The sequence below is a fragment of the Lathyrus oleraceus genome, chromosome 2 (genome assembly GCF_024323335.1).
Source record: "Lathyrus oleraceus cultivar Zhongwan6 chromosome 2, CAAS_Psat_ZW6_1.0, whole genome shotgun sequence".
In the NCBI taxonomy this organism is placed as follows: Eukaryota; Viridiplantae; Streptophyta; class Magnoliopsida; order Fabales; family Fabaceae; genus Lathyrus; species Lathyrus oleraceus.
Genome location: NC_066580.1, coordinates 490,396,228 through 490,468,316, shown reverse-complemented (window position 1 = coordinate 490,468,316; position 72,089 = coordinate 490,396,228). Strand labels below are relative to the sequence as shown.

Here is a 72,089-nt window from a genome sequence, read left to right as displayed (position 1 = left end):
CTCACTACTTTCTAATGGCTAGGATGAGTCAATTAGGGTTCTAAAGGTCTGGTTAATGCTTTGATGACACCACGCGGGAGCCAAATTTTTCCTCAAGTAAACATGAGGAACATCAGGACATCCAAAGTGTCACATTAACCGTAGCCATCATTTTGACCATTCCAGTATACGCCGGATAGTCGCGATGATCTATTGCTACTTACCTAAGGTACACTAGATCCGGGTGTAGGACCTTTCACTCAAGCATAAAATACCCAAGCAATCCCTTAAAAGTACATCAGACAATTTGAATAAGTGATCTTGTTTTTTAAGGTAACCTCTCTTTTTAAGTCCCCAGCAGAGTCGCCAGTTCTGTCATACGGTGAACTGACTTTGGTGTGTTTTTGCTTTGGAAAGCAAATGTCGCGGATAGCAAGAGTCGCCACCGACTTTTCTTTTATCCAATAAGGAAAGGTGGAAAAGAACAGGAAAGACCTTAATTAGATTTTGGGTTCGGGAGGTACATTATACAAAGGGAAGGTGTTAGCACCCTTTGTATCCATGGTTATCCATGGGCTCTTAATTGCTTGATCACTTATGTTATTTTTTCTTGTCTGAAAAAGTGTTTGTGAATTGTTTAGAAAATGTTTTGAAAAGAGAATTTAACTTTGTAATGATTCTTGTATGAATGTATACAAAGTGGTTATCTCGTTTAGTTTTGAAAGTAGTTTAGAAAATATAACTCGGTAATGATTCTAGTATGAATGTATACCAAGTGGTGATTTTCTAAAAGATGTTTTGAAAGGTGTGGGGTGTGAAAAATGTTTTAGGTTGTGAGTCAGCAATTAAGGGTTATACCTACCCAAGGCCTTTATGGGCATTTCCTATCCTTATGAGGGTAAAACTGTCCTTACTATTGAGAAGTAAGTAGTTTTATCCTTTGGATGTAAAAGGGACATCGTAGGGTCATCGATTGGTCATTGAAGGCAACATTTGTAAGGATACCTTAGCATTCGAAGGGACAATCATCATTTAACCGTATGCTACAACGAAGGGTCATCGAGGGACAAAATCATATATTCGAAGGCAACATCCGAGGGACTATGATTTATTTTATAGGGACATGATGATTTAATCGAAGGGTCTTTGCTAAGTGTATCCCCACATTCGCGGGACATGACCGTAATACCGTAATATCGTAAGGCAACAAAGAGAGGTCCAAGATCACATATTCAAAGGCAATATTTTGTAATCAATTAGGTAGTTGTAATCAATTATATTATAATCAATTAAGTAATTAGGATGAATCTCCACATTAAAACTAATTAGGTAATTAGGTAGTTGCAAATGGGTTTCCTTCAGGGTTTCCTTTAGGGTTGCTCTGAATTCTCTGGGTTAGCCTCCAGGGTTTGTTGTGCCTTCTCTCTATCTCCGGTTTTGTTCCCTTTTTCGTCCTCCTTTTCCTGACTGAAGTTGTGGTATTTATAATGCTCTTTTTATGACCTAATGGGCTTAGAATGAAGCCCAGAATTTTCTGGTATTCGCAAGCTTCGCTAGGCGAGTGGCGTAGCGAAGGGTTCGCTAGGCGAAGGAATTGCTCGCCTAGCGAGCAAACCAGTTTAGGCCATTTTCTGGATTTTGTCATTTGTGTGCTGGGTCCTTGTTCTTTTAAGATCAATGCCTTGAAACATAAGTTGGAGTGCCTTAGAAATGTCTTGTAATATTAACGGGCAAATTTTGGGGTATGACATTAGGGTATTATTTTCTGCCATTTATTTTCTGCCATTTTATTTTTCTGCCATTTAAATTCCTGCCATTGATCCTATATTAACTGCGTGGTTTAGTAATGTAGGGCGTGAAAACCTACTAAATTAATTATTTAATATTTTTCTATAACCTTTATATTTTTTTGTAAATAAATAATAAATACTAACTATTTTAATAACTTTTTTTATTACTTACTTATAATAATAAATCCTTATATATTTTGTAAATAAAATCTAATTGACCATTTTTCTAATTGAATAATAATAATAAACCTATTACTCTAATAATTTGATATTTTCTATAATCTTTATTTATTTTGTAAATAACTAACTTAATATTTTTCATATAACTCTTTTATTTTATAATTTGTACATTAATGTATTTTAAATTCTTTTATTATTACTAATTTATTTTAAACTCATATTTTTCTAATAACTTCTAAAAAAATCTAACTTGTTTAACCTAAAATAATTTCTTTTAAAATTCTAACCTTTTTATTATCACTTTATTATTATTGTTATTTTATTATTGCTTTATTACCATTGTTTATTTATTATTTTATTATTATTTGCTTTTATCTATTCTATTTTTGCTTCATTATTTTCCTTATTTTAATTTTGTTTTATTTATAATATTAGGAACAAATGTATAGGTTGTAAATTTATTCTTTCTCGCCTGATTATTATGTATCTGTCCCATAGCCATGTAATAGTTTAGGAATTTATTTTTCTTGCTTTTATTTTTGTAAATATTTATTGCGTGGTTAGTAATTTAGGGAGTGCAAAAAACTAACTGTAAATAATTGAACTTAGAAAATTAAATTCAAGACAAATATCTGAAAAATAACACTCACACACGTAGGTCGACCTTTGATCGCCATCTGTACTTCCTAGGGTATTCCTCTTGGTTGCCTTCTTTAAATGGTCAAGTCCCTCGAAAATAGGGGTGTCTTAAGCAAAGTCCCTTCAAACAGAAAAATCATCAAGTCCCTATAAACTTAAAAGATCAAGCCCCTACGAGGTTGCCTACGATATAATGATCTTGTCCTTTCGGTAAATATGATGATAGTCCCTACGAGTTGCTAAAGACACCCCTTATGTTGCCTTCATTGACCATACGATGACCCTACGCCCGTCCCTTAAACACATCCAAGGTAATGACTACCTATTCCTTAATAATAGGGACAGTCTTACCATTGAAAGAATATACGAGAACACGAAAGACTTAATCTAGGGTAGGTATCTCATAGTTACTTGCTCACACTTTTCAAAATTACTTTTACACCTCACAATTTCTAAACTAGGCTTTGTATACACCCATACGAGGGTCATTACAAAGTACTTAAAGAAATTTTTCTAATCACACACTACACTCTTGCAAACAAACAAAGTGAGCTAAGTAACTAAGAGCCCATGGATAACCATGGATATAAAGGGTGCTAATACCTTCCCTTTGTATAACCTACCCCCCGAACTCAAAATCTTTTTAAGGTCTTTCCTGTTCTTTTATGTCCTTTCCTTTTGGATAAAATAAAAGTCGGTGGCGACTCTTGCTATCCGCAACATTTAACTAAAGTCAGTTCTCCCACCGTGTTACAGAACTGGCGACTCTGCTGGGGATTTAATAAAAGAGGGGTACCCTTAGGAATTAGATCACTTTAAAATTGTTTGCCTTGTTTGCTTTATACTTATCTGTTGGGTGCTCTTATGTGTGAAAGACCCTAACCCGGATCTAGTGTACCTTAGGTAAATGGCAATAGACCAAGGAAACTGTACGGCGTATATCGATATGGTTGATCTGGTGGCCATAGTTAGTGTGACTTCTTGGTTGGTGCTTATGTTCCTTAAGCAAGTTGAGGATAATATGAGGCTGCCATATGTTGTCAATACACTAACTGACTTTTAGAACCCTAGTCATCCCATCTTGGCCTTTAGAAAGTAGTGAGATAACCGGCTTTGGTGAAGACTGAAGTTAGTTGATACTCGATACTACACTCATTGAGATCCTAAACTTGGAGGGTTTTGGTTGGCAAGTAAGTTGCCTACTGAACAACCACCCTTGTGAAGGATCAATGATTTTGAGATCCCTTAGAACCTGGTTACTTTTGTAGGACAGGATGAATCAACTAAACTTCAGGGGATGGTACTTACCTTTAAACCTCATGCAAGCCTTCAAACCTAGTGCTATTGTGTGACTTGTTTGTGTGTGCCACATGTTTGTGATTGAGCATAACATCATAGCATCATCATGCATCATAAGCATAACATTTTCACTAACCATTTCAAGGACCAAAGGATTTAGCTTTGTTCTTTGTTGCGGGTCATGGCTTCTGCTCGTAGGAATACTATCTGGATCAACTTTGTAGGAATACCTCCTAAGCTTAAGGAATTGGTCTCTCAAGTTTCTGAAAACTCCCAGTTCATCAAGAGGCATGGTCACCTACTGGATCTAGTCACTTCAAGGTTCAATGAAGACATGATGAGTGTCCTGTTTCAGTTATTTGACCCTAAACATCATTGCTTCACATTTCCCGACTATCAGTTGGTTCCTACAATGGAAGAGTTCTCCAAGCTTCTGGGTATACCTATTCTTGATCAGAAACCCTTCACAGGCTTGGAAAAAGAGCCTAAACCTGAAGTCATTGCTGCAGCCTTACATTTAAAGAAATCAGACATTGTCCTAGAAACAAGGAGTGGAGTTAAGGGTATTCTTGCTAAGGTATTGGTGGAGAAAGCTCAAGTATTCCTGAAGGCTATGAGTTATGATGCTTTTGAGGAGATCTTAGCCCTATTGATTTATGGCTTAGTACTGTTCCCCAATCCAGACCAGTTCATAGACGTACACGCCATCAACATATTTCTGACTCGCAATCCAGTACCTACATTACTTGGAGACATCTTACACTCTCTTCATACCCGTACTACGAAGGCACGAGGAACTCTGATGTGTTGCATACCTCTATTATCTAGGTGGTTTATTTCTCACCTTCCTCGATCAGTGATGAAGAATGAACAAGGGTTCAGGTGGTCCAAGAGGATTATGTCACTTTCTCATTCAGATATTCGTTGGTGCTCTAGATCTATGGAGAATGTTACCATCATTGACCGTTGTGGGGAGTTCCCTAATGTGCCACTCCTTGGCATAAGAGGGGGCATTACCTACAACCCTTCTTTAGCTCTACGTCAGTTTGGTTACGCTCGGACTGATGGTCCTCATGACATGCTTATTCAGGGTATTGTGTTCGACTACGACAACGATCTTCAAGGTTACCGTCAAAGGTTCATGCGAGCATGGGGTAAAGTGAACAAGGTTGACAACAAGACTCTGGAACCCAAGTACACTATTCCTATGGAACCATATCTCATATGGGTACGATCTCGTGCTCAGACTCTTATGATGCCATATCCTGCTATCCTGCCAGTTACCATGGAGCCTGTTGCTGAAGGAGATACTTCTTACATCATTCTTCATCCAGACATGCCCACTGACATGGAAGAGTTACAGAGGTCCTGGATCCAGTTGAAGGAGCAAAGAGATACTTTTGAGACTCATTACAAGGCAAGTCAGGAAAGAATCCTGGAGCTAACAAAACAACTTCACGAGGAGCGGAATATCAACACATACCTCAACACAAAGAGGAAACGTCCATGGGAGACTTAAAACCCCATTTTTTGTATTCATTTCATTTTTATTGTAAGCCCAATGGGCAAACAAGTTTATTACTAATAAAAGTTTACTTTTTGGTGGTTTAAACAAATTTAAATCCTACGGTCCTTCAAAACATTGCATAAGCATCTACATACCATATTATTGCATCACATGTTTCTTATGAACAAGTATTTTATCTTCTCGCTGTTTATTTCAGCAGAAATGGCTCTTGAACAGACTGTCAAAGATCTCCAGGCTCAGAATGCACAATTCCAAGAGTTGATTCTGAACTTGTCCAAGGGGCAAGATGAGTTGAAGACATTGTTGGCTAAGAAGAAGAAGAAGACTAGAAGATCAGGAGGCCTTATCAATCTGGGAAGAAGATTCAGAGGCCCTATCAAGACAAAGGAACAGGTTGATGATTATGAGTCTGAAAATTCTGAGAAAGAGGGAGGTAGTCTCCATGATACTGTGGGAGATTCTGATTCTAAAGCAAATTATTATCATGATCCTAATGAAGATAAGTACAAGATGCTGGTGGATAGAATGAATGCTATGGAGTTACAAAAATCTTCTGGGCTGGATTTTGAAGATCTGAGTTTAATATCTGGAGTGGTTATACCTATTGGTTTCAAGGTTCCTGCTTTTGTGGTGTATGATGGTGTCTCATGTCCCAAGCTGCATTTAAGATCCTATGTCCGGAGGATTCAACCACATACTACTGATAAGAAGTTATGGATTCATTTCTTCCAAGAGAGCTTGTCTGGAGCTCAATTGGAATGGTACTATCAATTGGAGAGTGTCAATATCCGTGATTGGAATGATCTTGCTGAGGCCTTCTACAGGCAATACCAATACAATGCTGATTTAGCACCTACTCGCATGCAGCTACAAAGCATGTCAATGGGTGCTAAGGAGAATTTCAAGGAGTATGCCCAGAAATGGAGAGACCTGGCTGGCAGAGTTCAACCTCCTCTGACTGACAGGGAGCTAGTGGATATGTTTATGAGTATGCTGAATAGTCCTTTCTATAGTCACCTCATTGGAAGCTCATCATCTGGTTTCACTGAGCTGATAATGACTGGAGAGCGTGTGGAAAGTGGCATAAGAAGTGGTAAGATACAGGTGGGTGCCTCTTCATCAAGCACTGCAAAGAAGCCCCCTAGTGGAAAGAAGGAGTCTAATGCTGTGTATGGTCAACCTGGCCGTAACAGAAGTCACCAATCCGTAGGAGCAGTTCACATTTCTAATCCTACTCCTGCAACACCAGAGCTACCACAGAGTAATCAACAGAAGCCTAGAAGACAATTCACCAAGATCAACATGTCACTGGCCCAAGCCTTGCGACACATGTTGAAAGGGGAACTCATTACTTTGAAGGACCCTCCTCAGAATCCTAATACTTCCTCTCCTCGGTACAATCCTAATGCACGATGTGCCTATCATTCTAATTGTCCGGGACATGACACCAACAATTGCTGGGTGCTGAAAAATAAGATTCAAGATATGATTGAAGCTGGGGAGATTGAATTTGACCCTCCATGGACTCCAAATGTGATTACTGCTCCCATGCCCAATCATGAGAAGATTGTTAATGCTGTTGATGAAGTTTCATATGTTTCCTCAGTAGCAGATGTGACTACTCCCTTATCTATTATCAAGAAGAAGCTGGTGCAGGCTAGATTCTTTCCAGGTTGCAACGAAGACTGTTTTTATTGTGCCTACAAACCTGATAGATGCTGGAAGTTGAAAGATGGTATTCAACGCCTCATGGACAATTACACTATATTGTTTGAGAGAACTCCTTCTGTGGAAAGTATGTGTGAACACCTAACTCGAGGTAAGAAGTTTGAAGATGTGGATATGGTTGATAAAGTGCCAGTGAAGATTACCTCCAAAGGCCTTGTCAAGATCACTTCCAAGGGTCCTATCAAAATTACTGCTGAAGGCCTGGTGAAGACTGTTGCTGAAGTTAGAGTGCCTCCCATGATTATTACCACTCCTGGCCTTATTCCTTATACTTCTGATAAAGCTATACCCTGGAATTACGGTTCTGATGTTTATATCCATGGTGTTAAGCAGGAACCTTTGACTGATACACCTGTTACTGATGATAACCTTGATGTTGATAATATTGATGGATCTAGTAAGATCACCAGAAGTGGAAGAATTTTCTCTCCTCCAGCTACCTCAAAAAATACAGTTCTTCCAACTACTACCTTCACTTCTGAGCCAAGTACTGATGCTCGAGGCAAAGGTCCTGTGGTTGAACCTGTGCAAGCTGAAGCACCGACTGCTGAAAATCTCTCTAAATAGATGGAAGAAGTGCTGAAGATCATTCGTAAGAGTGATTATGATATTGTTGACCAGTTGGGGCATACTCCCTCCAAAATTTCCATGTTGTCTTTGTTGTTGTGTTCTGAGGCTCATGCTAAAGCCTTGATCAAATTCTTAAGGACTGCTCATGTACCAAATGAAATTTCTGTGGATCAATTTGAAAATTGTGTTGCACATCTGACTTATGATAATGGGTTAGGTTTTTCTGATGCTGACTTGACTCCTGCCAAAAGAAACCATAACAGAGCTTTACATATCTCCATTGAATGTAGGGGCACTACCTTGTCTCATGTGTTGATAGACAATGGCTCTTCATTGAATGTACTTCCCAAAGAGGTTATGAACAAGCTCAGTCCTGAAGATGCTGTGTTAAGATCAAGTAATATAGTGGTGAGGGCCTTTGATGGTTCAAGAAGAGTGGTGCATGGAGAAATAGATCTCCCGATCAAAGTAGGCTCTCAAGTCTTCGATTCTACCTTCTATGTAATGGATATTCGTCCTGCGTACTCTTGTCTGCTTGGGCGCCCCTGGATCCACGGGGCAGGTGCTGTGACCTCCACTCTACATCAGAAGTTGAGATATCCAGTGAAGGGAAAGATCGTAACTGTTTATGGAGAGGAAGAATATATGGTCAGTCATGTGAATACATTTAAGTATGTTGAAGTGGAAGGTGAATATGTTGAGACTCCTTGCCAGACATTTGAAGTAGTTCCTTGGGTCGTTCCCGCTACTGAAGCTCCTCCTGTGGTTAAAAGAGTTCCTGTGGTTACTAGAGTACCTCCTACAATGGCTTCCCTCAAAGATGCTAGAGCTGTGGTTGAAGAAGGTGGTTGCACTAGTTGGGGTCAGCTTCCCGACATTCCTTACAAGTCTGACAAGTTTGGTTTGGGTTTCACTGCAGAGTCCCAGAAGGCTGTTCGTCGTGCTCGTGTTGTTCGTATCACCAATCCAGGGAACATGAAAGATCAAATCAATGTTGTGGGTGACTATAATGAAGACTACAATCTGGATAACTGGATTTTTCCTACTGTGGGTGATGGGCTCAACAATTGGAAGACTGAAGACGTTATTCCTATCTCCTTTAGTCAGGAGTAAATACTATTACTGTGTTGTTATTTTTAAGTTTGAACAATTAAACTTTTAAGCCTTGTGCCTTACCCAGGGCACAACGGTATGCTTGTTTCGGGACGTCATTTCATTTGCATACTTCATTCAATAAAAATCAATGGACGTTTCGTTTTCGTAAATATTGGGCTCTTTGTTTTTCTTTTATTTTATTTTCATCAGCTATGTGTTCTTACACACACCCACATCACTAAAATGCAGATCCTCATCCACTCTGGATCCTGTTGATAACAGTTCTACTATTGCCAATTATAATTTCGAGAATCCGATCTATCAAGCTGAAGATGGAAAGGATGAAGATTGTGAAGTACCTGTAGAGCTTGCTAGGTTATTACAACAAGAAGAGAAAGCTATATAGCCACATGAAGAGCCAATCGAAGTTGTGAATCTGGGTACTGAAGTAGACAAGAAAGAAGTCAAAATAGGAGCAGGCTTGGAAAACAGTGTCAAAGAAAGATTGAGTCGGATGTTACGTGACTATGTAGAGGTTTTCACTGGAAAAATCAAGAGATGATATGGAATGATAAATGTCAAGAAGCTGTTGACAAAATCAAGAAGTATCTCCAAGAACCTATAAATCTGATGCCACTAGTTGAAGGAAGACCTCTAATCATGTATTTGACCGTGTTAGAAAATTCAATAGGGTGTGTGTTGGGGCAACATGACGAGTCTGGTCAAAAAGAGCATGCAATATACTACCTTAGCAAAAGGTACCGACTGTGAAACAAGATACTCACAGCTCGAGAAAGCTTGCTATGCTTTGGCTTAGGCTGCTCGCCGACTAAGACAGTATATGTTGAATCATACCACTTTATTGATTTCTAAGATGGATGTTATCAAGTATACATCTGAGAAACCTGCTCTCTCCGGAAGAACAACAAGATGATTGCTGAACTCTGCACGCAGTTCAAAATAAAACACCATAACTCTTCTCCGTACCGGCCAAAGATGAATGGCATCGTGAAGGCTGCTAATAAGAATATTAAGAAGATCATACAAAAGATGACAGTAACATACAAAGACTGGCACGAGATGTTACCATTTGCTCTTCATGGTTATCGTACTACAATACGTACTTCAACAAGGGCAACCCCATTCTCCTTAGTCTATGGTATGGAAGCAGTTCTGCTCATTGAAGTTCAGATCCCTTCCTTAAGAATCATGAAGGATGCAGGCTTGGATGAAGATGAGTGGATTCAGACTCGACTCGACCAGATAAATTTGATTGATGAGAAGAGGTTGGCAGCTGTTTGTCATGGTCAGATGTACCAGAAACGGATGATCAAAGCTTTCAATAAGAAGGTTAAGCCAAAGGTATATCAGGCTGGTGACTTGGTAATCAAGCGTATCATACTACCACAGGGTGATCCCAGGGGCAAGTGGACTCCTACATATGAACGACCATTTGTGGTCAAAAGAGTATTCTCAGGAGGTGCCATGATGCTTACTACTATGGATGGTGAAGACTTTCCACAGCCTGTAAACGCAGACATAGTTAAAAAATACTACGCATAAAAAGAGACCCGCTAGGTTGACTGGCCTAGGCAAAAATAAGGGCATCCCGGCAAACCAAAAGGGTTCGGGCAAAAATTAGGGATATATATAAAAAAAATGTACACCCGGCAAGTCGAAAACCTGAAAAGGCGGCTTGGGCAAAAAAGGGTATCCCGGTGGATTGAAAACCTGAAAGGGCAATCCAGGCAAAAGTTAGGGATTAAAGCGTATGACTATGTCTCGTTTGGATCACTCATGTAACTTCAACTGATGGTGCTACTTAAATCAAGTTCAAACAGATAAAGATCAATCCAATCGTTTCTGTCTCAACAGCAGAAGATGAGATATTTGAAGATAATGGCAATAGTAGAATTGAAACTCAATAGGATCATTTTTCACATAGTTGTTCTCTTTGTTTTATAAAAAATTTACGACGAATTCCTCTTACTAGGATTTCTGTCTCCTTGTACAAACTTGCCTATGTATAGGTCACTTTGTGATATAAATAAAATTTCATCTTTGAATCCAGATTTACTTTTACTCTATTTACATAAGCGAAAACGTCCATTGGTTGTTGTCATACGGTGAACTGACTTTGTGTGTTTTGCTTTGGAAAGCAAATGTCGCGGTTAGCAAGAGTCGCCATCGACTTTTCTTTTATCCAATAAGGAAAGGTGGAAAAGAACAGGAAAGACCTTAATTAGATTTTGGGTTCGGGAGGTACATTATACAAAGGGAAGGTGTTAGCACCCTTTGTATCCATGGTTATCCATGGGCTCTTAATTGCTTGATCACTTATATTATTTTTCTTGTCTGAAAAAGTGTTCGTGAATTGTTTAGAAAATGTTTTGAAAAAGAGAATTTAACTTTGTAATGATTCTCGTATGAATGTATACAAAGTGGTTATCTCGTTTAGTTTTGAAAATGGTTTAGAAAAATATAACTCAGTAATGATTCTAGTATGAATGTGTACCAAGTGGTGATTTTCTAGTATTTGTGAAGTGCGAAAAGTATTTTTAAATTGTGAGTAAGCAATTAAGAGTTATACCTACCCAAGGTCTTGATGGGCATTTCCTATCCTTGTGAGGGTAAAACCGTCCTTATTATTGAGAAATAAGTAGTTTTATCCTTTGGATGTAAAAGGGTCATCGTAGGGTCATCGATTGGTCATTGAAGGCAACGGTTGTAAGGATACCTTAGCATTCGGAGGGACTATCATCATTTAACCGTAGGCTACACCGAAGGGTCATCGAGGGACAAAATCATATATTCGAAGGCAACATCCGAGGGACTATGATTTATTTTAGAGGGACATGATGATTTAATCGAAGGGTCTTGGCTAAGGGTATCCCCACATTCGCGGGACATGACCGTAATACCGTAGTCGTAGGGTAACAAAGAGAGGTCCAAGATCACTTATTTAAAGGCGAAGTTTTACAATTAATTAGGTAGTTAGGATGAATCTCCACAATGAAATCAATACATTAAAATCAGCTAGGTAATTTAGGATGGGTCTCCACATTAAAATTAATACATTGAAGTCAGTTAAGTTATTTAGGGTGAATCTCCACAAGGGTATCCCACAAATAAAGTGGAATACCTACCAAGCTATCTTTTCCGGGGATATGTGAACCTTTACAAAACTCAGCAAACATGTCAGAATACCAAATCAGGGTGCAATCGAGAATTGCACCACAAAAGAAATCCCAACAGTAATAGGATCAGATCAACAATGCATGGCTATGATAAAACATGTCAGACGGGCAAAAAAAATCAGAACAGAAAATCAGCCACTGTCACGTTCGCTCCTGCTTCGCCTAGCGAAGGCTTAGCGAATACTCGCTGCATGCTCGCTTAGCGATGTGCTAGCGAGCGGCTGCGGATTCCGGTTTTGATAACAGTACAATTTCAGCCAATTTTATGCCTTATGGATTTCATTACAGCAATTACATGGTTAGTCATTTAATGTATTCAGATACATACTAAAATTCGCATGCCAAACTTAAGATATTTTCATAAATTTAATCATAATGCCACATGCAAATTAAGAATATAAGGCGGTGATAGCGATGCAAACCTGTTTGCAAATTGAATTGCGACCTTGGATTTGGCAAATCAGATTGAATTGGGCGGAGGTAACTTCGGTGCGGATGAGCGGCCTTCAGGGTTTCTTTACTCGGAATTCTCTGAGTTAGTCTCCAGGGTTTCTATGCCAGGGTTTCTGTCCGTCTTCGTCTGTCCATTTTCGTGACTGAAGTGTCGGTATTTATAGTGATTGTGGTGACCTAATGGGCTCAGAATGAAGCCCAAAAATTCTGATATTCGCAAGCTTCGCTAGGCGAGCGTGTAGCGAAGGATTCGCTAGGCGAAGGAGTTGCTCGCCTAGCGAGCAGGCCAGTTTGGGCCATTTTCTGGATTGGGCCACTCGTGAGCTGGGCCTTTGTTCTTTTAAGGTCAATCCCTTGAAAAATGAGTTGGAGTGCTTCGAAAGATGTTTTGTAAGATTAACGGGCAAATTTTGGGGTATGACAGCTGCCCCTGTTCAATATTCTTGAACCGAGAGAGTTAGGATGGCATGTATGCCATTCGTGGTCTGGAGGTGGAAGATTATTGAACACTAGAATGCCCCAAAAATTTGCACTTGTTAATCGGAAGTTATTCCTGATGGAGATGGGCTTAAAGATGCCATCCAGGAAGTTTGATGATGAAAGACCAGAACGGGTCATACACTGTTGGGGATAAAGGATCAGAATGGACCATATGCTAAATCGTATATGAATAGCAAAGTGAGTTACCCCTTAGGCGGATGACTTCGCTGGGGATGAAAGATCAGAATGGATCGTACGCTAGATCGTATATGAGGATTTGAAGGTCCAAATGGGTCGTACGCTAGACCGTATTGGAGTGGCAGAATGAGCCGTACGTTAGGCTGTATTTGAAGAAGAAAGTAGTCGTACGCTAGACTACACCCCGGAATGTACCATACGCTAGGCAGTATCTGAGGATTTGAAGATCCAAATGGGTCGTACGTTAGACCGTATTGGAGTTGCAGAATGAGCCGTACGTTAGGCTGTATCTGAAAAGGGGTCAGAATGGATCGTATGTTAGATCGTATCTGAGTTGAAGATCCAAATGGGTCGTACGCTAGACTGTATTGGAGTGGCAGAATGAGCCGTACGTTAGGCTGTATCTGAAGAAGAAAGTAGTCGTACGCTAGACTACACCCCGGAATGTACCGTATGCTAGGCAGTATCTGAGGATTTGAGGAGCAGAATAGATCGTACGTTAGATCGCATCTGAGTTGCGGGAGTCATATGTTGTATTTGCAATGAATATCTGGGGTGTATTTGAATCTTGAATGTAATTGATAAAGATGTCCGTCTGAATGGACCTTTGTTTTGACTGTATCAGGAGGATAATTAACCTGAAAAATAAAGTTAGCTTCATGCCATGTCATGATGCATGAGATGTTTTATGCTTATGAAAGTGAATGCGAACAATGTATGCATGCGTATGTTGTGAAATGATGTAATGAATGAATTATGTATCTGAAAAGTTTTTCCTGGCGACTCTCTGGGGAAAATAAATCCCCATCTTCTGGTTGGAGATACTTGTATTGATGACCCTTTCTCAGCTAGGGATACTTGATTTCCGTCTGATGGTAGAAATATTTAACAGAAGCCTGGCTGGGGATGGAAGAGATGACCATTCTGTCTGGTGATGCCAACCTCTTCTGGGGAATAGCTGGTTTATGCTGGGGAATGGAATTAACCGGATTCACTGGAACGCATGGTTAGACCTTCTCCTCGATCCGGAAGTCTCTTGTAATTGCTATTTCCGTTTTATGCATGTATTTTGATAAACATCGATCATATTCAAATGCATATATCAGTTCAAATTAAATCAATGGACGTTTACGCAAACAAAACAGAAAAAGTAAAACAAAAGCATCTTTTTGGAAATAAAATTGTATTGAGTTTGAAAGAGGGCCTATAAACAGGCACTTTGTGTACAAAGAGACAGAAATCCTAGTAAGAGGAAATTGTCGAGAACATAAAGAAAAAGCTATGAAGGAAAAGTCCTATCGATTTTAATTTTGCTACTGTCATTATGTCTTCAAGCATCTCATCTCCTGCTGTCGGATGGAAGTGATTGGCTTGTTCCGTCCCTTGAAATTGGGTGAAGCTGACTGAGAACGGGACATAGTCATACGCTTTTATCCCTAATTTTTGCCTGGACCGCCTTTTCAGGTTTTCAGTCCACCAGGATACCCTTTTTTCCCAAGCCTCCTTTTCAGGTTTTCGACTTGCCGGGTGTACATTTTTACATGTTTATCCCTAATTTTGCCCGAACCCTTTTGGTTCGCCGGGATGCCCTTACTTTTGCCTAGGTACGTCGACCTAGCGGGTCTCTTTTATGCGTAGTATTTTTTGACTATGTCTGCGTTCACGGGATGCGGGAAGTCTTCGCCATCCATCGTAGCAAGTATCATGGCTCCACCTGAGAATGCCTTCTTAACTACAAATGGCCCTTCGTATGTGGGGGTCCATTTGCCTCTGGGATCACCTTGTGGTAGAATTATACGCTTGATCACCAAGTCGCCGACTTGATACACCTGTCTTTTGACCTTTTTGTTAAATGCCTGGGTCATGCGCTTCTGATATACCTGCCCATGGCAAATAGCCGCAAGTCTCTTTTCATCAATCAAATTTATCTGATCGAGCCGATTCTGAATCCATTCATCCTCGTCTAAACCTGCCTCTTTCCTGATTCTTAGAGAGGGAATCTGAACTTCCACCGGTAAGACGGCTTCCATTCCGTAGACTAAAGAGAAAGGAGTTGCCCCTGTCGAAGTGCGTACTGAAGTGCGATAACCATGAAGAGCAAATGGTAACATCTCATGCCAGTCTTTGTACGTTACTGTCATCTTTTGTATGATCTTCTTGATATTCTTATTAGCAGCCTCCACGGCGCCGTTCATCTTTGGCCGGTACGGAGAGGAGTTATGGTGTTTTATCTTGAATTGCGTGTAGAGTTCAGTAATCATTTTGTTGTTCAAGTTGGTGCCATTGTCAGTGATAACTCTTTCAGGGACGCCATATCGACAAATAAGACTATTCTTGATGAACCGTGCCACCACATTCTTGGTGACAGAAGCAAATGAGGCTGCCTCTACCCACTTTGTAAAGTAGTCAATAGCCACGAGGATGAAACGATGTCCATTAGAAGCAGTAGGTTTAATCTCCCCGATCATATCAATGCCCCACATTGCAAAGGGCCAAGGGGCTGTCAACACGTTTAAAGGAGCAGGAGGCACATGTACTTTATCCGCATAGATCTGGCACTTGTGACAAATTCTGGAGTGATGGTGGCAATCAGCTTCCATGGTAGACCAATAATACCCTGATCTCAGAATCTTCTTGGCCATTGTATGTCCACTAGAGTGAGTCCCAAAAATACCGTCATGCATGTCTTCCATAATCTTTTCTGCTTCCTTTTTATCCACACAACGAAGCAAAGCCGAATCATGATTACGCTTGTATAATATCCCATTACTCAAAAAGAATTTAGCGGAGAACTTCCTCAGGAATTTTCTGTCATTGATGGACGCCCCTTCAGGGTATTCCCGAGCTTCTAAATATCTTTTTACTTCGTGGAACCAAGGTTTCTCTTCTACTTCATCAGCGTTAAGTTCATAACAATATGTTGGTTCCTCTAGTCGTTCAATGGTGATCCTGGGAGCTTCATTGTCCCATCTGACTCTGAACATAGATGACATGGTGGCCAAGGCGTCCGCCAACTGATTCTCCTCTCGTGGAATATGTTCGAATGTAATCTCTTTAAAGTATGGGATTAATGTCAACACCTGCTCTCGATAAGGGATGAGATTCGGATGTTTAGTGTCCCATTCTCCTTTGATCTGACTGATTACTAATGCTGAGTCTCCGTACACACTCAAAAACTTGATTCTCAGGTCTATAGCAGCTCTGAGTCCCAAAATACATGCTTCATACTCGCCCATATTGTTGGTACAATCGAAACATAGTCTAGCAGTGAAAGGCGTATGACAACCCTTGGGGGAAATGATTACAACACCAACACCATTGCCCAATGCATTAGAAGATCCATCAAAAACCATAGTCCATCGGGATCCCGGTTCGGGTCCTTCATCCGGTCCAGGTTCTTCATAATCAGTAACAAGCATGACATCCTCATCTGGGAACTCAAAATTCATAGATTGGTAATCATCCACTGCTTGATGAGCCAAATGATCGGCCAGCACGCTCCCTTTGATTGCTTTCTGGGTAGTATACTGGATATCATACTCTGTTAAAATCATCTGCCATCTCGCTATTCTTCCGGAGAGGGCAGGTTTCTCAAATATGTATTTGATGGGATCCATCTTAGAAATCAACAAAGTGGTATGATTCAACATATACTGTCTTAGTCGGCGAGCAGCCCAGGCCAAAGCACAGCAAGTTCTCTCGAGCAGTGAGTATCTTGTTTCACAGTCGGTAAACTTTTTGCTAAGGTAGTATATGGCATGCTCTTTTCGACCAGACTCGTCATGTTGCCCCAACACGCACCCCATTGAATTTTCTAACACGGTCAAATACATGATTAAAGGTCTTCCTTCAACTGGTGGCATCAGGATCGAAAGTTCCTGGAGATACTTCTCGATTTTGTCAAAAGCTTCTTGACATTCATCATTCCATATCATCTCTTGATTCTTCCTCAGTAGTTTGAAGATGGGTTTGCAGGTAGCAGTTAAATGGGAGATAAACCGGGCGATGTAATTCAAACGTCCCAAGAAACCTCTGACTTCCTTATCTGTACGGGGCACTGGCATTTCTTGGATAGCTCTCACCTTAGCCGGGTCAACCTCAATTCCTTTACCACTGATAATAAATCCCAAGAGTTTACCGGATCTTACTCCAAAGGTGCATTTGTTCGGGTTCAATCTCAGTTTGTATTTCTTTAACCTCTCAAACAATTTGTACAAATGATCGAGATGTTCTTCTTCAGTATGAGATCTGGCTATCATGTCATCCACAAACAGACTGGTCAAATTAACTTTTTAACTGTGCCTAAAATTAGTCAACGAAAAAATGTCAAATTTAAGTTTGCAAATGTCGGTAACATTAATCTGCGGTTCACGTGGTTTAATTTGACATGCTAAAAATATTTTTACGACTATTTTTGGTCATATGTTGATCAGTCTGAGCAGTTTAAACGGTCATAATTTTTATTTCAAAATCCGACCAAACGCTGTATTTTTCCGAGTCATTTATTTCGCGCTGATTATTTTGACGTGTTCATTTTATTTTTTCGAGCATTTTGGTGCCCGACTTTTTTTTTTTTGAGTCTATTTATTTTTATATTGAGTCTAGAATAAATAAATAGGTTAATTATTTTTTATTTTAATTTTAACTATTTTAATTATTTAACTTTATTCAGTTTTTAATTTAATATTGGGTTTCAAAATAAACTTAGGCTCATTATCATTAATCTAATTTGTTCCTATATATATTTACTAGCATGACTGATAGAGGGAGGCCAAAAGACAGAACAAAAAAGAGAAACTGAGAGTGGCTGATCTATACTATCGTACACACAGTTTGATACATGCGGTTTGGTTAAATATATCAGGATATCGCCGTTTTGCTTTTTTTATGCACATAAGTATAACAGGTATAATAATTTGGTTCATTGTATTATGTATTTGATGTGTTTGTTTTTATATAAGTTTTACATGTCTCATAATATATAATATAATATAATATAATAATAATTTTGTTGTTAATAAAAACGCATATGGATCATATAATATATAATTTATAGTATGTAACTAGTGTGTTAAATATATATATATATATATATATATATATATATATATATTTCTATTTTATGTTATAATTTGATTATGTTTTCGGATCGGATCGTGTCAATACGCCGTTTTCACATATACGTGTATGAGGCGTGACACTTGTGTTATCCGATCCTGTTGCGATGATCGCAATTTTGCGCTAGCAATGCCGTAGTTTTTTTTTTAATTCATATTTTTTTTATATACATATATTTAGATCTGCATTTTTTTTTTCATAACTAACTACTCTGATTTTTCCTAAACCCTGACAATTTCGCCACAAACTCTAAATTTCAAACCTAAAACTTTAACCGTGTTGTTTCCTCTAAACTATAAACCTTTTCTTAAACCTTAACAAACCTTATTATTATTTCCTATTTTCGCTCATATTTATGTTATTCATGTAACTGCTTCGCCCTTGTAATATTTTAAGTTTTAACTTGTAATATTTTCAGTTTTACTTTTCGCCATCTTTATTATGTAACTGCACCAAAGCGTTGTAATAATTAGGGTTTTATTTTCTGCCATTTATTTTCTGCCATTTTATTTTTCTGCCATTTAAATTCCTGCCATTGATCCTATATTAACTGCGTGGTTTAGTAATGTAGGGCGTGAAAACCTACTAAATTAATTATTTAATATTTTTCTATAACCTTTATATTTTTTTGTAAATAAATAATAAATACTAACTATTTTAATAACTTTTTTTTATTACTTACTTATAATAATAAATCCTTATATATTTTGTAAATAAAATCTAATTGACCATTTTTCTAATTGAATAATAATAATAAACCTATTAATCTAATAATTTGATATTTTCTATAATCTTTATTTATTTTGTAAATAACTAACTTAATATTTTTCATATAACTCTTTTATTTTATAATTTGTACATTAATGTATTTTAAATTCTTTTATTATTACTAATTTATTTTAAACTCATATTTTTCTAATAACTTCTAAAAAAATCTAACTTGTTTAACCTAAAATAATTTCTTTTAAAATTCTAACCTTTTTATTATCACTTTATTATTATTGTTATTTTATTATTGCTTTATTACCATTGTTTATTTATTATTTTATTATTATTTGCTTTTATCTATTCTATTTTTGCTTCATTATTTTCCTTATTTTAATTTTGTTTTATTTATAATATTAGGAACAAATGTATAGGTTGTAAATTTATTCTTTCTCGCCTGATTATTATGTATCTGTCCTATAGCCATGTAATAGTTTAGGAATTTATTTTTCTTGCTTTTATTTTTGTAAATATTTATTGCGTGGTTAGTAATTTAGGGAGTGCAAAAAACTAACCGTAAATAATTGAACTTAGAAAATTAAATTCAAGACAAATAACTGAAAAATAACACTCACACACGTAGGTCGATCTTTGATCGCCATCTGTACTTCCTAGGGTATTCCTCTTGGTTGCCTTCTTTAAATGGTCAAGTCCCTCGAAAATAGGGGTGTCTTAAGCAAAGTCCCTTCAAACAGAAAAATCATCAAGTCCCTATAAACTTAAAAGATCAAGTCCCTACGAGGTTGCCTACGATATAATGATCTTGTCCCTTCGGTAAATATGATGATAGTCCCTACGAGTTGCTAAAGACACCCCTTATGTTGCCTTCATTGACCATACGATGACCCTACGCCCGTCCCTTAAACACATCCAAGGTAATGACTACCTATTCCTTAATAATAGGGACAGTCTTACCATTGAAAGAATATACGAGAACACGAAAGACTTAATCTAGGGTAGGTATCTCATAGTTACTTGCTCACACTTTTCAAAATTACTTTTACACCTCACAATTTCTAAACTAGGCTTTATATACACCCATACGAGGGTCATTACAAAGTACTTAAAGAAATTTTTCTAATCACACATTAAACTCTTGCAAACAAACAAAGTGAGCTAAGTAACTAAGAGCCCATGGATAACCATGGATATAAAGGGTGCTAATACCTTCCCTTTGTATAACCTACCCCCCGAACTCAAAATCTTTTTAAGGTCTTTCCTGTTCTTTTATGTCCTTTCCTTTTGGATAAAATAAAAGTCGGTGGCGACTCTTGCTATCCGCAACATTTAACTAAAGCCGGTGCCAATGCAAATGATTCCTAATAAAGTCATCCCAATCCAAAGCATTATCTCATTCAATATGGAAACAAGCCATGATTGACACCACGGGAGTCTAAAATCTAACCATACTTAGGAGCATGTTCCATATTCTCTTGAAAAATATATCTTTCATTCTCATCGAGTGTTTAATGTCAAAGTAGGACCTAGAAAACACTTTGATCGATTAAAGGCTTGAATAGTTGCAGATTGTTAAACCAAGGTCTATGGTCAGGAATGTAATGATACCTTTTCACCTGTTGCAAAAATTATTATTTTTTGCCTCTTTATAGGTATGACTACTGCGAAACACTGACCTTTATTTTAGTTGGACATCAAGAATGATTTTTTGCTTGATGACTTTGAAGAAGAAAATTTATATGGAGCAACCTTTTTGGTTTGTTTCTCAGGAAGACATAGGTTGGTATGCGAATTGAAAAAACTAATTATAGGGCATAAAACAATCACATCAGACATGGTTTCGTCGATTCAAAAGAGGTCTACATCTGCACGGGATGATATTTAATGAAAAGACCACTCAATATTTATTAAGTGTTCATCCTAAAAATATATATATTATGTAGCTTAAATGGATGACATTATGATTAAAGACAGTGACCATTGAGGTAATAAGGCATTGAAACAACATCTTTCTCAAAACTTTGTGATGATGGACTTTGGGCCTCTATGTTGCCTTCTTTGGAATTGAAATTGCTCGATCAAAGTCTGATATTGGTGATGTTAAAGTGTGATGAAACACTAAGCATGACATCTAGGGTTTGTTGGAGCCACAAAAGTTAAAGCTAAAATGTTTGGCCCTCTCGTTGTGCAGATTTTTGACCATATATTTAGAAAATGTAAGAATATATTTTCTTTCGTATATTTAGGACTTTATCATTTTCAAATAAATGTTCTATGATTGATTTAGTAAAATATATATATGTTTACAATCCAAAATAAATGAAAAAGTATAAAGTTAAGATGATTTATATCAGAGCCTGGTTTCGATCCAGGGACCTGTGGGTTATGGGCCCACCACGCTTCCGCTGCGCCACTCTGATTTGTTGAGTTATTTTTTCAAATATCTATGTATATGACGTTTTTCTTTGTTTTGGTGTATGAAAAGGTTTTCTTCCGGTTTGATGTTGTTGAGAATACTGAAGTAGCACATATTAGGACATAAATTTTGTTTAGATTGATGGAATACAGTGGTATGAGATGAAATAAAACAAAACTTCATTGTTTGGATTAGTTAAAATCATTTTGAGCAAAAGTAAAATTGAGTGATATCTACTCTATTTCATTTCATTAGTTACCCAAATTTTCATTCCCTTTAATTTTAGAGATTTTTCCACAACTATCACGCATTTACCTCCTTATTCCTAATGTACACCATTTTCCATTTTAATTCCTAGTATATCATCATTTCAAACATTTTTTATGCAGGAGTTAGCTTAACCCATTGCCCCCCGCTTTGTTTCCTAACAGAACAACCAATCTTTTTGACAGTCATGCGTTATTCTTATTCTGCATAGACAATGTAAGGATGTGCCAATGCAAATGATTCCTAATAAAGTCATCCCAATCCAAAGCATTATCTTATTCAATATGGAAACAAGCCATGATTGACACCACGGGAGTCTAAAATCTAACCATACTTAGGAGCATGTTCCATATTCTCTTGAAAAATATATCTTTCATTCTCATCGAGTGTTTAATGTCAAAGTAGAACCTAGAAAACACTTTGATCGATTAAAGGCTTGAATAGTTGCAGATTGTTAAACCAAGGTCTATGGTCAGGAATGTAATGATACCTTTTCACCTGTTGCAAATTTTTTTTTTTGCCTCTTTATAGGTATGACTACCGCGAAACACTGACCTTTATTTTACTTGGACATCAAGAATGATTTTTTACTTGATGACTTTGAAGAAGAAAATTTATATGGAGCAACCTTTTTGGTTTGTTTCTCAGGAAGACATAGGTTGGTATGCGAATTGAAAAAACTAATTATAGGGCATAAAACAATCACATAAGACATGGTTTCGTCGATTCAAAAGAGGTCTACATCTGCACGGGATGATATTTAATGAAAAGACCACTCAATATTTATTAAGTGTTCATCCTAAATATATATATATTATGTAGCTTAAATGGATGACATTATGATTAAAGACAGTGACCATTGAGGTAATAAGGCATTGAAACAACATCTTTCTCAAAACTTTGTGATGATGGACTTTGGGCCTCTATGTTGCCTTCTTTGGAATTGAAATTGCTCGATCAAAGTCTGATATTGGTGATGTTAAAGTGTGATGAAACACTAAGCATGACATCTAGGGTTTGTTGGAGCCACAAAAGTTAAAGCTAAAATGTTTGGCCCTCTCGTTGTGTAGATTTTTTACCATATATTTAGAACATGTAAGAATATATTTTCTTTCGTATATTTAGGACTTTATCATTTTCAAATAAATGTTCTATGATTGATTTAGTAAAATATATATATGTTTACAATCCAAAATAAATGAAAAAGTATAAAGTTAAGATGAGTTATATCAGAGCCTGGTTTCGATCCAGGGACCTATAGGTTATGGGCCCACCACGCTTCCGTTGCGCCACTCTGATTTGTTGAGTTATTTTTTCAAATATCTATGTATATGACGTTTTTCTTTGTTTTGGTGTATGAAAATGTTTTCTTCCGGTTTGATGTTGTTGAGAATACTGAAGTAGCACATATTAGGACATAAATTTTGTTTAGATTGATGGAATACAGTGGTACGAGATGAAATAAAATAAAACTTCATTGTTTGGATTAGTTAAAATCATATTGAGCAAAAGTAAAATTGAGTGATATCTACTCTATTTCATTTCATTAGTTACCCAAATTTTCATTCCCTTTAATTTTAGAGATTTTTCCACAACTATCACGCATTTACCTCCTTATTCCTAATGTACACCATTTTCCATTTTAATTCCTAGTATATCATCATTTCAAACATTTTTTATGCAGGAGTTAGCTTAACCCATTGCCCCCCGCTTTGTTTCCTAACACAACAACCAATCTTTTTGACAGTCATGCGTTATTCTTATTCTGCATAGACAATGTAAGGATGTGCCAATGCAAATGATTCCTAATAAAGTCATCCCAATCCAAAGCATTATCTCATTCAATATGGAAACAAGCCATGATTGACACCACGAGAGTCTAAAATCTAACCATACTTAGGAGCATGTTCCATATTCTCTTGAAAAATATATCTTTCATTCTCATCGAGTGTTTAATGTAAAAACACTTTGATCGATTAAAGGCTTGAATAGTTGCAGATTGTTAAACCAATGTCTATGGTCAGGAATGTAATGATACCTTTTCACCTGTTGCAAAAATTATTATTTTTTGCCTCTTTATAGGTATGACTACCGCGAAACACTGACCTTTATATTAGTTGGACATCAAGAATGATTTTTTGCTTGATGACTTTGAAGAAGAAAATTTATATGGAGCAACCTTTTTGGTTTGTTTCTCAGGAAGACATAGGTTGGTATGCGAATTGAAAAAACTAATTATAGGGCATAAAACAATCACATCAGACATGGTTTCGTCGATTCAAAAGAGGTCTACATCTGCACGGGATGATATTTAATGAAAAGACCACTCAATATTTATTAAGTGTTCATCCTAAATATATATATATATATTATGTAGCTTAAATGGATGACATTATGATTAAAGACAGTGACCAATGGGGTAATAAGGCATTGAAACAACATCTTTCTCAAAACTTTGTGATGATGGACTTTGGGCCTCTATGTTGCCTTCTTTGGAATTGAAATTGCTCGATCAAAGTCTGATATTGGTGATGTTAAAGTGTGATGAAACACTAAGCATGACATCTAGGGTTTGTTGGAGCCACAAAAGTTAAAGCTAAAATGTTTGGCACTCTCGTTGTGCAGATTTTTGACCATATATTTAGAACATGTAAGAATATATTTTCTTTCATATATTTAGGACTTTATCATTTTCAAATAAATGTTCTATGATTGGTTTAGTAAAATATATATATGTTTACAATCAAAAATAAATGAAAAAGTATAAAAGATGATTTATATTAGAGCCTGGTTTCGATCCAGGGACCTATGGGTTATGGGCCCACCACGCTTCCGCTGCGCCACTCTGATTTGTTCAGTTATTTTTTCAAATATCTATGTCTATGACGTTTTTCTTTGTTTTGGTGTATGAAAAGGTTTTCTTTCGGTTTGATGTTGTTGAGAATACTGAAGTAGCACATATTAGGACATAAATTTTGTTTAGATTGATGGAATACAGTGGTATGAGATGAAATAAAATAAAACTTCATTGTTTGGATTAGTTAAAATCATATTGAGCAAAAGTCAAATTGAGTGATATCTACTCTATATCATTTCATTAGTTACCCAAATTTTCATTCCCTTTAATTTTAGAGATTTTTCCACAACTATCACGCATTTACCTCCTTATTCCTAATGTACACCATTTTCCATTTTAATTCTTAGTATATCATCATTTCAAACATTTTTTATGCAGGAGTTAGCTTAACCCATTGCCCTCCGCTTTGTTTCCTAACACAACAACCAATCTTTTTGACAGTCATGCGTTATTCTTATTCTGCATAGACAATGTAAGGATGTGCCAATGCAAATGATTCCTAATAAAGTCATCTCAATCCAAAGCATTATCTCATTCAATATGGAAACAAGCCATGATTGACACCACGGGAGTCTAAAATCTAACCATACTTAGGAGCATGTTCCATATTCTCTTGAAAAATATATCTTTCATTCTCATCGAGTGTTTGATGTCAAAGTAGGACCTAGAAAACACTTTGATCGATTAAAGGCTTGAATAGTTGCAGATTGTTAAACCAAGGTCTATGGTCCGGAATGTAATGATACCTTTTCACCTGTTGCAAAAATTATTATTTTTTGCCTCTTTATAGGTATGACTACCGCGAAACACTGACCTTTATTTTAGTTGGACATCAAGAATGATTTTTTGCTTGATGACTTTGAAGAAGAAAATTTATATGGAGCAACCTTTTTGGTTTGTTTCTCAGGAAGACATAGGTTGGTATGCGAATTGAAAAAACTAATTATAGGGCATAAAACAATCACATCAGACATGGTTTCGTCGATTCAAAAGAGGTCTACATCTGCACGGGATGATATTTAATGAAAAGACCACTCAATATTTATTAAGTGTTCATCCTAAATATATATATATTATGTAGCTTAAATGGATGACATTATGATTAAAGACAGTGACCAATGGGGTAATAAGGCATTGAAACAACATTTTTCTCAAAACTTTGTGATGATGGACTTTGGGCCTCTATGTTGCCTTCTTTGGAATTGAAATTGCTCGATCAAAGTCTGATATTGGTGATGTTAAAGTTTGGTGAAACACTAAGCATGACATCTTGGGTTTGTTGGAGCCACAAAAGTTAAAGCTAAAATGTTTGGCCCTCTCGTTGTGCAGATTTTTGACCATATATTTAGAACATGTAAGAATATATTTTCTTTCGTATATTTAGGACTTTATCATTTTCAAATAAATGTTCTATGATTGGTTTAGTAAAATATATATATATGTTTACAATCCAAAATAAATAAAAAAGTATAAAGTTAAGATAATTTATATCAGAGCCTGGTTTGGATCCAGGGACCTGTGGGTTATGGGCCCACCAGGCTTCCGCTGCGCCACTCTGATTTGTTGAGTTATTTTTTCAAATATCTATGTCTATGACGTTTTTCTTTGTTTTGGTGTATGAAAAGGTTTTCTTTCGGTTTGATGTTGTTGAGAATACTGAAGTAGCACATATTAAGACATAAATTTTGTTTAGATTGATGGAATACAGTGGTATGAGATGAAATAAAATAAAACTTCATTGTTTGGATTAGTTAAAATCATATTGAGCAAAAGTCAAATTGAGTGATATCTACTTTATATCATTTCAAAAGTTACCCAAATTTTCATTCCCTTTAATTTTAGAGATTTTTCCACAACTATCATGCATTTACCTCCTTATTCCTAATGTACACCATTTTCCATTTTAATTCTTAGTATATCATCATTTCAAACATTTTTTATGCAGGAGTTAGCTTAACCCATTGCCCTCCGCTTTGTTTCCTAACACAACAACCAATCTTTTTGACAGTCATGCGTTATTCTTATTCTGCATAGACAATGTAAGGATGTGCCAATGCAAATGATTCCTAATAAAGTCATCTCAATCCAAAGCATTATCTCATTCAATATGGAAACAAGCCATGATTGACACCATGGGAGTCTAAAATCTAACCATACTTAGGAGCATGTTCCATATTCTCTTGAAAAATATATCTTTCATTCTCATCGAGTGTTTGATGTCAAAGTAGGACCTAGAAAACACTTTGATCGATTAAAGGCTTGAATAGTTGCAGATTGTTAAACCAAGGTCTATGGTCAGGAATGTAATGATACCTTTTCACCTGTTGCAAAAATTATTATTTTTTGCCTCTTTATAGGTATGACTACCGCGAAACACTGACCTTTATTTTAGTTGGACATCAAGAATGATTTTTTGCTTGATGACTTTGAAGAAGAAAATTTATATGGAGCAACCTTTTTGGTTTGTTTCTCAGGAAGACATAGGTTGGTATGCGAATTGAAAAAACTAATTATAGGGCATAAAACAATCACATCAGACATGGTTTCGTCGATTCAAAAGAGGTCTACATCTGCACGGGATGATATTTAATGAAAAGACCACTCAATATTTATTAAGTGTTCATCCTAAATATATATATATTATGTAGCTTAAATGGATGACATTATGATTAAAGACAGTGACCAATGGGGTAATAAGGCATTGAAACAACATCTTTCTCAAAACTTTGTGATGATGGACTTTGGGCCTCTATGTTGCCTTCTTTGGAATTGAAATTGCTCGATCAAAGTCTGATATTGGTGATGTTAAAGTTTGGTGAAACACTAAGCATGACATCTTGGGTTTGTTGGAGCCACAAAAGTTAAAGCTAAAATGTTTGGCCCTCTCGTTGTGCAGATTTTTGACCATATATTTAGAACATGTAAGAATATATTTTCTTTCGTATATTTAGGACTTTATCATTTTCAAATAAATGTTCTATGATTGGTTTAGTAAAATATATATATGTTTACAATCCAAAATAAATGAAAAAGTATAAAGTTAAGATAATTTATATCAGAGCCTGGTTTCGATCCAGGGACCTGTGGGTTATGGGCCCACCACGCTTCCGCTGCGCCACTCTGATTTGTTGAGTTATTTTTTCAAATATCTATGTCTATGACGTTTTTCTTTGTTTTGGTGTATGAAAAGGTTTTCTTTCGGTTTGATGTTGTTGAGAATACTGAAGTAGCACATATTAAGACATAAATTTTGTTTAGATTGATGGAATACAGTGGTATGAGATGAAATAAAATAAAACTTCATTGTTTGGATTAGTTAAAATCATATTGAGCAAAAGTCAAATTGAGTGATATCTACTCTATATCATTTCATTAGTTACCCAAATTTTCATTCCCTTTAATTTTAGAGATTTTTCCACAACTATCACGCATTTACCTCCTTATTCCTAATGTACACCATTTTCCATTTTAATTCTTAGTATATCATCATTTCAAACATTTTTTATGCAGGAGTTAGCTTAACCCATTGCCCTCCGCTTTGTTTCCTAACACAACAACCAATCTTTTTGACAGTCATGCGTTATTCTTATTCTGCATAGACAATGTAAGGATGTGCCAATGCAAATGATTCCTAATAAAGTCATCTCAATCCAAAGCATTATCTCATTCAATATGGAAACAAGCCATGATTGACACCACGGGAGTCTAAAATCTAACCATACTTAGGAGCATGTTCCATATTCTCTTGAAAAATATATCTTTCATTCTCATCGAGTGTTTGATGTCAAAGTAGGACCTAGAAAACACTTTGATCGATTAAAGGCTTGAATAGTTGCAGATTGTTAAACCAAGGTCTATGGTCCGGAATGTAATGATACCTTTTCACCTGTTGCAAAAATTATTATTTTTTGCCTCTTTATAGGTATGACTACCGCGAAACACTGACCTTTATTTTAGTTGGACATCAAGAATGATTTTTTGCTTGATGACTTTGAAGAAGAAAATTTATATGGAGCAACCTTTTTGGTTTGTTTCTCAGGAAGACATAGGTTGGTATGCGAATTGAAAAAACTAATTATAGGGCATAAAACAATCACATCAGACATGGTTTCGTCGATTCAAAAGAGGTCTACATCTGCACGGGATGATATTTAATGAAAAGACCACTCAATATTTATTAAGTGTTCATCCTAAATATATATATATATATATTATGTAGCTTAAATGGATGACATTATGATTAAAGACAGTGACCAATGGGGTAATAAGGCATTGAAACAACATTTTTCTCAAAACTTTGTGATGATGGACTTTGGGCCTCTATGTTGCCTTCTTTGGAATTGAAATTGCTCGATCAAAGTCTGATATTGGTGATGTTAAAGTTTGGTGAAACACTAAGCATGACATCTTGGGTTTGTTGGAGCCACAAAAGTTAAAGCTAAAATGTTTGGCCCTCTCGTTGTGCAGATTTTTGACCATATATTTAGAACATGTAAGAATATATTTTCTTTCGTATATTTAGGACTTTATCATTTTCAAATAAATGTTCTATGATTGGTTTAGTAAAATATATATATGTTTACAATCCAAAATAAATGAAAAAGTATAAAGTTAAGATAATTTATATCAGAGCCTGGTTTCGATCCAGGGACCTGTGGGTTATGGGCCCACCACGCTTCCGCTGCGCCACTCTGATTTGTTGAGTTATTTTTTCAAATATCTATGTCTATGACGTTTTTCTTTGTTTTGGTGTATGAAAAGGTTTTCTTTCGGTTTGATGTTGTTGAGAATACTGAAGTAGCACATATTAAGACATAAATTTTGTTTAGATTGATGGAATACAGTGGTATGAGATGAAATAAAATAAAACTTCATTGTTTGGATTAGTTAAAATCATATTGAGCAAAAGTCAAATTGAGTGATATCTACTCTATATCATTTCATTAGTTACCCAAATTTTCATTCCCTTTAATTTTAGAGATTTTTCCACAACTATCACGCATTTACCTCCTTATTCCTAATGTACACCATTTTCCATTTTAATTCTTAGTATATCATCATTTCAAACATTTTTTATGCAGGAGTTAGCTTAACCCATTGCCCTCCGCTTTGTTTCCTAACACAACAACCAATCTTTTTGACAGTCATGCGTTATTCTTATTCTGCATAGACAATGTAAGGATGTGCCAATGCAAATGATTCCTAATAAAGTCATCTCAATCCAAAGCATTATCTCATTCAATATGGAAACAAGCCATGATTGACACCACGGGAGTCTAAAATCTAACCATACTTAGGAGCATGTTCCATATTCTCTTGAAAAATATATCTTTCATTCTCATCGAGTGTTTGATGTCAAAGTAGGACCTAGAAAACACTTTGATCGATTAAAGGCTTGAATAGTTGCAGATTGTTAAACCAAGGTCTATGGTCCGGAATGTAATGATACCTTTTCACCTGTTGCAAAAATTATTATTTTTTGCCTCTTTATAGGTATGACTACCGCGAAACACTGACCTTTATTTTAGTTGGACATCAAGAATGATTTTTTGCTTGATGACTTTGAAGAAGAAAATTTATATGGAGCAACCTTTTTGGTTTGTTTCTCAGGAAGACATAGGTTGGTATGCGAATTGAAAAAACTAATTATAGGGCATAAAACAATCACATCAGACATGGTTTCGTCGATTCAAAAGAGGTCTACATCTGCACGGGATGATATTTAATGAAAAGACCACTCAATATTTATTAAGTGTTCATCCTAATATATATATATATTATGTAGCTTAAATGGATGACATTATGATTAAAGACAGTGACCAATGGGGTAATAAGGCATTGAAACAACATCTTTCTCAAAACTTTGTGATGATGGACTTTGGGCCTCTATGTTGCCTTCTTTGGAATTGAAATTGCTCGATCAAAGTCTGATATTGGTGATGTTAAAGTTTGGTGAAACACTAAGCATGACATCTTGGGTTTGTTGGAGCCACAAAAGTTAAAGCTAAAATGTTTGGCCCTCTCGTTGTGCAGATTTTTGACCATATATTTAGAACATGTAAGAATATATTTTCTTTCGTATATTTAGGACTTTATCATTTTCAAATAAATGTTCTATGATTGGTTTAGTAAAATATATATATGTTTACAATCCAAAATAAATGAAAAAGTATAAAGTTAAGATAATTTATATCAGAGCCTGGTTTCGATCCAGGGACCTGTGGGTTATGGGCCCACCACGCTTCCGCTGCGCCACTCTGATTTGTTGAGTTATTTTTTCAAATATCTATGTCTATGACGTTTTTCTTTGTTTTGGTGTATGAAAAGGTTTTCTTTCGGTTTGATGTTGTTGAGAATACTGAAGTAGCACATATTAAGACATAAATTTTGTTTAGATTGATGGAATACAGTGGTATGAGATGAAATAAAATAAAACTTCATTGTTTGGATTAGTTAAAATCATATTGAGCAAAAGTCAAATTGAGTGATATCTACTCTATATCATTTCATTAGTTACCCAAATTTTCATTCCCTTTAATTTTAGAGATTTTTCCACAACTATCACGCATTTACCTCCTTATTCCTAATGTACACCATTTTCCATTTTAATTCTTAGTATATCATCATTTCAAACATTTTTTATGCAGGAGTTAGCTTAACCCATTGCCCTCCGCTTTGTTTCCTAACACAACAACCAATCTTTTTGACAGTCATGCGTTATTCTTATTCTGCATAGACAATGTAAGGATGTGCCAATGCAAATGATTCCTAATAAAGTCATCTCAATCCAAAGCATTATCTCATTCAATATGGAAACAAGCCATGATTGACACCACGGGAGTCTAAAATCTAACCATACTTAGGAGCATGTTCCATATTCTCTTGAAAAATATATCTTTCATTCTCATCGAGTGTTTGATGTCAAAGTAGGACCTAGAAAACACTTTGATCGATTAAAGGCTTGAATAGTTGCAGATTGTTAAACCAAGGTCTATGGTCCGGAATGTAATGATACCTTTTCACCTGTTGCAAAAATTATTATTTTTTGCCTCTTTATAGGTATGACTACCGCGAAACACTGACCTTTATTTTAGTTGGACATCAAGAATGATTTTTTGCTTGATGACTTTGAAGAAGAAAATTTATATGGAGCAACCTTTTTGGTTTGTTTCTCAGGAAGACATAGGTTGGTATGCGAATTGAAAAAACTAATTATAGGGCATAAAACAATCACATCAGACATGGTTTCGTCGATTCAAAAGAGGTCTACATCTGCACGGGATGATATTTAATGAAAAGACCACTCAATATTTATTAAGTGTTCATCCTAAATATATATATATATATTATGTAGCTTAAATGGATGACATTATGATTAAAGACAGTGACCAATGGGGTAATAAGGCATTGAAACAACATCTTTCTCAAAACTTTGTGATGATGGACTTTGGGCCTCTATGTTGCCTTCTTTGGAATTGAAATTGCTCGATCAAAGTCTGATATTGGTGATGTTAAAGTTTGGTGAAACACTAAGCATGACATCTTGGGTTTGTTGGAGCCACAAAAGTTAAAGCTAAAATGTTTGGCCCTCTCGTTGTGCAGATTTTTGACCATATATTTAGAACATGTAAGAATATATTTTCTTTCGTATATTTAGGACTTTATCATTTTCAAATAAATGTTCTATGATTGGTTTAGTAAAATATATATATGTTTACAATCCAAAATAAATGAAAAAGTATAAAGTTAAGATAATTTATATCAGAGCCTGGTTTCGATCCAGGGACCTGTGGGTTATGGGCCCACCACGCTTCCGCTGCGCCACTCTGATTTGTTGAGTTATTTTTTCAAATATCTATGTCTATGACGTTTTTCTTTGTTTTGGTGTATGAAAAGGTTTTCTTTCGGTTTGATGTTGTTGAGAATACTGAAGTAGCACATATTAAGACATAAATTTTGTTTAGATTGATGGAATACAGTGGTATGAGATGAAATAAAATAAAACTTCATTGTTTGGATTAGTTAAAATCATATTGAGCAAAAGTCAAATTGAGTGATATCTACTCTATATCATTTCATTAGTTACCCAAATTTTCATTCCCTTTAATTTTAGAGATTTTTCCACAACTATCACGCATTTACCTCCTTATTCCTAATGTACACCATTTTCCATTTTAATTCTTAGTATATCATCATTTCAAACATTTTTTATGCAGGAGTTAGCTTAACCCATTGCCCTCCGCTTTGTTTCCTAACACAACAACCAATCTTTTTGACAGTCATGCGTTATTCTTATTCTGCATAGACAATGTAAGGATGTGCCAATGCAAATGATTCCTAATAAAGTCATCTCAATCCAAAGCATTATCTCATTCAATATGGAAACAAGCCATGATTGACACCACGGGAGTCTAAAATCTAACCATACTTAGGAGCATGTTCCATATTCTCTTGAAAAATATATCTTTCATTCTCATCGAGTGTTTGATGTCAAAGTAGGACCTAGAAAACACTTTGATCGATTAAAGGCTTGAATAGTTGCAGATTGTTAAACCAAGGTCTATGGTCCGGAATGTAATGATACCTTTTCACCTGTTGCAAAAATTATTATTTTTTGCCTCTTTATAGGTATGACTACCGCGAAACACTGACCTTTATTTTAGTTGGACATCAAGAATGATTTTTTGCTTGATGACTTTGAAGAAGAAAATTTATATGGAGCAACCTTTTTGGTTTGTTTCTCAGGAAGACATAGGTTGGTATGCGAATTGAAAAAACTAATTATAGGGCATAAAACAATCACATCAGACATGGTTTCGTCGATTCAAAAGAGGTCTACATCTGCACGGGATGATATTTAATGAAAAGACCACTCAATATTTATTAAGTGTTCATCCTAAATATATATATATTATGTAGCTTAAATGGATGACATTATGATTAAAGACAGTGACCAATGGGGTAATAAGGCATTGAAACAACATCTTTCTCAAAACTTTGTGATGATGGACTTTGGGCCTCTATGTTGCCTTCTTTGGAATTGAAATTGCTCGATCAAAGTCTGATATTGGTGATGTTAAAGTTTGGTGAAACACTAAGCATGACATCTTGGGTTTGTTGGAGCCACAAAAGTTAAAGCTAAAATGTTTGGCCCTCTCGTTGTGCAGATTTTTGACCATATATTTAGAACATGTAAGAATATATTTTCTTTCGTATATTTAGGACTTTATCATTTTCAAATAAATGTTCTATGATTGGTTTAGTAAAATATATATATGTTTACAATCCAAAATAAATGAAAAAGTATAAAGTTAAGATAATTTATACAATCCAAAATAAATGAAAAAGTATAAAGTTAAGATAATTTATATCAGAGCCTGGTTTCGATCCAGGGACCTGTGGGTTATGGGCCCACCACGCTTCCGCTGCGCCACTCTGATTTGTTGAGTTATTTTTTCAAATATCTATGTCTATGACGTTTTTCTTTGTTTTGGTGTATGAAAAGGTTTTCTTTCGGTTTGATGTTGTTGAGAATACTGAAGTAGCACGTATTAAGACATAAATTTTGTTTAGATTGATGGAATACAGTGGTATGAGATGAAATAAAATAAAACTTCATTGTTTGGATTAGTTAAAATCATATTGAGCAAAAGTCAAATTGAGTGATATCTACTCTATATCATTTCATTAGTTACCCAAATTTTCATTCCCTTTAATTTTAGAGATTTTTCCACAACTATCACGCATTTACCTCCTTATTCCTAATGTACACCATTTTCCATTTTAATTCTTAGTATATCATCATTTCAAACATTTTTTATGCAGGAGTTAGCTTAACCCATTGCCCTCCGCTTTGTTTCCTAACACAACAACCAATCTTTTTGACAGTCATGCGTTATTCTTATTCTGCATAGACAATGTAAGGATGTGCCAATGCAAATGATTCCTAATAAAGTCATCTCAATCCAAAGCATTATCTCATTCAATATGGAAACAAGCCATGATTGACACCACGGGAGTCTAAAATCTAACCATACTTAGGAGCATGTTCCATATTCTCTTGAAAAATATATCTTTCATTCTCATCGAGTGTTTGATGTCAAAGTAGGACCTAGAAAACACTTTGATCGATTAAAGGCTTGAATAGTTGCAGATTGTTAAACCAAGGTCTATGGTCCGGAATGTAATGATACCTTTTCACCTGTTGCAAAAATTATTATTTTTTGCCTCTTTATAGGTATGACTACCGCGAAACACTGACCTTTATTTTAGTTGGACATCAAGAATGATTTTTTGCTTGATGACTTTGAAGAAGAAAATTTATATGGAGCAACCTTTTTGGTTTGTTTCTCAGGAAGACATAGGTTGGTATGCGAATTGAAAAAACTAATTATAGGGCATAAAACAATCACATCAGACATGGTTTCGTCGATTCAAAAGAGGTCTACATCTGCACGGGATGATATTTAATGAAAAGACCACTCAATATTTATTAAGTGTTCATCCTAAATATATATATATTATGTAGCTTAAATGGATGACATTATGATTAAAGACAGTGACCAATGGGGTAATAAGGCATTGAAACAACATCTTTCTCAAAACTTTGTGATGATGGACTTTGGGCCTCTATGTTGCCTTCTTTGGAATTGAAATTGCTCGATCAAAGTCTGATATTGGTGATGTTAAAGTTTGGTGAAACACTAAGCATGACATCTTGGGTTTGTTGGAGCCACAAAAGTTAAAGCTAAAATGTTTGGCCCTCTCGTTGTGCAGATTTTTGACCATATATTTAGAACATGTAAGAATATATTTTCTTTCGTATATTTAGGACTTTATCATTTTCAAATAAATGTTCTATGATTGGTTTAGTAAAATATATATATGTTTACAATCCAAAATAAATGAAAAAGTATAAAGTTAAGATAATTTATATCAGAGCCTGGTTTCGATCCAGGGACCTGTGGGTTATGGGCCCACCACGCTTCCGCTGCGCCACTCTGATTTGTTGAGTTATTTTTTCAAATATCTATGTCTATGACGTTTTTCTTTGTTTTGGTGTATGAAAAGGTTTTCTTTCGGTTTGATGTTGTTGAGAATACTGAAGTAGCACATATTAAGACATAAATTTTGTTTAGATTGATGGAATACAGTGGTATGAGATGAAATAAAATAAAACTTCATTGTTTGGATTAGTTAAAATCATATTGAGCAAAAGTCAAATTGAGTGATATCTACTCTATATCATTTCATTAGTTACCCAAATTTTCATTCCCTTTAATTTTAGAGATTTTTCCACAACTATCACGCATTTACCTCCTTATTCCTAATGTACACCATTTTCCATTTTAATTCTTAGTATATCATCATTTCAAACATTTTTTATGCAGGAGTTAGCTTAACCCATTGCCCTCCGCTTTGTTTCCTAACACAACAACCAATCTTTTTGACAGTCATGCGTTATTCTTATTCTGCATAGACAATGTAAGGATGTGCCAATGCAAATGATTCCTAATAAAGTCATCTCAATCCAAAGCATTATCTCATTCAATATGGAAACAAGCCATGATTGACACCACGGGAGTCTAAAATCTAACCATACTTAGGAGCATGTTCCATATTCTCTTGAAAAATATATCTTTCATTCTCATCGAGTGTTTGATGTCAAAGTAGGACCTAGAAAACACTTTGATCGATTAAAGGCTTGAATAGTTGCAGATTGTTAAACCAAGGTCTATGGTCCGGAATGTAATGATACCTTTTCACCTGTTGCAAAAATTATTATTTTTTGCCTCTTTATAGGTATGACTACCGCGAAACACTGACCTTTATTTTAGTTGGACATCAAGAATGATTTTTTGCTTGATGACTTTGAAGAAGAAAATTTATATGGAGCAACCTTTTTGGTTTGTTTCTCAGGAAGACATAGGTTGGTATGCGAATTGAAAAAACTAATTATAGGGCATAAAACAATCACATCAGACATGGTTTCGTCGATTCAAAAGAGGTCTACATCTGCACGGGATGATATTTAATGAAAAGACCACTCAATATTTATTAAGTGTTCATCCTAAATATATATATATTATGTAGCTTAAATGGATGACATTATGATTAAAGACAGTGACCAATGGGGTAATAAGGCATTGAAACAACATCTTTCTCAAAACTTTGTGATGATGGACTTTGGGCCTCTATGTTGCCTTCTTTGGAATTGAAATTGCTCGATCAAAGTCTGATATTGGTGATGTTAAAGTTTGGTGAAACACTAAGCATGACATCTTGGGTTTGTTGGAGCCACAAAAGTTAAAGCTAAAATGTTTGGCCCTCTCGTTGTGCAGATTTTTGACCATATATTTAGAACATGTAAGAATATATTTTCTTTCGTATATTTAGGACTTTATCATTTTCAAATAAATGTTCTATGATTGGTTTAGTAAAATATATATATGTTTACAATCCAAAATAAATGAAAAAGTATAAAGTTAAGATAATTTATATCAGAGCCTGGTTTCGATCCAGGGACCTGTGGGTTATGGGCCCACCACGCTTCCGCTGCGCCACTCTGATTTGTTGAGTTATTTTTTCAAATATCTATGTCTATGACGTTTTTCTTTGTTTTGGTGTATGAAAAGGTTTTCTTTCGGTTTGATGTTGTTGAGAATACTGAAGTAGCACATATTAAGACATAAATTTTGTTTAGATTGATGGAATACAGTGGTATGAGATGAAATAAAATAAAACTTCATTGTTTGGATTAGTTAAAATCATATTGAGCAAAAGTCAAATTGAGTGATATCTACTCTATATCATTTCATTAGTTACCCAAATTTTCATTCCCTTTAATTTTAGAGATTTTTCCACAACTATCACGCATTTACCTCCTTATTCCTAATGTACACCATTTTCCATTTTAATTCTTAGTATATCATCATTTCAAACATTTTTTATGCAGGAGTTAGCTTAACCCATTGCCCTCCGCTTTGTTTCCTAACACAACAACCAATCTTTTTGACAGTCATGCGTTATTCTTATTCTGCATAGACAATGTAAGGATGTGCCAATGCAAATGATTCCTAATAAAGTCATCTCAATCCAAAGCATTATCTCATTCAATATGGAAACAAGCCATGATTGACACCACGGGAGTCTAAAATCTAACCATACTTAGGAGCATGTTCCATATTCTCTTGAAAAATATATCTTTCATTCTCATCGAGTGTTTGATGTCAAAGTAGGACCTAGAAAACACTTTGATCGATTAAAGGCTTGAATAGTTGCAGATTGTTAAACCAAGGTCTATGGTCCGGAATGTAATGATACCTTTTCACCTGTTGCAAAAATTATTATTTTTTGCCTCTTTATAGGTATGACTACCGCGAAACACTGACCTTTATTTTAGTTGGACATCAAGAATGATTTTTTGCTTGATGACTTTGAAGAAGAAAATTTATATGGAGCAACCTTTTTGGTTTGTTTCTCAGGAAGACATAGGTTGGTATGCGAATTGAAAAAACTAATTATAGGGCATAAAACAATCACATCAGACATGGTTTCGTCGATTCAAAAGAGGTCTACATCTGCACGGGATGATATTTAATGAAAAGACCACTCAATATTTATTAAGTGTTCATCCTAAATATATATATATTATGTAGCTTAAATGGATGACATTATGATTAAAGACAGTGACCAATGGGGTAATAAGGCATTGAAACAACATCTTTCTCAAAACTTTGTGATGATGGACTTTGGGCCTCTATGTTGCCTTCTTTGGAATTGAAATTGCTCGATCAAAGTCTGATATTGGTGATGTTAAAGTTTGGTGAAACACTAAGCATGACATCTTGGGTTTGTTGGAGCCACAAAAGTTAAAGCTAAAATGTTTGGCCCTCTCGTTGTGCAGATTTTTGACCATATATTTAGAACATGTAAGAATATATTTTCTTTCGTATATTTAGGACTTTATCATTTTCAAATAAATGTTCTATGATTGGTTTAGTAAAATATATATATGTTTACAATCCAAAATAAATGAAAAAGTATAAAGTTAAGATAATTTATATCAGAGCCTGGTTTCGATCCAGGGACCTGTGGGTTATGGGCCCACCACGCTTCCGCTGCGCCACTCTGATTTGTTGAGTTATTTTTTCAAATATCTATGTCTATGACGTTTTTCTTTGTTTTGGTGTATGAAAAGGTTTTCTTTCGGTTTGATGTTGTTGAGAATACTGAAGTAGCACATATTAAGACATAAATTTTGTTTAGATTGATGGAATACAGTGGTATGAGATGAAATAAAATAAAACTTCATTGTTTGGATTAGTTAAAATCATATTGAGCAAAAGTCAAATTGAGTGATATCTACTCTATATCATTTCATTAGTTACCCAAATTTTCATTCCCTTTAATTTTAGAGATTTTTCCACAACTATCACGCATTTACCTCCTTATTCCTAATGTACACCATTTTCCATTTTAATTCTTAGTATATCATCATTTCAAACATTTTTTATGCAGGAGTTAGCTTAACCCATTGCCCTCCGCTTTGTTTCCTAACACAACAACCAATCTTTTTGACAGTCATGCGTTATTCTTATTCTGCATAGACAATGTAAGGATGTGCCAATGCAAATGATTCCTAATAAAGTCATCTCAATCCAAAGCATTATCTCATTCAATATGGAAACAAGCCATGATTGACACCACGGGAGTCTAAAATCTAACCATACTTAGGAGCATGTTCCATATTCTCTTGAAAAATATATCTTTCATTCTCATCGAGTGTTTGATGTCAAAGTAGGACCTAGAAAACACTTTGATCGATTAAAGGCTTGAATAGTTGCAGATTGTTAAACCAAGGTCTATGGTCCGGAATGTAATGATACCTTTTCACCTGTTGCAAAAATTATTATTTTTTGCCTCTTTATAGGTATGACTACCGCGAAACACTGACCTTTATTTTAGTTGGACATCAAGAATGATTTTTTGCTTGATGACTTTGAAGAAGAAAATTTATATGGAGCAACCTTTTTGGTTTGTTTCTCAGGAAGACATAGGTTGGTATGCGAATTGAAAAAACTAATTATAGGGCATAAAACAATCACATCAGACATGGTTTCGTCGATTCAAAAGAGGTCTACATCTGCACGGGATGATATTTAATGAAAAGACCACTCAATATTTATTAAGTGTTCATCCTAATATATATATATATTATGTAGCTTAAATGGATGACATTATGATTAAAGACAGTGACCAATGGGGTAATAAGGCATTGAAACAACATCTTTCTCAAAACTTTGTGATGATGGACTTTGGGCCTCTATGTTGCCTTCTTTGGAATTGAAATTGCTCGATCAAAGTCTGATATTGGTGATGTTAAAGTTTGGTGAAACACTAAGCATGACATCTTGGGTTTGTTGGAGCCACAAAAGTTAAAGCTAAAATGTTTGGCCCTCTCGTTGTGCAGATTTTTGACCATATATTTAGAACATGTAAGAATATATTTTCTTTCGTATATTTAGGACTTTATCATTTTCAAATAAATGTTCTATGATTGGTTTAGTAAAATATATATATGTTTACAATCCAAAATAAATGAAAAAGTATAAAGTTAAGATAATTTATATCAGAGCCTGGTTTCGATCCAGGGACCTGTGGGTTATGGGCCCACCACGCTTCCGCTGCGCCACTCTGATTTGTTGAGTTATTTTTTCAAATATCTATGTCTATGACGTTTTTCTTTGTTTTGGTGTATGAAAAGGTTTTCTTTCGGTTTGATGTTGTTGAGAATACTGAAGTAGCACATATTAAGACATAAATTTTGTTTAGATTGATGGAATACAGTGGTATGAGATGAAATAAAATAAAACTTCATTGTTTGGATTAGTTAAAATCATATTGAGCAAAAGTCAAATTGAGTGATATCTACTCTATATCATTTCATTAGTTACCCAAATTTTCATTCCCTTTAATTTTAGAGATTTTTCCACAACTATCACGCATTTACCTCCTTATTCCTAATGTACACCATTTTCCATTTTAATTCTTAGTATATCATCATTTCAAACATTTTTTATGCAGGAGTTAGCTTAACCCATTGCCCTCCGCTTTGTTTCCTAACACAACAACCAATCTTTTTGACAGTCATGCGTTATTCTTATTCTGCATAGACAATGTAAGGATGTGCCAATGCAAATGATTCCTAATAAAGTCATCTCAATCCAAAGCATTATCTCATTCAATATGGAAACAAGCCATGATTGACACCACGGGAGTCTAAAATCTAACCATACTTAGGAGCATGTTCCATATTCTCTTGAAAAATATATCTTTCATTCTCATCGAGTGTTTGATGTCAAAGTAGGACCTAGAAAACACTTTGATCGATTAAAGGCTTGAATAGTTGCAGATTGTTAAACCAAGGTCTATGGTCCGGAATGTAATGATACCTTTTCACCTGTTGCAAAAATTATTATTTTTTGCCTCTTTATAGGTATGACTACCGCGAAACACTGACCTTTATTTTAGTTGGACATCAAGAATGATTTTTTGCTTGATGACTTTGAAGAAGAAAATTTATATGGAGCAACCTTTTTGGTTTGTTTCTCAGGAAGACATAGGTTGGTATGCGAATTGAAAAAACTAATTATAGGGCATAAAACAATCACATCAGACATGGTTTCGTCGATTCAAAAGAGGTCTACATCTGCACGGGATGATATTTAATGAAAAGACCACTCAATATTTATTAAGTGTTCATCCTAAATATATATATATTATGTAGCTTAAATGGATGACATTATGATTAAAGACAGTGACCAATGGGGTAATAAGGCATTGAAACAACATCTTTCTCAAAACTTTGTGATGATGGACTTTGGGCCTCTATGTTGCCTTCTTTGGAATTGAAATTGCTCGATCAAAGTCTGATATTGGTGATGTTAAAGTTTGGTGAAACACTAAGCATGACATCTTGGGTTTGTTGGAGCCACAAAAGTTAAAGCTAAAATGTTTGGCCCTCTCGTTGTGCAGATTTTTGACCATATATTTAGAACATGTAAGAATATATTTTCTTTCGTATATTTAGGACTTTATCATTTTCAAATAAATGTTCTATGATTGGTTTAGTAAAATATATATGTTTACAATCCAAAATAAATGAAAAAGTATAAAGTTAAGATAATTTATACAATCCAAAATAAATGAAAAAGTATAAAGTTAAGATAATTTATATCAGAGCCTGGTTTCGATCCAGGGACCTGTGGGTTATGGGCCCACCACGCTTCCGCTGCGCCACTCTGATTTGTTGAGTTATTTTTTCAAATATCTATGTCTATGACGTTTTTCTTTGTTTTGGTGTATGAAAAGGTTTTCTTTCGGTTTGATGTTGTTGAGAATACTGAAGTAGCACATATTAAGACATAAATTTTGTTTAGATTGATGGAATACAGTGGTATGAGATGAAATAAAATAAAACTTCATTGTTTGGATTAGTTAAAATCATATTGAGCAAAAGTCAAATTGAGTGATATCTACTCTATATCATTTCATTAGTTACCCAAATTTTCATTCCCTTTAATTTTAGAGATTTTTCCACAACTATCACGCATTTACCTCCTTATTCCTAATGTACACCATTTTCCATTTTAATTCTTAGTATATCATCATTTCAAACATTTTTTATGCAGGAGTTAGCTTAACCCATTGCCCTCCGCTTTGTTTCCTAACACAACAACCAATCTTTTTGACAGTCATGCGTTATTCTTATTCTGCATAGACAATGTAAGGATGTGCCAATGCAAATGATTCCTAATAAAGTCATCTCAATCCAAAGCATTATCTCATTCAATATGGAAACAAGCCATGATTGACACCACGGGAGTCTAAAATCTAACCATACTTAGGAGCATGTTCCATATTCTCTTGAAAAATATATCTTTCATTCTCATCGAGTGTTTGATGTCAAAGTAGGACCTAGAAAACACTTTGATCGATTAAAGGCTTGAATAGTTGCAGATTGTTAAACCAAGGTCTATGGTCCGGAATGTAATGATACCTTTTCACCTGTTGCAAAAATTATTATTTTTTGCCTCTTTATAGGTATGACTACCGCGAAACACTGACCTTTATTTTAGTTGGACATCAAGAATGATTTTTTGCTTGATGACTTTGAAGAAGAAAATTTATATGGAGCAACCTTTTTGGTTTGTTTCTCAGGAAGACATAGGTTGGTATGCGAATTGAAAAAACTAATTATAGGGCATAAAACAATCACATCAGACATGGTTTCGTCGATTCAAAAGAGGTCTACATCTGCACGGGATGATATTTAATGAAAAGACCACTCAATATTTATTAAGTGTTCATCCTAAATATATATATATATTATGTAGCTTAAATGGATGACATTATGATTAAAGACAGTGACCAATGGGGTAATAAGGCATTGAAACAACATCTTTCTCAAAACTTTGTGATGATGGACTTTGGGCCTCTATGTTGCCTTCTTTGGAATTGAAATTGCTCGATCAAAGTCTGATATTGGTGATGTTAAAGTTTGGTGAAACACTAAGCATGACATCTTGGGTTTGTTGGAGCCACAAAAGTTAAAGCTAAAATGTTTGGCCCTCTCGTTGTGCAGATTTTTGACCATATATTTAGAACATGTAAGAATATATTTTCTTTCGTATATTTAGGACTTTATCATTTTCAAATAAATGTTCTATGATTGGTTTAGTAAAATATATATATGTTTACAATCCAAAATAAATGAAAAAGTATAAAGTTAAGATAATTTATATCAGAGCCTGGTTTCGATCCAGGGACCTGTGGGTTATGGGCCCACCACGCTTCCGCTGCGCCACTCTGATTTGTTGAGTTATTTTTTCAAATATCTATGTCTATGACGTTTTTCTTTGTTTTGGTGTATGAAAAGGTTTTCTTTCGGTCTGATGTTGTTGAGAATACTGAAGTAGCACATATTAAGACATAAATTTTGTTTAGATTGATGGAATACAGTGGTATGAGATGAAATAAAATAAAACTTCATTGTTTGGATTAGTTAAAATCATATTGAGCAAAAGTCAAATTGAGTGATATCTACTCTATATCATTTCATTAGTTACCCAAATTTTCATTCCCTTTAATTTTAGAGATTTTTCCACAACTATCACGCATTTACCTCCTTATTCCTAATGTACACCATTTTCCATTTTAATTCTTAGTATATCATCATTTCAAACATTTTTTATGCAGGAGTTAGCTTAACCCATTGCCCTCCGCTTTGTTTCCTAACACAACAACCAATCTTTTTGACAGTCATGCGTTATTCTTATTCTGCATAGACAATGTAAGGATGTGCCAATGCAAATGATTCCTAATAAAGTCATCTCAATCCAAAGCATTATCTCATTCAATATGGAAACAAGCCATGATTGACACCACGGGAGTCTAAAATCTAACCATACTTAGGAGCATGTTCCATATTCTCTTGAAAAATATATCTTTCATTCTCATCGAGTGTTTGATGTCAAAGTAGGACCTAGAAAACACTTTGATCGATTAAAGGCTTGAATAGTTGCAGATTGTTAAACCAAGGTCTATGGTCCGGAATGTAATGATACCTTTTCACCTGTTGCAAAAATTATTATTTTTTGCCTCTTTATAGGTATGACTACCGCGAAACACTGACCTTTATTTTAGTTGGACATCAAGAATGATTTTTTGCTTGATGACTTTGAAGAAGAAAATTTATATGGAGCAACCTTTTTGGTTTGTTTCTCAGGAAGACATAGGTTGGTATGCGAATTGAAAAAACTAATTATAGGGCATAAAACAATCACATCAGACATGGTTTCGTCGATTCAAAAGAGGTCTACATCTGCACGGGATGATATTTAATGAAAAGACCACTCAATATTTATTAAGTGTTCATCCTAAATATATATATATATTATGTAGCTTAAATGGATGACATTATGATTAAAGACAGTGACCAATGGGGTAATAAGGCATTGAAACAACATCTTTCTCAAAACTTTGTGATGATGGACTTTGGGCCTCTATGTTGCCTTCTTTGGAATTGAAATTGCTCGATCAAAGTCTGATATTGGTGATGTTAAAGTTTGGTGAAACACTAAGCATGACATCTTGGGTTTGTTGGAGCCACAAAAGTTAAAGCTAAAATGTTTGGCCCTCTCGTTGTGCAGATTTTTGACCATATATTTAGAACATGTAAGAATATATTTTCTTTCGTATATTTAGGACTTTATCATTTTCAAATAAATGTTCTATGATTGGTTTAGTAAAATATATATATGTTTACAATCCAAAATAAATGAAAAAGTATAAAGTTAAGATAATTTATATCAGAGCCTGGTTTCGATCCAGGGACCTGTGGGTTATGGGCCCACCACGCTTCCGCTGCGCCACTCTGATTTGTTGAGTTATTTTTTCAAATATCTATGTCTATGACGTTTTTCTTTGTTTTGGTGTATGAAAAGGTTTTCTTTCGGTCTGATGTTGTTGAGAATACTGAAGTAGCACATATTAAGACATAAATTTTGTTTAGATTGATGGAATACAGTGGTATGAGATGAAATAAAATAAAACTTCATTGTTTGGATTAGTTAAAATCATATTGAGCAAAAGTCAAATTGAGTGATATCTACTCTATATCATTTCATTAGTTACCCAAATTTTCATTCCCTTTAATTTTAGAGATTTTTCCACAACTATCACGCATTTACCTCCTTATTCCTAATGTACACCATTTTCCATTTTAATTCTTAGTATATCATCATTTCAAACATTTTTTATGCAGGAGTTAGCTTAACCCATTGCCCTCCGCTTTGTTTCCTAACACAACAACCAATCTTTTTGACAGTCATGCGTTATTCTTATTCTGCATAGACAATGTAAGGATGTGCCAATGCAAATGATTCCTAATAAAGTCATCTCAATCCAAAGCATTATCTCATTCAATATGGAAACAAGCCATGATTGACACCACGGGAGTCTAAAATCTAACCATACTTAGGAGCATGTTCCATATTCTCTTGAAAAATATATCTTTCATTCTCATCGAGTGTTTGATGTCAAAGTAGGACCTAGAAAACACTTTGATCGATTAAAGGCTTGAATAGTTGCAGATTGTTAAACCAAGGTCTATGGTCCGGAATGTAATGATACCTTTTCACCTGTTGCAAAAATTATTATTTTTTGCCTCTTTATAGGTATGACTACCGCGAAACACTGACCTTTATTTTAGTTGGACATCAAGAATGATTTTTTGCTTGATGACTTTGAAGAAGAAAATTTATATGGAGCAACCTTTTTGGTTTGTTTCTCAGGAAGACATAGGTTGGTATGCGAATTGAAAAAACTAATTATAGGGCATAAAACAATCACATCAGACATGGTTTCGTCGATTCAAAAGAGGTCTACATCTGCACGGGATGATATTTAATGAAAAGACCACTCAATATTTATTAAGTGTTCATCCTAAATATATATATATATTATGTAGCTTAAATGGATGACATTATGATTAAAGACAGTGACCAATGGGGTAATAAGGCATTGAAACAACATCTTTCTCAAAACTTTGTGATGATGGACTTTGGGCCTCTATGTTGCCTTCTTTGGAATTGAAATTGCTCGATCAAAGTCTGATATTGGTGATGTTAAAGTTTGGTGAAACACTAAGCATGACATCTTGGGTTTGTTGGAGCCACAAAAGTTAAAGCTAAAATGTTTGGCCCTCTCGTTGTGCAGATTTTTGACCATATATTTAGAACATGTAAGAATATATTTTCTTTCGTATATTTAGGACTTTATCATTTTCAAATAAATGTTCTATGATTGGTTTAGTAAAATATATATATGTTTACAATCCAAAATAAATGAAAAAGTATAAAGTTAAGATAATTTATATCAGAGCCTGGTTTCGATCCAGGGACCTGTGGGTTATGGGCCCACCACGCTTCCGCTGCGCCACTCTGATTTGTTGAGTTATTTTTTCAAATATCTATGTCTATGACGTTTTTCTTTGTTTTGGTGTATGAAAAGGTTTTCTTTCGGTTTGATGTTGTTGAGAATACTGAAGTAGCACATATTAAGACATAAATTTTGTTTAGATTGATGGAATACAGTGGTATGAGATGAAATAAAATAAAACTTCATTGTTTGGATTAGTTAAAATCATATTGAGCAAAAGTCAAATTGAGTGATATCTACTCTATATCATTTCATTAGTTACCCAAATTTTCATTCCCTTTAATTTTAGAGATTTTTCCACAACTATCACGCATTTACCTCCTTATTCCTAATGTACACCATTTTCCATTTTAATTCTTAGTATATCATCATTTCAAACATTTTTTATGCAGGAGTTAGCTTAACCCATTGCCCTCCGCTTTGTTTCCTAACACAACAACCAATCTTTTTGACAGTCATGCGTTATTCTTATTCTGCATAGACAATGTAAGGATGTGCCAATGCAAATGATTCCTAATAAAGTCATCTCAATCCAAAGCATTATCTCATTCAATATGGAAACAAGCCATGATTGACACCACGGGAGTCTAAAATCTAACCATACTTAGGAGCATGTTCCATATTCTCTTGAAAAATATATCTTTCATTCTCATCGAGTGTTTGATGTCAAAGTAGGACCTAGAAAACACTTTGATCGATTAAAGGCTTGAATAGTTGCAGATTGTTAAACCAAGGTCTATGGTCCGGAATGTAATGATACCTTTTCACCTGTTGCAAAAATTATTATTTTTTGCCTCTTTATAGGTATGACTACCGCGAAACACTGACCTTTATTTTAGTTGGACATCAAGAATGATTTTTTGCTTGATGACTTTGAAGAAGAAAATTTATATGGAGCAACCTTTTTGGTTTGTTTCTTAGGAAGACATAGGTTGGTATGCGAATTGAAAAAACTAATTATAGGGCATAAAACAATCACATCAGACATGGTTTCGTCGATTCAAAAGAGGTCTACATCTGCACGGGATGATATTTAATGAAAAGACCACTCAATATTTATTAAGTGTTCATCCTAAATATATATATATTATGTAGCTTAAATGGATGACATTATGATTAAAGACAGTGACCAATGGGGTAATAAGGCATTGAAACAACATCTTTCTCAAAACTTTGTGATGATGGACTTTGGGCCTCTATGTTGCCTTCTTTGGAATTGAAATTGCTCGATCAAAGTCTGATATTGGTGATGTTAAAGTTTGGTGAAACACTAAGCATGACATCTTGGGTTTGTTGGAGCCACAAAAGTTAAAGCTAAAATGTTTGGCCCTCTCGTTGTGCAGATTTTTGACCATATATTTAGAACATGTAAGAATATATTTTCTTTCGTATATTTAGGACTTTATCATTTTCAAATAAATGTTCTATGATTGGTTTAGTAAAATATATATATGTATACAATCCAAAATAAATGAAAAAGTATAAAGTTAAGATAATTTATACAATCCAAAATAAATGAAAAAGTATAATGTTAAGATAATTTATATCAGAGCCTGGTTTCAATCCAGGGACCTATGGGTTATGGGCCCACCACGCTTCCGCTGCGCCACTCTGATTTGTTGAGTTATTTTTTCAAATATCTATGTCTATGACGTTTTTCTTTGTTTTGGTGTATGAAAAGGTTTTCTTTCGGTTTGATGTTGTTGAGAATACTGAAGTAGCACATATTAAGACATAAATTTTGTTTAGATTGATGGAATACAGTGGTATGAGATGAAATAAAATAAAACTTCATTGTTTGGATTAGTTAAAATCATATTGAGCAAAAGTCAAATTGAGTGATATCTACTCTATATCATTTCATTAGTTACCCAAATTTTCATTCCCTTTAATTTTAGAGATTTTTCCACAACTATCACGCATTTACCTCCTTATTCCTAATGTACACCATTTTCCATTTTAATTCTTAGTATATCATCATTTCAAACATTTTTTATGCAGGAGTTAGCTTAACCCATTGCCCTCCGCTTTGTTTCCTAACACAACAACCAATCTTTTTGACAGTCATGCGTTATTCTTATTCTGCATAGACAATGTAAGGATGTGCCAATGCAAATGATTCCTAATAAAGTCATCTCAATCCAAAGCATTATCTCATTCAATATGGAAACAAGCCATGATTGACACCACGGGAGTCTAAAATCTAACCATACTTAGGAGCATGTTCCATATTCTCTTGAAAAATATATCTTTCATTCTCATCGAGTGTTTGATGTCAAAGTAGGACCTAGAAAACACTTTGATCGATTAAAGGCTTGAATAGTTGCAGATTGTTAAACCAAGGTCTATGGTCCGGAATGTAATGATACCTTTTCACCTGTTGCAAAAATTATTATTTTTTGCCTCTTTATAGGTATGACTACCGCGAAACACTGACCTTTATTTTAGTTGGACATCAAGAATGATTTTTTGCTTGATGACTTTGAAGAAGAAAATTTATATGGAGCAACCTTTTTGGTTTGTTTCTTAGGAAGACATAGGTTGGTATGCGAATTGAAAAAACTAATTATAGGGCATAAAACAATCACATCAGACATGGTTTCGTCGATTCAAAAGAGGTCTACATCTGCACGGGATGATATTTAATGAAAAGACCACTCAATATTTATTAAGTGTTCATCCTAAATATATATATATTATGTAGCTTAAATGGATGACATTATGATTAAAGACAGTGACCAATGGGGTAATAAGGCATTGAAACAACATCTTTCTCAAAACTTTGTGATGATGGACTTTGGGTCTCTATGTTGCCTTCTTTGGAATTGAAATTGCTCGATCAAAGTCTGATATTGGTGATGTTAAAGTTTGGTGAAACACTAAGCATGACATCTTGGGTTTGTTGGAGCCACAAAAGTTAAAGCTAAAATGTTTGGCCCTCTCGTTGTGCAGATTTTTGACCATATATTTAGAACATGTAAGAATATATTTTCTTTCGTATATTTAGGACTTTATCATTTTCAAATAAATGTTCTATGATTGGTTTAGTAAAATATATATATGTTTACAATCCAAAATAAATGAAAAAGTATAAAGTTAAGATAATTTATACAATCCAAAATAAATGAAAAAGTATAAAGTTAAGATAACTTATATCAGATCCTGGTTTCAATCCAGGGACCTGTGGGTTATGGGCCCACCACGCTTCCGCTGCGCCACTCTGATTTGTTGAGTTATTTTTTCAAATATCTATGTCTATGACGTTTTTCTTTGTTTTGGTGTATGAAAAGGTTTTCTTTCGGTTTGATGTTGTTGAGAATACTGAAGTAGCACATATTAAGACATAAATTTTGTTTAGATTGATGGAATACAGTGTTATGAGATGAAATAAAATAAAACTTCATTGTTTGGATTAGTTAAAATCATATTGAGCAAAACTCAAATTGAGTGATATCTACTTTATATCATTTCATTAGTTACCCAAATTTTCATTCCCTTTAATTTTAGAGATTTTTCCACAACTATCATGCATTTACCTCCTTATTCCTAATGTACACCATTTTCCATTTTAATTCTTAGTATATCATCATTTCAAACATTTTTTATGCAGGAGTTAGCTTAACCCATTGCCCTCCGCTTTGTTTCCTAACACAACAACCAATCTTTTTGACAGTCATGCATTATTCTTATTCTGCATAGACAATGTAAGGATGTGCCAATGCAAATGATTCCTAATAAAGTCATCTCAATCCAAAGCATTATCTCATTCAATATGGAAACAAGCCATGATTGACACCACGGGAGTCTAAAATCTAACCATACTTAGGAGCATGTTCCATATTCTCTTGAAAAATATATCTTTCATTCTCATCGAGTGTTTGATGTCAAAGTAGGACCTAGAAAACACTTTGATCGATTAAAGGCTTGAATAGTTGCAGATTGTTAAACCAAGGTCTATGGTCAGGAATGTAATGATACCTTTTCACCTGTTGCAAAAATTATTATTTTTTGCCTCTTTATAGGTATGACTACCGCGAAACACTGACCTTTATTTTAGTTGGACATCAAGAATGATTTTTTGCTTGATGACTTTGAAGAAGAAAATTTATATGGAGCAACCTTTTTGGTTTGTTTCTCAGGAAGACATAGGTTGGTATGCGAATTGAAAAAACTAATTATATGGCATAAAACAATCACATCAGACATGGTTTCGTCGATTCAAAAGAGGACTACATCTGCACGGGATGATATTTAATGAAAAGACCACTCAATATTTATTAAGTGTTCATCCTAAATATATATATATTATGTAGCTTAAATGGATGACATTATGATTAAAGACAGTGACCAATGGGGTAATAAGGCATTGAAACAACATCTTTCTCAAAACTTTGTGATGATGGACTTTGGGCATCTATGTTGCCTTCTTTGGAATTGAAATTGCTCGATCAAAGTCTGATATTGGTGATGTTAAAGTTTGGTGAAACACTAAGCATGACATCTTGGGTTTGTTGGAGCCACAAAAGTTAAAGCTAAAATGTTTGGCCCTCTCGTTGTGCAGATTTTTGACCATATATTTAGAACATGTAAGAATATATTTTCTTTCGTATATTTAGGACTTTATCATTTTCAAATAAATGTTCTATGATTGATTTAGTAAAATATATATATGTTTACAATCCAAAATAAATGAAAAAGTATAAAGTTAAGATGATTTATATCAGAGTCTGGTTTCGATCTAGGGACCTGTGGGTTATAGGCCCACCACGCTTCCGCTGCGCCACTCTGACTTGTTGAGTTATTTTTTCAAATATCTATGTATATGACGTTTTTCTTTGTTTTAGTGTATGAAAAGGTTTTCTTCCGGTTTGATGTTGTTGAGAATACTGAAGTAGCACATATTAGGACATAAATTTTGTTTAGATTGATGGAATACAGTGGTATGAGATGAAATAAAATAAAACTTCATAGTTTGGATTAGTTAAAATCATATTGAGCAAAAGTCAAATTGAGTGATATCTACTCTATTTCATTTCATTAGTTACCCAAATTTTCATTCCCTTTAATTTTAGAGATTTTTCCACAACTATCACCATTTACCTACTTATTCCTAATGTACACCATTTTCCATTTGAATTCCTAGTATATCATCATTTCAAACATTTTTTATGCAGGAGTTAGCTTAACCCATTGCCCCCCCGCTTTGTTTCCTAACACAACAACCAATCTTTTTGACAGTCAGGCGTTACTCTTATTCTGCATAGACAATGTAAGGATGTGCCAATACAAATGATTCCTAATAAAGTCATCCCAATCCAAAGAATTATCTCATTCAATATGGAAACAAGCCATGATTGATACCACGGAAGCCTAAAATCTAACCATACTTTGGAGCATGTTCCATATTGTAATATCCCATATTCCCTTAAATGCTCAATTAGTTGTCAGTTGAGATCAATTGAGTTCATGTGTACTATATCTTTTGTTAGTTGTAACAATTGGAGCTCATATGTGCTCTAAATATTGTCAATTGGGACCAATAGAGTAACCAGCGAACTCTGAAGAGATTAATTATTAATAAAAAAGACAAACCAATATTAATAAGTACAAGAGAGGACATTTTTGGTAAAATATCAATTGGGATATTTTTATTACTACTTGATATTATAAATATTATATATGTATTTTGTGTGGTTAGAAAGAAAGAGAAAAAGAAAAGGATAAGAAGAAGTAGGTAAGAGAGAGTGAGAGATATCAGAAAGGAAAAAGAAAAGAAAGAGAAGGAAAAAGGAAAGAGAAAGAGGAAGAAGAGAAGAAAATGAAGGAAGGAAGAAGAAGAGAAAGCCATGGAAACATTGACCACCATCATCTCATCTTCATCACCAACTTCACATTTATTTCACCATCTTCATCTCCTAGGTGAGTTCTTAGATAGATTTAGCATTGGGGGAAAATAACCTATGTTTGGGGGGTTAGGATTTGTGTGAATTTGTGATGAACTTGTTGTGTTCATACTTCTTATCCATGATATGTGCTGATATCATGTTGTTGTTGTTGAAGTTGTGATTCTTGAGTGTTTGATGCTGATGTGTTTTGTTGTGGAGGGAACATATTAATTCATAAAAATATAAGTTATTCATGAAATATTCCATGAATCATGAGTTAACCATGTCTTCTATGATTATGGTGTTGTTGTGATTGAACATGGTTGAAAATCCTTGAGTGTTGATTGTTGTTGAAGAATCATGTTATGTGAAAATGGTAGATGGAAAGGAAAATAACATCAATCGTTTAGTGAAAATTTTGAGAGAAATTTTGACATGAATTAATTATTTGATGAATTAAAATATGTCACCAATGGGGTTTAAACTCAAGACCTCCTTGGAATTGTACAAGCCTTACCACTAGGCCAATGATGTTGTTGTTGAATACTTATGCAATGGATAAATATTAATCTAAATCTTGATTAAGATAGATTAGTGAATTAATTGAGTGTTATAACCCCGTTTTGGACACGGACGGATGCGTTGCTATTTTTATTGTTCCATGTTATAAAATATTATGTGATTTATAAATGCTATGAATTATATCATGATGAAAATTAAATATTGTTGTATTGTGGAAGGTGAAGTACATGATTAAAAACCTTACAAAGATGAGTGAGGAAACCTATGAGAATAACTTGATTAATAACTTAGAAAAATAATCTAGGTTATGGAACATGTGTGATATATGTATGAGAATACGATATTCATTCGTACGACGCTCATGTGGAGGTCGTGGACGAATTGTTGCCATGATTGAGAATGAGACGCATTGTATGGAATATGCCATATTATTATTTGTGTATTATGATGAATGAAGTCACCTATGATTGATGAATTTTGTTATGGTTCGTGGAACCGATGATTGTAGAACCGATCATGTATTCAGAACGTGTGTTTTCTGTGGCGATACACCTCTTTATTGGTATGCTTACACGTGTAAGCATTGGGATGTGAGACCAATGATTCGAGTCTCAACTGGGTTTGAGCCCCAACCATGGCCGACATGGGGGAAAGATGGACACCAAAGTGGGATAAGGCCCATACGGTGAAAGAGACTCAAAGTGGGTAAAGTCCCATACGAGTGATGGTTCTTAAAAGCGGGTTCGAGTCCCATAAGGGAACCTGATATCCACCGCGAAAGTCAAATCATACGAGCATGCATGAACCGGGCCTGACTTAGACGTAAGTCCGTTCCGGAATTGATGTTTCGTGATCTGAATAATGATCGTGGTTGAGTTATGAGAACTCAGATGCATATTGCCATACAATTGCGAGATAGTTTCCCCATCACTCAAGTCTTCGTTCCCTTGTTGACTTGAATTGGATATGAGTTGAATATTGATTAGAAAACCCTGTAGAGCCGAGTGGAACCATAGGATAGGAGAACTCACTGAGATTATTATCTCATCCCATTATTGTTGTTATTTTTCAGGTATTCCTTACAGGTTGAATTCAGTAGAAGCTGTTTATGGATGTTTCAAGGGACACAGTTATTCGGATCTTCCGTTGTGGAGTTGTGTGCAATGAAGATATTGCACATAATTCTTAGATTTTTATTGTTTAGGCATTATTGTATAACATGTTCCATTGATGTTTTTAGTTTGGACATGTATTATTATTGGTCCCTTTTACCATTTTCTTATTGAATTACACACTTTTATTCTCATAATTTAGTAAATATGCAATTAAGTTTAATTTAATTATATTTTGAGTAGATATTTCACTTATTTGTTAGTTTTGTAGAAATTATGGATAAGAGAGCATTGGATTGCATAAGCATAATTTGAAAGGAGTTTGATGGCATTTTGGAAGCAATTGAAGAACAAAGCTTGGAAGAAATGGTGTGAAGAAAGCTTGCAAGGCAAAGAAGCTGAAATTCACTCAGTTCGCGTCGCGACCAAGGTTGGTGCCGCGAACTGTAACACCCCGATAAAACAAGATAATTATTTAATTTAAGTTAATAATATATTTATTAATTTAATTAAATAATTGGAATTTTTATTATTGGATTATTATTTTATTGGAATAAAAGTTGGAAGTTAGAAAAGGTCCCATTTAGTAAAAAGGTTTATTTTTTTCACGTGAAAAGGAAAAAGGGGCAGAAAAGTGGAAAAGGGGCAAAGAGAACCAGAGAACAAGGGTTGGAGAGAGGAAGAGCTTGAAGCTGCAGGATTTGCCGGATTAACTCAGGTAAGGGGGGTTTATCGTCGATTAATGGGTATTATGGGATAACATGTAGTGGGTAGTGATAGACCATTGATTTGACTCTATTCGGAATGATGTATGATGAAATTGTGAACTTTTGGATGAACGAGATTGGATTATGATTGAGAGGAATTCGTAGGAATTAGATGTAAAAATGTTAGAATTGGTGAAATTGAATAGGGTATGATTCGTGTTAGATGATATGAACGATTACTATGAAAAATTGGATTGTAGGAGATTGAAATTGGTAGATCTCGTAGCAGAGAAGACCATAGCAGATCTGGAAATCTGGTTTCTGGTCATACGCGTATGGCACTAGGCAATACGCGTATGAGATGGTCTGGTACGCGTATGGCACTAGGCAATACGCGTATGGATGAGGAAGATGATGTTTTGAACGTGGTTTGGTCTCTGTTGGTACGCGTATGAGGAAGTGGTACGCGTAGCATACGCGTATGAGATAGGTGGTACGCGTATGGGATTGGCTGAGAATTGGGCCATACGCGTATGGGACTAGGCAATACGCGTATGGGCAGGATTGTGATTTTTCTGTGCTGTCGTTGTGCAGTTTTTGGTTGTTCAGCTGAGTAATGTAATTTAGCTGATGTATGATAGAGTAGGGATCACTTCCCGTTGTTTTGATTAGTATAGGTATTAGTAGAGTGTGCTAATACTGTGATTGACTATGTGGTATGACATGATATGATTACGTGGTGAATATGTTGATGATGTATGATGATATGCATAATGTTGTGAATGTATCTATCATGTATGAAATTATGAATGGACTGTTTATGGCTTAGAGTGTGAGCATATGTCCATTGCGGATGATTGTTGATGTTTGCATGACTAAGTGATTTAGCTTGCATATTGTGGCCTTTATGGTGGTAGCTAATTCCCATGGTGAGGAATTAGTGAGTTAGTATTGTGGATGATTGTTGATGTTTGCATGCTAGGTGATTAGCGTGCATATCATAGCCCTTGGGGTGGTAGCTAATTCCCATGGTGAGGAATTAGTGAGTGAGTCACTAGGTCTCAAATGAGTGGGACTAGTGAGCTTGGTAGCCGTACCTGGATTTGGTCGGCGAGGTTGAACTATATGTTCACGAATAGTCGGTACCGCATGCATGGAGTCTCATTGCATAATATATGTATGTATGGCGTATAATATGAATGGATGTATTCCAATATTATACGTGTGTTTTATGATTGTGTTGAGTTTGAGTATGATGGTGATGATGATTATGAGTTGATATTGCCGTTGCTGAATATGTGTGATCTGGTTAGGGTGATGATATGTGTTAAATTACTTAGCATTACATGATGTTTTATAATGCTTATTATATCGATTGAGGAACTCACCCTTACAACTATTTTTCAGGTAACGAGCAGTGATTGAGTAGAAGCTAGTCCTTGGAGTCTAGTGTAGTTCCTTAGTGGGTCATGCTCTGGTAGATGTAACATCGGGATGGGATGTTTTACTATGTTTTCATTTGGTTGTTGAACAACTTTACATGTAATGTGTTACATGTTTTGTATGTTGTTGTTAATTTCTATCCGCTGCGAATTATGCAAATGTTTATTTTGATAAATAAATGAGTATGACCAGATATTTTGGAACACGGTGTGAAGTGTCATGTGTGACACCCTTAGTTGCATATCTACTCTGATATATATATTTGTTGTTTTAATTAAATATTTGGGGTATTTTAGAAGGGTGTTACATTAGTGGTATCAGAGCATAGTCGGTCGAGTCGAGTCGTAATTATTCTGTTCCCCTGTACGGGATAAGTGTTGTGTAACCCTATCAGTACTTATTGTTTAGCTTGTTGGGTTTTCAGAATAGAGATGGCTGGAAGAGGTAGAGATGATGCTGCGATTGCTGAGGCTCTGGGTATGCTAGCTGGAGTACTTGGAGGGAATCCGAATGTTGTGGGACTGGGAGCTGCTCGTCAACTGAGTGAGTTCCAGAAGAACAATCCTCCAATGTTCAAGGGGGCATACGATCCAGATGGTGCTCAGAAGTGGTTGAAGGAGATCGAGAGGATCTTCCGAGTGACTGAGTGTGCCGATAACCAGAAGGTCAGGTTCGGTACGCATATGCTGTCAGAGGAAGCAGATGATTGGTGGGTTGCTACCCGCACTGAGTTGGAATCTGCTGGGAATGCTGAGATCACTTGGGCTGTGTTCAGAGAGAGATTCTTGAGGAAGTACTTTCCAGAAGATGTCAGAGGAAAGAAAGAGATAGAGTTCTTAGAATTGAAGCAGGGTAACAGGTCTGTTACTGAGTATGCTGCTAAGTTCACAGAGCTGTCGAAGTATTACACTCCCTATAACGAGGCTACTGGGGAATTTTCGAAATGTGTGAAGTTTGAGAACGGGTTACGTCCCGAGATCAAGCAGGCTATTGGGTATCAGCGGATTAGAGTGTTTTCTGATTTGGTTGACTGCTGCAGGATTTTTGAACAGGATACCAAGGCCAGAGCGGAGAGCTATCAGCAAAGGGTTGATAGGAAAGGCAAGAATCAGAATGATCGTGGGAAACCGTATGCAGCTGGCAAAGGTTTCCAGCGACAGAGTGGGATGAAGAGGCCTAGTGGGGGAGACTCCAGTGCCCCTGCTAAATGTTTCAGATGTGGTCAGGCTGGACATCGTATCCATGAGTGTACCAGTAATGAGAAGAAGTGTTTTAAGTGTGGCAAAGGTGGTCACTTGGCTGCAGAGTGCCGGTTGAAGACTGTGACTTGTTTCAACTGTGGAGAAGTGGGTCATATCAGTCCACAGTGTCCTAAGTCGAAGAGAGAGAACCAGTCGGGAGGCAAGGTCTTTGCTTTATCGGGTTCTGAGACTTCTACAGATGATCGTTTGATCCGAGGTACGTGTTATATTAATGGCTTTCCTCTTGTAGCTATTATTGACACAGGTGCGACTCATTCCTTTATATCTTTGGATTGTGCTGTGAAACTTAAGTTAGAGATATCTGAGATGCGTGATAGTATGGTGATTGATACTCCTGCGAAGGGTTCAGTGACTACTACTTCAGTTTGTTTAAATTGTCCTTTGAGTATTTTTGGTAGAGGCTTTGGGATGGACCTAGTGTGTCTTCCACTAGTGCAGATTGATGTTATCCTGGGTATGAACTGGTTGGTGTTTAACCGAGTTTATATAAACTGTTTTGATAAGACTGTGATCTTTCCTGAGATTGAGGAAGGAAAGGATTTGTTTCTATCAGCGAGGCAGGTGAATGAGGCAGTAGCAGATGGGGCAGAGTTGTTTATGCTGTTAGCGACTTTGGAGGCTAAAGATAAACTGGTGATTTGCGATCTAGCTATGGTGTGTGATTTTCCTGATGTGTTTCCGGAAGAAGTGAATGAATTACCACTAGAGCGTGAAGTTGAGTTCTCGATTGAGTTGGTACCGGGTACTAGGCCGATATCGATGGCTCCTTACCGTATGTCTGCCGTTGAGTTGACTGAATTGAAGAGTCAGTTGGAAGATCTGTTGGATAAGAAATTTATTCGTCCGAGTGTGTCGCCATGGGGTGCACCAGTGTTATTGGTTAAAAAGAAAGAAGGTACTATGAGGTTGTGTGTGGACTACAGGCAACTGAATAAAGTGACGATCAAGAATAGGTATCCTTTGCCGAGGATTGATGATTTGATGGATCAGTTGGTTGGTGCGTGTGTGTTCAGCAAAATAGATTTGAGATCTGGGTATCATCAGATACGTGTGAAAACTGAGGATATTCATAAGACTGCTTTCAGAACAAGGTATGGACATTATGAGTATTCTGTAATGCCTTTTGGTGTGACTAATGCGCCTGGAGTATTTATGGAGTATATGAATAGGATTTTCCATCCGTACCTAGATCAGTTTGTTGTGGTGTTTATTGATGATATTTTGGTGTATTCGAAATTTGAATAAGAGCATGCTGAGCATTTGAGGGCGGTTTTAGGAGTTCTACGAGAAAAGAAGTTATTTGCTAAACTGTCCAAGTGTGAATTTTGGTTAGAAGAGGTTAGTTTTCTTGGTCATGTGATTTCAAGAGATGGTGTTGCTGTTGATCCTTCTAAGATTGAAGCTGTATCTAAGTGGGAAGCTCCGAAGTCAGTTTCTGAGATAAGGAGTTTTCTTGGACTTGTAGGTTATTATAGGAAGTTCATTGAGGGATTTTCTAAGTTGGCGTTACCGTTGACGATGTTGACTAGAAAGGGGCAAGCGTTTGTTTGGGACTCAAAATGTGAAGAAGGTTTCCAAGAGTTAAAGAGAAGGTTGACTACTGCTCCTATTCTGATATTACCGAGTCCGTCAGAACTATTTGAGGTTTACTGTGATGCTTCATTGTTGGGTTTGGGTGGTGTTTTGATGCAGAATAAGCAGGTTGTAGCTTATGCTTCGAGACAACTGAAGGTTCATGAGAGGAACTATCCGACACACGATTTAGAGTTGGCAGCTGTGGTATTTGTTCTGAAGTTATGGAGGCATTACTTGTACGGGTCAAGATTTGAGGTTTTCAGTGACCATAAAAGTTTAAAGTATTTGTTTGATCAGAAAGAGCTGAATATGAGACAGAGGAGATGGTTAGAGTTTCTGAAGGATTATGACTTTGGTTTGAATTACCATCCGGGTAAAGCAAACGTGGTGGCTGATGCATTGAGTCGGAAATCATTGCATATGTCTATGTTAATGGTTAAGGAATTGGATTTAATTGAGCAGTTTAGAGACTTGAGTTTGGTGTGTGAGAGTACTCACAATAGCGTTAAATTGGGAATGTTAAAGTTATGGAGTGGTATTCTGGATGAGATTAGAGAGGGTCAGAAATCCGATGTGCTTTTGGTTGATAAGTTGACTCTGGTGAATCAAGGTCAAGGTGGTGAATTCAGAGTTGATGAGAATGGTGTTTTGAAATTTGGTAATCGGGTGTGTATTCCGGATGTTACCGAACTTAAGAAGAGTATTCTTGAGGAAGGACATCGTAGTGGCCTGAGTATTCATCCTGGAGCTACGAAGATGTATCATGATTTGATAAGTTGACTCTGGTGAATCAAGGTCAAGGTGGTGAATTCAGAGTTGATGAGAATGGTGTTTTGAAATTTGGTAATCGGGTGTGTATTCCGGATGTTACCGAACTTAAGAAGAGTATTCTTGAGGAAGGACATCGTAGTGGCCTGAGTATTCATCCTGGAGCTACGAAGATGTATCATGATTTGAAAAAGTTATTTTGGTGGCCGGGAATGAAAAGAGAAATTGCGAGTTTTGTTTATTCTTGTTTGACTTGTCAGAAGTCAAAGGTTGAGCATCAGAAGCCGTCTGGGCTAATGCAACCGTTGGCTATTCCAGAGTGGAAGTGGGATAGTATCAGTATGGATTTTGTTTCTGGTTTACCGAGGACAAATAAGAATTTTGAAGCTATTTGGGTGATTGTTGACAGATTGACGAAATCGGCTCATTTCATTCCGATCAGAATGGATTATCCGTTAGAGAGATTAGCTGAGTTGTATATTGAGAAAATTGTAAGTTTGCATGGTATTCCGTCGAGTATTGTTTCGGACAGAGATCCTAGATTTACATCGAAGTTCTGGGAAGGTTTGCAGAGGGCTTTGGGAACTAAGTTGAGATTGAGTTCTGCATATCATCCGCAGACTGATGGTCAGACTGAGAGGACGATTCAGTCACTGGAGGATCTTTTGAGGGCTTGTGTTTTGGAAAAAGGAGGTGCTTGGGATTGTTATTTGCCTTTGATTGAGTTTACCTACAACAATAGTTTTCATTCGAGCATTGGTATGGCACCGTTTGAAGCTTTGTATGGTAGGAGATGTCGGACACCTTTATGTTGGTATGAGTCCGGTGAGAGTGCTGTGATTGGACCGGAGATTGTTCAACAAACTACGGAAAGGATTAAGATGATTCAGGAGAAGATGAGGATTGCTCAGAGTCGTCAGAAGAGTTATCACGACAAGAGGAGGAAGTCACTTGAGTTTCAAGAGGGAGATCATGTGTTTCTTCGTGTCACTCCGATAACTGGGGTTGGTCGAGCTTTGAAGTCGAAGAAGTTGACACCTCGATTTATTGGTCCCTATCAGATTTTGGAGAGGATAGGAGAGGTAGCCTATCGTATCGCTTTACCGCCGTCACTTGCGAATTTGCATGAAGTTTTTCATGTGTCTCAGTTGAGGAGATACATTCATGATCCGTCGCATGTGGTCCAAGTAGATGATGTCCAGGTGAGAGATAACCTGACTGTTGAAACATCACCTATGAGGATTAAGGATCGAGAGTTGAAGCAGTTGCGGGGTAAAGAGATTGCTTTGGTAAAGGTAGCTTGGGGAGGACCAGCAGGTGGCAATGTAACTTGGGAACTTGAGAGTCAGATGAAGGAGTCTTATCCTGAGTTATTCGCTTGAGGTATGTTTTCGAGGACGAAAACTCTTTTAGTGGGGGAGAGTTGTAACACCCCGATAAAACAAGATAATTATTTAATTTAAGTTAATAATATATTTATTAATTTAATTAAATAATTGGAATTTTTATTATTGGATTATTATTTTATTGGAATAAAAGTTGGAAGTTAGAAAAGGTCCCATTTAGTAAAAAGGTTTATTTTTTTCACGTGAAAAGGAAAAAGGGGCAGAAAAGTGGAAAAAGGGCAAAGAGAACCAGATAACAAGGGTTGGAGAGAGGAAGAGCTTGAAGCTGCGGGATTTGCCGGATTAACTCAGGTAAGGGGGGTTTATCGTCGATTAATGGGTATTATGGGATAACATGTAGTGGGTAGTGATAGACCATTGATTTGACTCTATTCGGAATGATGTATGATGAAATTGTGAACTTTTGGATGAACGAGATTGGATTATGATTGAGAGGAATTCGTAGGAATTAGATGTAAAAATGTTAGAATTGGTGAAATTGAATAGGGTATGATTCGTGTTAGATGATATGAACGATTACTGTGAAAAATTGGATTGTAGGAGGTTGGAATTGGTAGATCTCGTAGCAGAGAAGACCATAGCAGATCTGGAAATCTGGTTTCTGGTCATACGCGTATGGCACTAGGCAATACGCGTATGAGATGGTCTGGTACGCGTATGGCACTAGGCAATACGCGTATGGATGAGGAAGATGATGTTTTGAACGTGGTTTGGTCTCTGTTGGTACGCGTATGAGGAAGTGGTACGCGTAGCATACGCGTATGAGATAGGTGGTACGCGTATGGGATTGGCTGAGAATTGGGCCATACGCGTATGGGACTAGGCAATACGCGTATGGGCAGGATTGTGATTTTTCTGTGCTGTCGTTGTGCAGTTTTTGGTTGTTCAGTTGAGTAATGTAATTTAGCTGATGTATGATAGAGTAAGGATCATTTCCTGTTGTTTTGATTAGTATAGGTATTAGTAGAGTGTGCTAATACTGTGATTGACTATGTGGTATGACATGATATGATTACGTGGTGAATATGTTGATGATGTATGATGATATGCATAATGTTGTGAATGTATCTATCATGTATGAAATTATGAATGGACTGTTTATGGCTTAGAGTGTGAGCATATGTCCATTGCGGATGATTGTTGATGTTTGCATGACTAAGTGATTTAGCTTGCATATTGTGGCCTTTATGGTGGTAGCTAATTCCCATGGTGAGGAATTAGTGAGTTAGTATTGTGGATGATTGTTGATGTTTGCATGCTAGGTGATTAGCGTGCATATCATAGCCCTTGGGGTGGTAGCTAATTCCCATGGTGAGGAATTAGTGAGTGAGTCACTAGGTCTCAAATGAGCGGGACTAGTGAGCTTGGTAGCCGTACCTGGATTTGGTCGGTGAGGTTGAACTATATGTTCACGAATAGTCGGTACCGCATGCATGGAGTCTCATTGCATAATATATGTATGTATGGCGTATAATATGAATGGATGTATTCCAATATTATACGTGTGTTTTATGATTGTATTGAGTTTGAGTATGATGGTGATGATGATTATGAGTTGATATTGCCGTTGCTGAATATGTGTGATCTGGTTAGGGTGATGATATGTGTTAAATTACTTAGCATTACATGATGTTTTATAATGCTTATTATATCGATTGAGGAACTCACCCTTACAACTATTTTTCAGGTAACGAGCAGTGATTGAGTAGAAGCTAGTCCTTGGAGTCTAGTGTAATTCCTTAGTGGGTCATGCTCTGGTAGATGTAACATCGGGATGGGATGTTTTACTATGTTTTCATTTGGTTGTTGAACAACTTTACATGTAATGTGTTACATGTTTTGTATGTTGTTGTTAATTTCTATCCGCTGCGAATTATGCAAATGTTTATTTTGATAAATAAATGAGTATGACCAGATATTTTGGAACACGGTGTGAAGTGTCATGTGTGACACCCTTAGTTGCATATCTACTCTGATATATATATTTGTTGTTTTAATTAAATATTTGGGGTATTTTAGAAGGGTGTTACACGAACCCTGCGAAGAGAGCAAGCTTCCTAATTATTTTGGGCCACTTGTTATGTTTTAAACCCAACTTAAGTGTGACAGTTTTAGAACATTTTTAGATCACTTTTCTGTTTTAGACCAAAAGGAGACATTTAGAGAAAGGATGAACTCTTTAAACACACAATGGGAGAAAATGAAAGATTATTATCACAAGTGTTGGAGAAGAAAAACAGAGGCTTTCTTCTATATTTCATTTGCTGTCAAACATGGTGATGAGGAGCTAAACCCCACTTTATCAAGATTGGAGGTAGTAGCTATCCCTTATTGATTATGTGTTCCTATTGACCCTTGTATGTAACAAAAGATTATTGATGTAATGATTGATATTTTTGCCCTATTTTGAATATTCAGATTTGAGTTATTGTTGAGAAAGATTATTCAAGTCTTGAATTAAAATATGCTTTCATGTAGTGAATAAGTTGTAGAAATAGATTTATACACTTCTCTTCTTTTGTATAAAACATTAAAGATTGCTATATTAATAGTTACGTGGAGAAATCGTCTAACGATTAATATAGTGATTATCACAATCTCATTTAGAAATAAATGTTATTGAGAGGATACTTGAATATCATCAATAGTTTTAAGTCCATATAGTTATCATTAAGGAAACATAAGAAATTTGGACAGTGAACTTCAATCTTGCCAAGCCTTTTATATTTGATTTTAAAACTAATTTCGTTGTCTTAGTGTCATTTTACTCAAGAGATAACTATTCAATCAAAACAACTTGGTTACATTTCAAACTTATAACAAGTGGAATTATAGAACGGCGGTAATATTAACCAATCTCTGTGGATACGATATAAAAATATTTGCCGGAAATATACTTTTCAACACAGTGACATAAGATGGCAACAACAACATTTTTTCAATCGCCTTTGCCCTTGTTGAAGGGGAGACTGTTGAGGGATGAAGTTTTTTCTTAAGAAATCTCCAATTGCACGTTGTGAAGGAGAATTGCCATCCAAGGCGCAACGGAATTTAAAAATTTCTCCATTTAGTGATCCTTACGAATGGGCATGATCAGTGATAGAGTCGTTACCTCTTGTGGCGATTCAAACCTTTGGTGCAGATCTCTTGTAACGATCAAAACCTTGGATACAAATCCACGGAGCGATCACGAACGTTGAATGATGACAACGTCTCTACTCAGTCCACACGAACGAATTCCTTCAATCGCAGTGCTAGCTATTATGAATGAAGGCTTTGAGTGAGAGAAAGAGAGATACGAAATTCCAACTCTTCAGTTGTGTTGTATTCCCATACAATGCTTCTGCACAAGAGTTCTATTTATAGAACCACTTGTGTGGGCTTCAAGCCAAAAAGCCCACTTAAGTGCATTTTGCCCATATCTCATAATATGCAAAAATCACTAAGTATTTGGTACCTTACCATATTTCGTATTCTACTTAAGGGCACCATACATTACGGTATTCCTTAATTACTCTATCTCTCATCAATCCGTCCTTTGTGTGTGATCCTGTAGGTTTTCGCGACGTTGGCAATTATATTAAATCACACATTTAACATAATAAACAGTGAGTGGTATCTAGCAACACATCACTGCTACCCAAGACACGAAAATGTCATGTGATCTGACAAAACCTCTTGTGATAATAATTATGTGTATAATTACCCCTTTGCCCTTATGTCTATATTGAACACAAGGTATAGACCGTGTCACCCTTGTCCAGTTCAATATTGGGCCCATAGGCATTTATCCTGTTACGTAGGATGGGCAAATTCCATCTAGGACACTCATGTCCCTCAACATGCTTTGTGGAGTACCCATCAACTGTCTTTATGGTTATCCAGTTACGAACAATGTTGGATCAGCAATAAAGCACTCGACTCTACATCTAGGATCCATAGTGGTTTCAGGTCGAAGAGTGGTATACACTATTATCACCATGAGAATAACTTATGACACTTTGCATAACTTTCTATATAGTATTCTCATAGCGGGTCAATCTGGTATAAATATTACTCCTAATATTCATACCTATGTTTAAGACTTGATAACTCTTTATCCATGATCCATGAGATGTGATCATCAGTCTACAAACATAATAGTCTTAATGCTTTAATGTTATCCCACTTCACACTAAAGCTCGACTACTGATACTTTAAGAATAGTGTCCTTATGTTTAATGTGCTCTCATGATTAAGTCACACTTAATACATTAAACAGACTATCTATTCCAGGGACTTTATTAATCAACCATAATAAAGAAAATGCCTTTTGTTATTAATAAATAATTCGATACAAGTACCAAAAGTATTGGCCTCTAGGGCTTACACCAACACGTTGCACCTCAACCTAACTTATGTTTGATCTCCGACAGACACCCTTCAATCATAAGTGCATATAATAACATTGACAATGGATGGCGGGATCCTCTTTCGACGCATGTCTTCTGTATTAGACATATTACTCATAATTTTATGCGGAAGATCAAAGACAAAACATTATGGAAGAAGGTTGTCAATGCAGGTTACGCATTATCAGAACCTTCTTTCAAACACCACCGCGAAGAAATAAGATTGTCAAACGCAAATGCAGTACGGTGGATAAATATTATTCCATTGGAGAAGTGGACTAGGGCATACGACAACGGTCAACGTTTGGGCCACATGACAATAAATCTTGTGGAATCAATGAGCTCTGTCTTCAAAGGCATTTGTAACCTACCTATAACCGCTTTGGTGCAGGTAACATATTTCAGGCTAGGGGCACTGTTTGAGACCAGACATTCCAAATGGAGTTCAGTGTTGTAATCTAGGCAGTTGTTCAGTGATGCTTCAATGAAATTCATTAGACATGAAGCTGCCAAAGCAAACACACACGTGGTCACGGTGTTTGACCATACTAAAGGTTGGTATAGTGTTGCCGAGTCCATGGATCACAATAAGGGTATGCTAATGAGACAGTACATAGTGGAACTAGATATAGGTTTGTGCGACTGCAGAAAGTTCAAAGTCTTTCGTACGCCCTGCTTCCATGTCATTGCGGCATGTTCAAAGGTTCGAAGGGATCCATCCTACTTATTATCTGACGTTTACAAAGTCACCAGCCTATTAAATGTTTACAAAATTAGTTTTTCCGTAGTGGAAAAAGAGGATTACTGGCCAGAATATCAAGGGGACATCGTCTGGCACAACGAAGTTATGCGAAGGAAGAAAATGGATCGCCCAAATAGCACCCGTATTCGAACTGAAATGGATACAGTGAACAAAATGGTTAGATTATGTAGTTCATGCCGCCAGTCAGGTCACAATCGTACTAACTGTCCTAGTGTTGGAACAAGCACAACAAGATAAATTCACATGTACCTCTTTTGCAATATATAAACAACTAAATTTATTTCATATTATAAGTTTGTGAGGAAATACCATTACATAAACAACAACACAAACAACTAAAACAATTAAAATACTATTACAATAGCTAAGCGATTACAACCATCAAAACAATTTTGAACATGTAATGCATCATCCTATGAACGTCTCTGTCAGTCTTAATATCCACCCATTCATGCACTTCTCCATTTTGGTTGAACGTGGACACAAGCCATTAAATTCTTCTAATCCTTTCATCATCTCCAATTTCTCCATCTAACCAACAGTTCAACGTCCGATTAAGACGTTCAAACGAATCTATATTCCAAAGTCGAATCTTTATCGGAGACGCAACGACAGAAAAGATTAAATCGGTATTTCGCTTGTGAATGTATTCAGACATGGTTAAAACTCAAAAACTTGAAGGAGAGTGAAGTTGAATGAAAGAAAATGTGGTTGTAGGGTAAAAGTTGTGTGAAAAATATGGCTGAAGGACGAGGTATTTATAGAAGGAGTAAGAAAATGCATGCTCCAAAGGACTAGACGCCACACATGTCAACACATGTTGGCGCCATAAGCATGAGCGCAAGCACATGCAACTACATGCATGCGCCAACACCCTTGGCGCGACCATGCAATGCTTTTAAAACATGCGCTAGTGGTGTTGATGTCTCCTCTTGTTTCAAAATGGATGCGCCAGTTCATCTGACGCATTTGTTTTGAAAGGTGATTATTTTGATTTTTTTTTAAATATTGATTTTTTTTTTTTGAAAAAAATGATTTATTTAAAAAAAAATCGAGCTGTGTTGTGTGATAGTTATTTAAAATTGTACATTTTTCTTTCAGATTAATATTAAAGAATAATTGTGAAAAATATAAAAAGTTAGAATGTAAATTTAAATCTGCGTGTTTATCTTTAAAATATAAATAATGGTTATATAAAATCATTTTAATACATTTTCCCTTGTCCACTGCACCTTAAAACTCTTATAAATACCAAAATTCACTTAGTTTTAATTTAAGAAAATAAATCCATGGAAAAGGAAAGAAAATATATCTATAGTGATAAATATAATGGTAATACAAATAAATTTAATATAATTGATTCTGAATCAATTTAATTTTTTTCTACATCTTTTCACATATATTAAAAATCATGTAAATACCATACATTCATACAGAAAAAAATAGGGAGAGTTATGGTGATTTTGAATGAATTAACTAATTTTCATTGGAGTCCAAATTCCCAAGCATCAGAGATTAAAAAGAGAAGAAGAATAAAGTGGAGGAATAGAAGAAGGACAAAGAAAATAACTTTAAGTATCTATTTTAAGTCTTTTAAAAGAAAAACTCTATTTTATTTCAACAAATAGAGGTATGTTTGAGTCTATTAGGTTTTACTCTAATTTTTATCAAATTTTTATTTATATATTTCCAATTTCTAGAAATCTATGTATCTGTTACTTCAATCACTGTGATATCAAAAGAGATACATCAGTTAAAACATGTTAAGTTACTTCATGATCTCAATAAGTTGATTGATGGGTAAGCTGCTTAATTTTCCTTTTTTTTAAATATTAATTAAGTGCTTATAATATAAGCTCTTATTGAATAAGCAACTCATATTGGATTTTGATATTTTCTAATCATCTCACAAGTGCTTATAATTTTTATAGCTTAATGAAATTATGGAATTTTTTTTAATGTGATTTGATTAATTGACATTTCTATAATTATTTTAAAAAGTAGATTATTTTAGAATTTAAATTAAAAAATATGATTATTTAAAAAAAAATTCACATATATTCTATTTAGTTAAATAATTATATATATTTTTTTGAATTCATATGTTTTTTAACCCATATATTTGCTCTTTCCTTTGCGTACTTCAAACTTACGTCGTGCTTTTCCGACACCATGTCCACCGCCAAATCCCGCAATTTCCGCCGCCGTGCCGACACCAACGACGACGAAGACCTCTCTTCCATTCCCGCCATCCTCCCTTCTAAACCCCCCGCCCCAAAGCCTAAGAAGCCCCAAGTCCCTAAGCTTCTCAGCTTTGCCGACGACGAAGAAAACGACACCAACGAAACCCTCCGCCCACGCTCCTCCAAACCCCACCACCGCGTCTCGAAATCCTCCTCTCACAAAATCACCACTCACAAAGACCGAATTTCACATTCCCCTTCTCCTTCCAATGTTCAACCCCAAGCCGGAACCTACACCAAAGAAGCACTTCGCGAACTTCAAAAAAATACCCGAACCCTAGTTACCCCCACTACCGCCTCTCGTCCTATTTCTACTAATTCCGATGCTAAACCCTCCTCTGAACCTGTCATCGTCTTAAAAGGTCTCCTCAAACCAGTGACTTCCGAACGCGAATCAGATTCTGAAGATAGGGAAGAAGTTGAGGCTAAATTCGCTTCTGTTGGCATTCAAAACGGGAAAGACTCGCTTATTCCTGATGAAGAGACCATTAAAGCTATTAGAGCAAAGCGGGAGCGTCTCCGGCAGGCGCGTCCCCCTGCGCCGGATTATATTTCATTGGATGGTGGAAGCAATCATGGCGCTGCGGAGGGATTGAGTGATGAGGAACCGGAGTTTAGGGGTCGGATTGCCATGTTTGGGGAGAAGGGAGAAGAAGGGAAGAAGGGAGTTTTTGAGGATGTGGATGAGAGGGGTGTTGATGAGAGGTTTAAAGGTGTAGGGGATGTTGTGGTGGAGGTGGAGGAGGAAGATGAGGAGGAGAGGATGTGGGAAGAAGAGCAGTTCAGGAAAGGATTGGGGAAGAGAATGGATGAAGGGCCTTCTAGGGTGGCTGGTGGTGGTGGTGATGTTCCTGTTGTGCAAGTTGCTCAACAGCCCAATTTTGTTGGTCCCTCTGCTGCAACTGTGTATGGTGCAGTTTCAAATGTAGCAGCATATGCGAATACCAGCATTGGAGGAGCAATCCCAGCAACACCGGCTTTGGATGTCATCCCTATATCTCAACAAGCCGAGATTGCGAAAAAAGCTTTGCTAGACAATGTTAGGAGGCTTAAGGTATGAATTGCTATGTCACAGTACTATATGGTCTCTTCATCAGCTTAATAACTGTGCTTATCTTGTGCACTAGGTGTCTACATTTGTTAACAGTCTATTTTTTTGATTATCAGTTATGATCTCAGTGTTATTGATTAGAATAAATAGAGTTAAAAGTTAGAGTCATTAAGTGTATTATATGAGTAACTTTGGCTTCAAAAGAATGAGGTTTTCTTGGTCAGAAGGATCAAATTTTCCTAGGCGAGGTCGAGGGGTTCTGCAATTGATCAGATGAATCCTGTTGATCATTAGGTTTAGGGTTTTAAGTTACAGTTGCTGTCATGTTTGTATTGTGGCTTTTATTGGTTAGTTGGTTGGACTGGTTGACTGTCAATGGGTTTGCACTCAAGGCATGATGTGATTGTGGCGAGCATTGCAACCTAAATGCTGAAACTGTATCACATGTGATGTATTCTGCAATTTAATGCCTTAATTACACATGGTAAAAGAATGCCCACATGGTCTCTATTTATGATCCATAGGGTTGTAAATTATGAGAGTTGAAAGAAAAGAATGACCATAGTTGTGGAGATAGTATCGATAAGTAAATAGGCAAATGCATATTTTCACACAAAACAACCATGATAATTGCCTTGGAAATGGGACTTGCTTTTGCATGAAATGTATATGATTTTCCCTTCCCAGGGATTGATATATTTTCTTAATTGCATTTTTGTGTGCCCCCACATATGACAGGAATCACATGGAAGAACAATGTCATCATTGAACCAAACAGATGAAAACTTGTCTGCATCCCTTTTGAAGATTACTGATCTTGAAAACTCATTAGTGGTAGCTGATGAGAAGTACAAATTTATGCAAAAGCTCCGAAATTATGTCGCAAATATATGCGATTTCTTACAGGTAACTATATTTCTTGCATCTTCTAAGTTTCTTTTCTTCCTTAATTAAATAAAAGTGTGTTCGAGCTGTACAATGTTATTTGTTGAAGTATTTTTCCCCTCACGTAATTTCAGTACCTTTGTTTCTTTTTGTTCTTCTATTCATCCTTCTATGTTTTACTAATGAGTTAATGAAGTAGCTGTATTGATTTTTATGGTGGTGAGAATGCTTTGTGGAGATATACTATGTTAACATTTCTTTGGCTTAAATCCTTTCATCTGTTTTCTGTTAACACTTGCTTGTTTGTGTGTATACTTCTTTCTTCTCTAGTAAATTTTCTTTTGCACACAAGTGAGAACAAAAATTTAAGACAGGCAGGTAGGCATTTGTGAAATATGTACTAATGAAGGGGGCAGTTAAATAAATTTGTATAGTACAAGGTAGTGGTTTTCTGATGTGGTTATAAGGAGGAAGTGTCCATGCTAAATTGATATATGTTGCCTCTTTGTGTGGTGAATTTGTTGTCCTAAATGGTAGGCAGATGTAGGTATATTGACAAATTAATCATGTAAGAAATTAAGGCAAATAAGAACATGAAAACAACATTCATGACTATGTAGAATGGAATGGGAAATTAGTTCTCATTGTCTTATCATGAGATTACTACTTGGTTGACAAGTTAACCATGAAGTGGTTTATCTTGGTGCATAGTTGTCAAAAATTGCAATCTAATAGGCCTAATAAAGAGAGGTAAAGTAGGAGGAAGAATAACAGGCCTATTACTGCCAGTTTATGTGAAGAGAAAGAAGCAAATTAAGCAGGAGATGTGTCATGAAGGTAAGGGAGAGAGGATACTGATAGGGTGTTGGACATAGACCCTGCTGCGTGGTCTGATGGAGATGTTTTAGCGTGCTTTAATTAGAATAGGCCCAAAGTTTGGAGAGTGTATGAGCGGAAGAAGGATATTATTGAGTTATAGCGTCTGCCAGCTCATCAGTTAGTTAGAAACATAATGATTAGGGGGAGTGGGTGGAATCATGCATGTATTGTGTTAGAACCTGTTGGTTGGGAGAGAGGTCTGAGTCAGGAAACAACAGGGTTCCTTCTCAGCAGGGCTTATCACATTAATGGTTTCCTCTTCATTGCCACGTTTATTTTGTAAGGACTAAGGAACATTGCTCCATTTCATCTTAATTCCTAGAATAAAAACCCACAATGTTGTGTGGATGGTTCTATATGACTTTTCTGCAAGTCAGCAGGTTTCTTATCATTTTAACATTGTTTATGTTGATTGCAAATGTGCTATTTTTTCTCTCTTAAGAACCTAGTGCAAGCCACAAATTTTAGTCCTTGCTAAGTAAGTTGCTACTCTTTATTCAATGTATTATGGGTTTTCCTTTTTTAGGTTGCTGACGTAGGAATGTAAAATGAGGATTTTAAGTGTGAATTTCCCTAGCTGGACCTATGGTTTGTGAGATTTAGGCTCTCAAAGTTAGCGGGAAGCAGATAAGCTAGCTTAATTAATTTAAAGTGTTTTGGTAAAATTAATAGTTGAAC

The 72,089-nt window shown here is 35.8% G+C and overlaps 1 protein-coding gene and 14 non-coding genes across 15 annotated transcripts in view; 1 reads left to right on the top strand and 14 right to left on the bottom strand.

Moving 5' to 3' along the window:
* Positions 1-21,325: 21,325 nt before the first annotated feature.
* Positions 21,326-21,397, bottom strand: TRNAM-CAU (transfer RNA methionine (anticodon CAU)). Its single transcript has one exon. It is a non-coding gene; the product is annotated as a tRNA-Met (tRNA).
* A 6,173-nt stretch (positions 21,398-27,570) lies between these two features.
* TRNAM-CAU (transfer RNA methionine (anticodon CAU)) lies at positions 27,571-27,642 on the bottom strand. The gene has a single exon. It is a non-coding gene; the product is annotated as a tRNA-Met (tRNA).
* Positions 27,643-29,141: 1,499 nt separating this feature from the next.
* TRNAM-CAU (transfer RNA methionine (anticodon CAU)) lies at positions 29,142-29,213 on the bottom strand. The gene has a single exon. It is a non-coding gene; the product is annotated as a tRNA-Met (tRNA).
* Positions 29,214-30,707: 1,494 nt separating this feature from the next.
* On the bottom strand, positions 30,708-30,779 carry TRNAM-CAU (transfer RNA methionine (anticodon CAU)). Its single transcript has one exon. It is a non-coding gene; the product is annotated as a tRNA-Met (tRNA).
* A 1,497-nt stretch (positions 30,780-32,276) lies between these two features.
* On the bottom strand, positions 32,277-32,348 carry TRNAM-CAU (transfer RNA methionine (anticodon CAU)). The gene has a single exon. It is a non-coding gene; the product is annotated as a tRNA-Met (tRNA).
* A 1,537-nt stretch (positions 32,349-33,885) lies between these two features.
* On the bottom strand, positions 33,886-33,957 carry TRNAM-CAU (transfer RNA methionine (anticodon CAU)). The gene has a single exon. It is a non-coding gene; the product is annotated as a tRNA-Met (tRNA).
* A 1,493-nt stretch (positions 33,958-35,450) lies between these two features.
* TRNAM-CAU (transfer RNA methionine (anticodon CAU)) lies at positions 35,451-35,522 on the bottom strand. The gene has a single exon. It is a non-coding gene; the product is annotated as a tRNA-Met (tRNA).
* A 1,493-nt stretch (positions 35,523-37,015) lies between these two features.
* TRNAM-CAU (transfer RNA methionine (anticodon CAU)) lies at positions 37,016-37,087 on the bottom strand. The gene has a single exon. It is a non-coding gene; the product is annotated as a tRNA-Met (tRNA).
* Positions 37,088-38,580: 1,493 nt separating this feature from the next.
* TRNAM-CAU (transfer RNA methionine (anticodon CAU)) lies at positions 38,581-38,652 on the bottom strand. Its single transcript has one exon. It is a non-coding gene; the product is annotated as a tRNA-Met (tRNA).
* Positions 38,653-40,146: 1,494 nt separating this feature from the next.
* Positions 40,147-40,218, bottom strand: TRNAM-CAU (transfer RNA methionine (anticodon CAU)). The gene has a single exon. It is a non-coding gene; the product is annotated as a tRNA-Met (tRNA).
* Positions 40,219-41,753: 1,535 nt separating this feature from the next.
* On the bottom strand, positions 41,754-41,825 carry TRNAM-CAU (transfer RNA methionine (anticodon CAU)). Its single transcript has one exon. It is a non-coding gene; the product is annotated as a tRNA-Met (tRNA).
* A 1,495-nt stretch (positions 41,826-43,320) lies between these two features.
* TRNAM-CAU (transfer RNA methionine (anticodon CAU)) lies at positions 43,321-43,392 on the bottom strand. The gene has a single exon. It is a non-coding gene; the product is annotated as a tRNA-Met (tRNA).
* Positions 43,393-44,887: 1,495 nt separating this feature from the next.
* Positions 44,888-44,959, bottom strand: TRNAM-CAU (transfer RNA methionine (anticodon CAU)). The gene has a single exon. It is a non-coding gene; the product is annotated as a tRNA-Met (tRNA).
* A 1,495-nt stretch (positions 44,960-46,454) lies between these two features.
* On the bottom strand, positions 46,455-46,526 carry TRNAM-CAU (transfer RNA methionine (anticodon CAU)). Its single transcript has one exon. It is a non-coding gene; the product is annotated as a tRNA-Met (tRNA).
* A 21,936-nt stretch (positions 46,527-68,462) lies between these two features.
* The window catches only part of LOC127120899 (transcriptional repressor ILP1), a 7,439-nt gene continuing 3,812 nt past the window's right edge, over positions 68,463-72,089 (top strand). The window contains exons 1-2 of the mRNA XM_051051490.1: positions 68,463-69,650; positions 70,386-70,553. Coding sequence (XP_050907447.1) covers positions 68,526-69,650; positions 70,386-70,553 — 1,293 coding nt within the window. The 5' untranslated portion in view covers positions 68,463-68,525. The remainder of the gene's footprint in view (positions 69,651-70,385; positions 70,554-72,089) is intronic.